Source organism: Euphorbia lathyris, chromosome 7 (assembly GCF_963576675.1).
Source record: "Euphorbia lathyris chromosome 7, ddEupLath1.1, whole genome shotgun sequence".
Classification (NCBI taxonomy): Eukaryota; Viridiplantae; Streptophyta; class Magnoliopsida; order Malpighiales; family Euphorbiaceae; genus Euphorbia; species Euphorbia lathyris.
Window position 1 is genome coordinate 81251418 of NC_088916.1, and position 60948 is coordinate 81312365.

The window sequence follows — 60948 nt, forward strand, 5'->3', positions numbered from 1 at the left end:
GGCTTAGATTAGGAGTACGCTGGCTTAGGGCCCAAAACTGGAGGGGGGCCCCAAATTTTTTTATTGAGTCTATATATTTATATGGAGTAAAAAAAGTTATACATATCTTAAGATGTCCAATTGATTTTTTGAATATAGATTGAGGGTTAATATAAAGAAATTATGAAACATTTATTTGATTTTGGATAAAAAAAAGGTATTTAGTGAACGTAATACGTACCATACAATTATTAATGCAATACTTTTTTGTTTATTATTTGTTGAAATATAGTTTAGAAATTTTATGTACATTTTTTATTATTAAAGGAGCCCTTATTTATTATTGGGAAAATTACACAGAAATTCAACTTTTAAAAACTATTTACAACTATGTCAAGTCATAATTTTGGACTATATCAAACTAGTAAAATCAGTATTTTTAATATATAATTAGGGAACGGACTACAGGGATTCGAGCAGCTCATCGGGGATTCCGGTTGTTCTCGGGGATCGTCTCTGCGCGAGGAGCGGCTCCTGCGAATACTCCGACGATCAAGACAGTTAGATGTTCGAGACGTCAAAGGAAGGAAATAATCGAATAGCTTAAGAGGTTACCCGATTTGTGGTAAACAAGTTTCCTCTCTCTCCACCTTCCCATGTTGGAGGTATTTATAATGGGTTGAGGTGGTCTTTGGGCTTTGTTCATTGGGCCTGGGCCTTTTGGGCTTTTGTGAGATCCCGAATCAACTAGTCCCCCCGCGAACAGTTCTGGCGAGCATTCCATGCGAGGTGTAAACCTAGTTGAAGAAGCGGCCGTGCTCGAGCACCGAATGGAAAACGGTCATACGCAGCTCAATTTTTGTAGAAACGACGCTTCAGCTCCTACGCATGCGTTGTTAGGTTACTGTTGAGGCATTAAATGATTTGCTTTTAAAACGTTCTGCACGCGCCGCCTGATGTCTTGGACTTTGTGTTTTTGCCGGCTCCTCCACTTTTTCCTTGGTATAAAGGTTGGAAAAGAGTTTAGAGCTCATTTTCTTTTTCCTCTCTTGGCGTAGCGCTGTTCCTTCTACTGTTCCTCCCCTGTCACAGCATCGGTCGCCATTTTTGACCCGTGATTCGTCGTAATTTGGAGAGGTCGAGGTTCGGTGCTTCCTGTGCTGCTGTGCGGAACCTGTCTGTGATCGTCGCATCGTTTTTCTGTGAGGTCAGTTACACCTCCCTCCCTTTTGCTTTTGTTTACTGTGTTTTGGGGAAGGGGAGTATGTCAGAAGGTTCTTCCCGGGGAGCCTTCAAACGATTGCCACCGGTTACTCCGGGAGACTTCAGGCTTCGTGATACATTGCGGACCCGCTCCTCAAAGCGGAAAAAGCGGATAGAATCGGAAGGGGACAGTAGCTCTCCTTTTGTAAAAAGGAAACGATTGGATGTACCTCGTGCTATACCTAGCACTGAGTGGCCAACTGGCGGTGTTGCCGCGGGTGTACTAGAGGTAGTTGTGGTGGTGCCGGACGGTTTAGTGACGGAGAGACGAAATCTGGCCGCTATTTACGAACAGATGAGGGCCAAATTGTGGACGAGATCGCCAGGGGTTGCGGGTACTCATGGCAAACGCTTCGAGAAGGCGCATCGTCCGAAGAGACCGGAGTCTTTTTCTGTGGAGGATGCACATAGCATTATTGTAACCGCGGATCTCGCGTCTATTTCAACGGTATATCGGCTAGGTCAACCATACGAGCTAGTCGCATTGGGCGAGAGGACCGTGCTCATCATGCGGGGGGCGCTAATGAGCTATGTTGGAAATTAGGCTAAGGTATAGCAGCGGAAATATAAAAATTTTAACCTATTTCCATTAACCCTAGGATCTGTTAATCGTTATTTCATATAAAGAGGGATAAGAAGAATTACCTTTTGATGATCAATCTACCGTTGTTAATGAAGTGCCCACAACTCTTCTCCGAGTTCTCAAACACGAAATAAAACACGGGAAGATTAATTTAGAATCAACCGTGGAATAGCAACCAAAGTAGATTGCCTCTAATTAATCAACACAAGATCAAGGATAAAAGAAATAGATGAAATCAATTGATCGGAAGGAAGCCGTGGAAAATCTCGTCCTCGAACTGGGGGTGTCGAAATTTTCTCTCTCTTGCACTATAGGGGATTTTGAAAATCTCAGTAGGGTTTGCACTCTTGGATTTCGAAAATCCTTAGGGAGGGGGTATTTATAATCTCTTGTATCTAATCCCTAGTTAGATAGAATTAGGTTACTGAATAGGAATTCAATTCGGAATAGAATTCCTAATTATTATCTCATTATATATCTAATATATTAAGGATAATAATAATAACCTTATTGGATAATAATAGGAGTATTATAATCTAATTAAAACTCCTAACTTATTTATCTCTTAATTAATTTAATTCATAATCCTAATCCAATTAGAATTAATAAAATCAAATTAATTATTCATATATTTTACTACATGAATTTCGACCCCCCCCTTTGGTCCATGGGCCTTATTGGGCTCAATTGGGCTTCCATCAATTAATTAACGTCTATCTCTCTTTTAGGTTCCAAGTCTTATGTGTGACCCATTAGGTTCTTATTGCTTCTAGCCGTATGCAACGTTATTAAATAATTTTCAAAGAATTATATTTAATCTTTGCATAACGGAATGATGTACAGAGTATGTGATTAGCAAGTCCGTAATCATTCCCCTAGAGCCATAAGAAGACAGGTTGATTCTGTCGTTAACCTTTCCGTATTAGTTACGGTATAATTCGATCCTTTATCAACTACATCCTTGAACTGAATCTTATGACTATGGATGATGTCAAGTCACATATAGCGAGACGTTCGTTTTACTTGTACAGGCTGAGTCAACTCAAATAGATAGGTTAAGTGAAATCTGTATTTCAAGTCTTAAGTTATCACCTTGCAAGGATTTAGAGTCGAGTCTTCCACAAGCGATCCTTGGATGTATCTCCCATTTATCGGGAGTGATAAATGCTCAATCCAATATATAACGATCCCGCAATCACTTCCTGTGATACCCAACGTCTACTGTTCACACCCCAGAGTCATCTCTGTTAAGGATCGTGTTACACCAGAGTCAAAGCGTCACATTCCATAATCCAGAATACCAATTAATATTCCTTTGAGTCTGAGGATTAGTTATACCTATTAATACCAATGAGATGAACATGTGACAAGGATGAATCTACCCATCCTGTTATCTCAAATCGGATCGCCAATCCTAATGAACTACTTTTCATCGGATCCATGTAACTGTCCAGATATCTGTATATATGAAGCTTGTGAGATCAGCATTCAGTCGGACAGAAGACATTGTTACATGCAAGTCTCAACAGTGATATATCAATCCTAAACACGTCACTTAACTTGGGGTGGTTTTAAGTTTATTAGTTTATTATAAAGTTTTGTCTCACTTCATGCTTGTATGAACACTTTATAATCACTTTAAATAAACTTACGGATTTCCTTTTATTAGACTTTATTTAGTGCTTAAAAGGGGTTGCCTTTATATAGTTATAAAACATATATCTCATTAAAACAAATGATATAAAGAACAATTTATTTACATTAAGTTTGTATCCTAGAACAATTATCTATAGGACACTAAACCCCAACATACTCCCACTTGGACTAAAGCCAATTGTTTCTAAAACTTATCCCAGTAGAAGTTAAATGACGATTATGTACTTTCTGGGTTAAGGGCTTTGTCAACGGATCTGCAACGTTGTCCTTTGTAGGTACTCTTTCTATTCTCACATCTCCTCTAGCCACAATCTCTCTTATGATGTGGTATCGCTTAAGGTAATGCTTGGACGCATTATGAGACCGTGGTTCCTTTGCTTGCGCAATGGCTCCATTGTTATCACAATACATTGTAATGGGATTTACAATGTCAGGCACCACACCAAGTTCTGTAATGAACTTTCTTATCCAAACCGCTTCCTTTGCTGCTTCCACAGCTGCGATATACTCTGACTCGGTCATATAGAAAGCTACGCTTCCCTGCTTGGAACTCTTCCAACTGACCGCGCCCCCATTCAAGATAAACAGGTATCCTGATTGGGATTTAAAATCATTCTCATCTGTGAGATGACTTGCGTCTGAAAATCCATCTATTTTCAGATCACCTTCTCCGTACACTAGGAACATATCTTTAGTTCTTCTCAAGTACTTAAGAATGTTCTTGACGGCAATCCAATGCTCGTCTCCCGGATTTCCTTGGTAACGACTCGTTACAGATAACGTGAATGCTACGTCAGGTCTAGTGCATAGCATAGCATACATAATCGAACCGATTGCGCTGGCGTACTGGACTACAGCCATGCGTCTTTTGTCATCATCGGTTTTAGGACATTGATGATTGTTTAACTTTACTCCATGTAGCATGGGTAAGTTACCTCATTTCGATTCAAGCATGCTAAACCGATTTAGCACCTTTTCAATGTATGTAGCCTGTGAAAGACCAAGCAGTCTTCTTGATCTATCTCTGTAGATCTTTATACCAAGTATATAAGCTGCTTCACCAAGGTCTTTCATTGAGAAGTTACCAGATAACCATACTTTTACTGACTATAGTAGAGCAATGTCATTTCCCATTAATAATATATCGTCCACATATAGTATGAGAAATGCTATAGAGCTCCCACTTGCTTTCTTGTAAATGCAAGCTTCTTCGCAATTTTGTTCGAAACCAAATTGTTTTATGATTTCGTCAAAACGCTTATTCCAGCTTCTTGATGCTTGCTTGAGTCCATAAATGGATCTCTGAAGTTTGCAAACTTTATTTGCATCCTTCGATATGAAACCTTCAGGCTGCATCATATATACATCCTCAAGCAGGTTTCCGTTTAGGAAAGCTGTTTTCACATCCATTTGCCAAATCTCATAATCGTAGTGAGCGGCAATTGCAAGCATGATTCTGATTGATTTGGACATAGCCACAGGAGAGAAAGTTTCATCATAATCAATTCCTTGCTTCTGACGACATCCTTTCGCTACTAACCTAGCTTTGTATGTGCTAACCTTTCCATCCATGTCTGTCTTATTTTTTAAGATCCATCTGCACCCAATGGGTTTTATCCCTTCGGGTGGATCAACCAAAGTCCACACTTGGTTAGTATACATGGAATCCATTTCAGAATCCATGGCCTCAAGCCATGCTTTAGAATCTGGACTAGTAAGAGCCTCTTCGTAGTTTTCGGGTTCGTCGTCTAACACGGGAACCTCATTATCATCTCCCGCTAGAAAACCATATCTAACTGGGAGTTCACGAACTCTTTGTGATCTATGAATAGGTGGCACTGGAGTCTCATCTAATGGGACTCCTCCGGTTACCTCAACCGCCTCTGTTGTTTCAGTCGGTGTTTCTTCTTCTTGAACTTCGTCAAGTTCAATCATGCTTCCCTTTTGTGTTTCTTCGAGAAACTCTTTCTCTAAGAAGGTTGCATGTTTGGATACTATCACTTTCTGATCATCTGGATGATAGAAGTAATATCCCACAGTTTCCTTAGGGTATCCAATGAAGAAACATTTATCAGATTTAGAATCTAGTTTGTCGGACGCAATGCGTTTGACAAATGCTGAACAACACCATACTCTCATGAATAAGAACACGGGTTTCCTACCAACGAACAATTCATATGGTGTGGAACTAGCGGATTTAGTTGGTACTCAGTTTAGGGTGAAGAGGGCAGTTTCTAAGGCATAGCCCCAGAACGTCTTTGGAAGTAAGGCCATGCTCATCATGGATCGTACCATATCTAGTAGGGTACGGTTTCTCCTCCCGGATACACCATTGCGTTGTGGTGTATAGGGAGGTGTCCATTGTGAGCATATCCCACATTCAGTTAGATAATTCAGAAAATCATCTGAAAGATATTCGCCACCTCGATCAGATCGAAGCGTCTTTATTTTCTTTCCTAATTGATTTTCTACTTCATTCTTGAAGCATTTGAATTTCTCAAAAGCTTCTGATTTGTGCTTCATCAAGTAGATGTAACCATATCGGGTATGGCCATCTCCAATGCTAATATGGTGTTCGATATGTGCGTGAATGATGACCAAGTCTTCCGTGAGATGGAGCAGGGTTTGCGGAATGTCGTTGCTGAGTTGTAGGCGGTGAATGTGAAGTTGGCCCAGACTGGCGAGCTGCTGGGTCGTCATGAAGCCGAGATAGCCGGTCTGTCTGAGCATCTTAAAGTGGAAAAGGAGGCGAGATCTAAGTTGTCCGGAAAATTGGCTGGTGCTGCCGAAGAGCTGCGTTGTCGTAGGATGCTGTAGAAGATGGCAATTTCATGGTCTCGCCGCGTTAAAGGCGTTTTGTTGAAAGGGCCCGGCAGCTAGACTTGCTGTCCGCATAAAAGTCGACCGTGCTGACGGAGAACGAGAGGCTTCGGCGGGAACTCGAGGTAGCCCACAAAGAAGCCGCCAATCTTCGTGCTTTTGCGGGTCAATGAGAAGAAAAGCTGGTGAAGATGGATTGGATGATGCTCATCATGGCCGCTCATAATACCGGATATGCTGTTCCTCCGGAGGTTATCTTCTCTCCGGATGTGTATGACAAAGATGCTCAGGCGAGGGCTGTTGAGTTCTGTGGTTGTTTTAAGAAGAAGTAGGCTAAACTAAGGCTTTCTTGTTTTGTTCTGTTTAAAAGCTTTGTAATGATGTATCAGTACATTCAGATCCTTCGTGATCTTTTGGATGGATTCTTTGAATGCTATTATTATAAACCTGCACTTGATCTGATGGTTACTTTTACTGAACTGTCTTTCACGTCCCGTCTTTCTGGGCTATAAATAGGAGTCGTTTTTGCGTTATTTTGGGTTGCTTTGTTTGCTAGTTTGCTAAGATCTTTTGTTGGTCGCTCTTTGTCCTGTACTCCTCTTGTAATGTCTCTTCAGGATATTGTCGATCCTGCTAGAGTACTGGAGGTGCAAAAAGCTATATCAGCGCTGCCATATCCCTATGTGTACTATCCGCCGACTGCAGATCATGACGGGGAGCGGAAAGCCCGGTATGCCTCACCTGTGTGGATGAAACGGGGTGCTACCTCTCAAAAAAGAAATACAAAAAGTGAGAGTTCTACTCTGTATACTGGATTGGCGATGGATTCCTGTGAAGTGGTGGCTAGTGTGTTGTCCACGACCGAGAAAAAGATTTGGTCGCAAGATGGTATTGGCTTTCTCAACCCTGATGAGATGGTCGCGCCTGTCTTGAACCCACACCGTTCGTGGATTAGGAGGCTTCTTCCCGACGAACTAGAAAGGGTGACAAATCTTCCTACCGAATTTGAGTACCGGCATGTGGGTCGCCATGCTTCGCCGTCGCGTCCGTATGGCCTGACGTTCGTTGACCCTCTGAAGCCTCGTAGCGTGGTTTTCCTTGAGTTTGCCAGTCAGGGTTATCTCAGGCCTGTCCCGGCGAATCCAAACCATCGCGTGTGCGGATTGGCGAGCAGTGTACCAAGATTTGATGGATGATGAGGCTATCCCTAATCCTGACCGTGCCAACATGTGGCCTTAGTAGATGCTGGATTCTTGGGGATTAGACGTACTTTGTTTGCGAGCAGCTTCAGTTTATGTTTCCAGATTTCCTGTATTGGATATTTGCTTTAATGTATGTGTAATGTATGGTTTTTTGTTTATCGATGAACTTTGTCAGGTATTCGTGACGCTTTTCTAAGCTGCGAACTTTGTATAGCTTGTATTCTGGTCAATTGGTAACAACATCGGGTTGTTTTTAGTGTTTGCTTAGAGGCGTTCGAGATGCTCGAGAAGCCTGGTGTTATTAGGCGAGGATCGTATCGGGTAGCTCGCATTTTGGTCAATCGGTAACAACATGGGGTTGTTTAGGCGATTGCCGGGAGGCATTCGAGATGCTCGAGAAGCCTTGGAATAACAACTGATGTTATTAAGCGAGGACCGTATCGGGTAGCTCGCATTTTGACAATCGGTAACAACATGGGGTTGTTTAAGTGATTGTTGTGAGGCATTCGAGATGCTCGAGAAGCCTTGGGATAACATCTGGTGTTATTAAGCGAGGACTGTATCGGGTAGCTCGCATTTTGGTCAATCGGTAACAACACGGGGTTGTTTAAGCGATTGTTGTAAGGCGTTCGAGATGCTCGAGAAGCCTTGGGATAACATCTGGTGTTATTTAAGCGAGGACCGTGTCGGGTAGCTCACATTTTGGTCAATCGGTAACAACATGGGGTTGTTTAAGCGATTGCTGGTAGGCGTTCGAGATGCTCGAGAAGCCTTGGAATAACATCTGGTGTTATTAAACGAGGACCGTATCGGGTAGCTCACATTTTGGTCAATCGGTAACAACATGGGATTGTTTAAGCGATTGCTGGGAGGCGTTCGAGATGCTCGAGAAGCCTTGGAATAACATCTGGTGTTATTAAGCGAGGACCGTGTCGGGTAGCTCGCATTTTGGTCAATCGATAACAACATGGGGTTGTTTAAGCGAATGCTGGGAGGCGTTCGAGATGCTCGAGAAGCCTTGGAATAACATCTTGTGTTTAAAATAAGCATTTGATTTGATTATTCATTGGTAGGTTACATAAGCTATTGGTAATACTTTTTTAATGTCTGGATATTCCAACTATTGTCGAAAACCAGCCCGTCTAAGGAGGCGATCCTGTAGGCCCCGTTGTGTAGGACCGTGTGAATCTTGTAGGGTCCTTCCCACGTCTGTCCTAGCTTTCCTTTGGCGAGCAGGGATTGAGCGGCGGCTGCATCCCAGAGCACAAGGTCCCCTACTTGGAATGTGCGGGGTCGCACCCGTTTGTTGTGATACCGTGCCAAGTTTTGTGTATGAGCCGTGATGTGAAGCAGGGCATTAAGGCGTTCTTCCTCGAGTCGTTCGCCGGCCTCAGTAAGTTCCTCACCATTACTGGCTTCCGCGTAAGTGACTTGGCGAGGAGACCGAAGGATGACTTCGGAGGGTGCCATTGCTTCTGCTCCATAGGTTAGGAAGAGAGGAGTTCGCCCCATTTCGGAGTGCGGGGTTGTTCGATATGACCATAACACCGCTGGGATGTGGTCGGGCCACGCTTGCCCTTTGTCAAAAAGGCATGCCTTTATTCCACGCAAAATTGTTCGGTTGCTGACCTCGGTGAGTCCGTTACTCTGAGGGTGTGCGACCGATGTGTAGCAGAAGTTGCGGAACTGAACGCAGTCAAACTGTCGTCCGTTATCCGTGATAAAAGAATGAGGGACTCCGAAGTGGTGTATTATTATTCGTTTGAGGAAACTTATGACGTTCTCGGCGGTTATCTTTGCGATGGCTTCGGCCTTTATCCACTTTGTGAAGTGGTCGACTGCGACTACAACGAAACGCTTCTGCGCTAAGGCTATCGAAAACGGGCCGAGCAGATCAACCCCCCATACGGCAAAAGGCCAGGGTGTGATGATGCCCTTTAGTGGAGTTGCCGGTGCATGATGGGTATTCGCGTGCATCTGACATGCTTGGCAATTGCGCACTATTCTGACCGCGTCTGAGTCCATAGTCTGCCAGTAGAGTCCCTGAAGTCGAGCCTTTTTCGCAATGGATCGAGCGCCCTGATGCGAGCTGCAGACTCCCTGGTGTATTTATTTTAGACAGTGATCACCTTCTTCCTCGGATATGCATCGCAACCAGGGCTGGCTGGACGACTTCCGATATAGGATGCCTTCATGCATCGCGTACCGCCAGGATCACCGAACCACGAGGGATGATTGCGTCCTATCTTTTGGCAGAGCTCCATCCTCTAGATACTTGATTATATGACTCCTCCATCCGTTCGTTGCTGTGTCGATATGTAAGGAACAGTGTGTGTTAATTGTCGGGGCAGCGGCGATTTCTATAAGGGTGTGTGGATCACTAGACTGTTCTCCCGCTGCGAGGGCAGCGATACCATCTGCCTCTTTGTTTTCTTCTCGCGGAATGAGCCTTAGGGTGAATGTAACTCCCTTGCTCTTGAGATCCTCGAGCAGGGATTTGGCGAGCTCCAAGTATTGACACATGGTTGGGTCCTTTGCTTTGTATGTGCCACTGACGTGGCTGACGACGAGCTTAGAGTCTGAGTACATTGTCAGGTGTCCCGTCACCATTGTTCTGGCCAGCCGGAGGGCCGCGATCAAGGCTTCATACTCTGCTTGATTGTTTGTGGTTGGGAAATCAAGGCGGACGGCGTATCGCAGGCGGAGGTCGTTAGGTCCCTAAATGGCGATGCCAGCGCCTGCTCGCCTTGGGCCACAAGACCCATCCACACTCATAGTCCACTGGTCACTGTTGCGATCTTTGTCTAGGGAGAAGTCACCGGTTGATGATCCGATGAACTCGACGAGGAAATCTGAAAGCACTTGAGCTCTGATCATGGTGCGAGCTTCAAAGCGCACATCAAACTGCGACAGTCGGACCGACCAATTAGTTATGCGACCGAAAACCTTGGGCTTTTGGACTGCCCTTTTGAGAGGATAATTGGTTTTGACGACGACTGTATGCGCTTGGAAATATGGCCGTAGGCATTCAGATGCTTGTGTGATGGCGAACAGAGCCTTTTCAACCTCAGAGTACCGGATTTCTGCTCCCTTAAGCACCTTACTTAAAAAATAGATCGGATAGAGCTCGGTACCCTCGACTTGAGTGAGAACCATTGCCACGGTTTCGTCGGCTATGGTGAAGTATAGATGGATGTCTCGGCCTTGTTTTGGCACCGATAGCAGGGGTGGAGTGGCAAGGAAGGTTTTGATGGCGTTGAATGCCGCCTGATAGTCTGTTGAACATTTGAAGGGATGCTCCTTCTTGATCTCTTTATAGAAAGGGAGGCAACGCTGCGCCAAGCAGGAGATAAACCATCCTAAGGCGATGATCCGTCCATTAAGTCTCTGAACGCCCTGGAGATTGTGCGGTGCTTTCATTTCCAAGATTGCCTCGATCTTCGCAGGATTAGGTTCAATACCCTTCTCCGAAACTACACAACCGAGGAACTTTCTAGAACGAATTCCGAAGAAGCACTTTTCTGGGTTGAGTTTGAGGTTGTAATTTCGAAAAATCTTGAATGCCTCTACCAAATCTCGTGGATGATCGCTTTCTTCCGTGCTTAGGACGACCATGTCGTCAATGTATACTTGTACCATCTTGCCAATGAGATGAGAATTTATTTTGTCTATTAGCCGTTGATAGGTGGCTCCTGCATTCTTTAGGCCGAAAGGCATTACGTTATAGCAATATGTGCCTTCATTCGTTATGAAAGAGGTTTTTTCAGCGTCGGCTGGGTCCAGGGGTATCTGTTGGAAACCGGCTATGGCATCGAATTGGGATAAGATCTTGCATCCTGCTGTTTGGTCGAGAAGCTGATCTATGTTAGGCAGGAGGTAAGAATCTTTGGGACATGCTTTATTAACATCGGTAAAGTCTACACACATGCGGTACTTCCCACTGGCTTTCTTTACAAGTACAACATTTGAAAGCCAATTCGGATAGTGAACCTCGCGAATAAATTTTATAGCCAAAAGCTTCTGGATCTCAGCCTTGACAGCTGCCTGCTTGTCCCTTGCTTGTACCCGCTTCTTCTGCTTAAGAGGCTCGACAGAAGGATCGATATTCAACTTGTGAGTTGCCTGCTCGGGTGAAACGCCAGTGATGTCTTCGGTGCACCAAGCGAACACGTCTGAGTATTCGGTGAGGATGGCTTTTATCTCGTCGACCAGCTCGGGTGGCAGCCTGGTCCCAATCTTCAGTGTCTTGCTCTCCCTGACCCGGCAGTCTACGACCGGCTCAATAGGAGTGGGATTGCACCCCCTCATATTCATCAGATCGTCCTCTAGATACAGAGCTGTCCGAGGTTGGGTTGCCTGCCACTGCAGTTTCTTAGCCAAGATTCGGTCTCCATGGATGGTGATCTCGCCTCTCTGATGTGGTAGGGTCAGGCATAGCTCGGAGACGTTAATCATAGACTTCAGGCTCGCCAGCAGGGGTCTTCCGATGATAGCGTTGTAGGCTAGGGGGAAGTCCACCACTACCCATTTGGCAACACTTTCCACCTCTCTTCCGTCATGACCGAGGATCGTAGGAAGAGAGATGATCCCTTTGACGGGGACTTCTATCTCGAACAGCCCTACCAGGGGAAAAGTTCCTATACGGAGGGCAGTGTGGGTATTCTTCATGGCACGCAGCGCTGTCCAGGTCAACAAATTGACTGAACTCCCCGTGTCAACTAGCACTCGGTGCACCCTAAAGCTGGCGATACTGATTGTGATGATGAGGGCCTCCGAGTGGCTGGTTCAGAGTGGTGGTTGTAGTGTCAGGGTCTGATCGGCTGTCTTTCTCTTCCGGGAGGTCTCCGAGTGGGGGCAGTGCACTGGTGCCCCTTCCCGTATGACATGAATCTCCCCGTGAAACCTTGGTCTTTTCGGGTCCTCGGCTCGACCAGCGTCACGCTGCTTCGGGCTTTGCTCTTTTTGCCTGAGGGATCTCGGCGGGGCACCCTGCTGCGTGATGCGATCGACTTCCTTCTACAGCTGATAACAGTTCTCCGTGGAGTGTCCAGAGGACTTGTGGTATTTACAGTACTCCTTTTTTATGCTGGTCTTGCCCTTATCCGCTGGCGGGGTCTGGTGCGCGTATCTTCGAGCCGGGTTCTGAGTGACATAGTGCACTTCCTTATCGCGGGACCGGTCACCTCTGCGATCCGAGTTTGTCGACTCTACTCGCGGGGGAAATGGAAAAGGGGCCTCCTTCTTGCGGCTTCATCCTCCGTCCCGAGCATCCCCGGTCACCTTGCCCTTTTCTTTTTTCCGAGAATCTCCTCTGGCCTTGTCTTTCTCCGATTCCTCGTACCCTACAGGCCGGTCACAGTCGTCGTACCGGACGAAGGTCTGTGCCATGGTCATGAGCTCTTCGAAGGACCGGGGCATCTTCTTAAAGCACTTCTGTTTAAGGGGTTCACAAGAAGTGCCCTTTGTGAGGGCATCGTGAGCTACTTCCAGATTGAGGCCTTTGACCTGAAAGGCCATGTGGTGGAACCTGGAGAGGAAATTGCGCAGCGGCTCGGTTGTCCACTGTTTGAGGCCGTTGAGGTCCGAGCTGATCTTCCTCACCTTTGCTGCCGCGACGAATCTGGAGAGGAAAAGGTCCTTCAATAGGTCGAAGGAGTCGATGAACTCAGGTGCCAATCCTCGATACCACTCCTGCGCACTCGCGGAAAGTGTAGTGGGGAAAACCTTGCACATAATGTCCTCATCCTTGGAGTAGAGGTTGATGGTGCTCATAAAAGAGGCCATATGATCATTTGGGTCTTCGGTTCCCGAATACTGGGATAAGCGTGGGGCGTTCCAGTCACGAGGGAACCTCGTTTCGATGATCCTTTGCACCAGCGGAGTTTTGCTGGAGGTGATGCTTCCCCCATTACTCCTACGAGCGCTCTTTTATCCAAAAAATGTTGGATCTTCTGCTCTAGTAGATCCTCGTCGCTGGTGGCTACTAGTCCTCCGGACGTCGCGCCCCTTGCTCATGGTGCAGCCGCGGCGGGCTCGAGCCGTCTGTCGATGAGCGCCTCCGGGGCCACGGATCTGTCCGCGACCACGCCTGTTTGTTGTGGTGTCGCGGCTTCCTTGAGGTATTGCCAAATTTTAGCATTTTCCTCCTGCAGGCTTTTTTGTTGCTCCATGACCTTCATCTGGGCCGCCGTATGGACGGCCTGAGTTGTCTGAAAACCCCGTATGGCGCTGAGGAGCTGCGAGGTATTTGTAGATACCCATTTTCGTCCGGGCCATTTTTTAAGTTTTTAATAAATTTCGCTCAGAATTTGAACAATTCATGAATTATCCAGAATATATGGTATTATCTCGAAAATAATTAATTAGGAAAAAATTGTGCTACTAAGGCTAATTTATCATATGTCGGTATAAATCGGTAAAAATTCCGAAGTATATTCAAAATATGACTTAATAGAATTAAAGTACAATTTTTAACCTATTATGAATTTTATTCGATATATGTTCCTCGTATTTTGAATAAAATTGAATTTGTTTGAATCCGAGTTATAATTTATTAATTAAGGTTCAGATGTCAACCAATCGAATTAACATTTCAATGCTTATTTGTTTGTCGTAAACTATATTTAGGAATGCCTATAGTCTGAATTGCAAATTATGATGTAACATCGTATATCAAAGTTAAAGTTAATATTGACTTTGATTACGATTTATATTATAATTAAACGTTTAGAATATAGTTGATTTCTAAATAACGAATTATAACAAATGGATCCAAAAATTGAAAAGTTAATAAATTAACGACAATTGAACGTTTCCTTAAAATGTCAGTCGTCATCGTAGTCCAAAACGTCTCCTTATTAAATAAATCGACGGTTGACATTCTTTTTAGATTAATTGTGCTCAAATCGTTTTGCTGTAAAATTTCACGGTCACGAGTTATTGTAACTCAAGTCATATTCATTAAGTATTTTAACCCGTCATGTGCTGCTGGGCTAGTTGCATTAAATAAAAATGGAGGCAATAGTATAAAAAAAAAAAAAACAATGGAGCTTTTATTAATAAAAGTAATAATATACGAGTACAATTACATTGTGGTACAAATGTCTAACTTCTAATTACATCGTTTGCAGGGAAAAGATGAAATAAAAATAAAGCGGAAAAAATATAGCGGACCCAGGGGCCCGCCTCATAATGTCGGGGTTTCTGTACCCCACTTTGAATACCGAGGCAACCAAATATCCGAGGCAACTAAAACTTTTCCGAGGCGATCAAAGCATATCCGAGGCAACAAAACATATCCGAGGCAACCAAGTTCATATGGGACAGTCAAGAATCATCAGATTTAACCCGGGGCTACCAAATTGGACCGCGGTAAATCAAACAAAAATTAAACCGGAGCGGCAACAGTCAAACATGGACCCGGAGTTCAAATAGGCGATTCGATTCGGAACTAATGCCGTCAATTCCCAATAAACTTACCGACTCGGATCAAATACAGCGTCCGTCTGCAAAAAAATCACAATTACAGGGACCAATTGGCATTTTTACCCAAAAAATCAATAATTCAACAGAGATGATCTCATCCAGCAGGCATCCAGAAATTTCAAAATACAGAAGAAAATGGGCAAGCAGATTGACGAAACAACCCTCAAGCAATAATTCACAGACAAATCTCTTACTATAAATAGAGAAAGTCTATCACTGTAAGAGGGGGAAAAGATCGGTAATCTCAATGTAAAGGGGGAGCAAAAAGAGAGCAAAATAACACTGTAAAAGGGGAGAAAACATCTGTAATCTCAATGTAACAGGGGAAGGAAAAAAAGATTGAAAATCTTTCATCACTGTAATAGGAAGAGTTGTCACTGTAAAGAGGGGAAAAGCTTCTCCAATACTGTAATTCTCAGAAAAGCAATCAAAAGAGCAAGGGTAAATTCATTTGCAATTTACTCACATTCATACATATATACACGTATATATCCGTTATTGTATCACTGCTTCTTCTTTTTTCTCATATAAATCAACCAAGTAGTAACCGTAACTCAAACCCGTTCCCGAGCACGCCAAACGGAGAACCGAAACACCCTCCAGAGCCGATAACGGCTCTGGTTGCGTTCTCGGAACCCGTTTGGAGGTCACTGGAAACCATCTCCACACAAAACTAAATTCAGGCAAGTAAGAATGGACTATAACAGTAGGAATAGCCAAAATCGAACCCACACAGCCAAGCATCCCGAAAATATCTCAAGCCAAATTATTCCCAGTAAATAATCCATTCCCAACAAAAAATACCCAAAGCATGCCAAATCAAATTGTCCCAACAAAGACAATACCACAAGCATTACAAATCGAATAAACAACACGCCTCTAACAAGATCAACATAGCAAGCATCTACCTCAGACCACAGAACATTTCATACGCCTCTAAGAGTTCTTAGAACTCGCGGCAAACCCGAAGAGAAACCGAGGTCGAGGAGGAGTGAGAGCAAAAGAGACACAAACCTCATAGCTCACCTTTACATGTAGGTTCCCACTGATTAGAACCACCCCCTCGGAAGTTCGAACTCGTCATCGGAGGTGAGGGACGGCAACCGTCTCCGAATCGCCCAAAAACGGACCCAACGGTCCGAACCATGTCAAAATACAGAGAGATGACCAAAAAACGCCCATAGAAGAGTAGACGGAGTGAGAACGGCGAGAAGAGTGGTCGGAATCCATGGGAACCGAAGAGAGAGAATCGATGGAAGTGAGGGGTGAGAAGATGAAAGTTCGAGAAGATGAGAGGGGAAGAAAAGAAAATGGGATTTGAATAGTTTGATAAAACAAATGAACGGAGGTGGTGTGGGTTTAGATATAGGTATTCTTTTTATTAATTTTGGGCCTTTAACTTTGGTTGGAATAAACAAGCCCATTTAATTCAATTATGTTAGTTCGAGTCTAATTATCCGGTTTCGCATGTCACCGACCCGAGATAGTGAAATAAATATGAATCTCCGCGTGTATGTGATACACACGACCCTAATAAAAAACAATAATAATAAAGTTGACTCGAAAAAAAAGGCTAAATAACATAATGCGCGGTTCTTTTGAATTGGTTTAAGCTGATACAAAAATGCATTATTAACTCGACGATACGCGTGAAGATATTCTTCATTAGAAACTTTGCACTGGTTTCTGAATACACACATGCCATATATATTATATTCGGAGAAATAATACATCAAATTTCAAGATGTCATCTCGAACCGATATAGTTAATCAAATTAATTCGAACTAATGTGAAAACGTTATTCGAATGCGCGACCAAGCTAATTCTAGTCGATGTGAAAACGTCGCTTGAATTCGAGATGCTCGCCCTTAGATCTTTTATTCTATTTTATCGTATATGTGATATACGTAAAATCATATTAAACTCTAATTTAATAAAAAGAGATTACGTGTGCGCCGCACGCGTAATTTAAAACGAAAATAAATCAATTCGAGATGTTATCCCGAATAAAAAATATATTAAACCAAACTGACTCGGATTGATATGAAAATGTCATCCGAATTTATCTCTGAATTAATTCAAACTGATGTGAAAACGTCATTTGAACTTATAAATTAGATTAATTCAAATTGATGTGAAAACGTCATTTGAATATTAAAATTAACTCGAATTGATGTGAAAACGTCGTTCGAATTTATAACCATATCAATTCGGATTAATGTGCAAACGTCATCCTAATTCATAACTAAGTTAATTCGGGTCGATGTGAAAACGTCATTCGAATTTAATAACCAAACTAATTCTAATCGATGTGAAAACGTCATTAGAATTCAATACTAAACCCAATAACCTCAAAATCCACGAGTGCTCGGTTTATACCATTCAAAACAAAACAAATAGCAAACACAAATAGCAAACACATGATATCACAATAGTACCGATACGTCGGGCGGGGTAGGGTGAGATTACATCTCTTCCCTACACGTAACCGGAAAAACGAACCTTAAACCTCTGCGAAGACCATCTTTATCCAAACCAAAACATACAGAGTCAATCCCAACAGATAGGGCGACCAATCACGCCCGCATACACATATTTCCAAGTGATGATTGGTGGCGACTCGAAACCTTAAACGCGAGAAAGGCAGATCGAGCCGACCACGCACCCCGACCTGCGTAAAAAACCGGAAGCCAGGGTGCGACAGTATTGTAGGCTTCCTCCTCCTCGGGATCTACTTCCTCCATTAGCGGAGCCAGGTTTCTGGGAGAGATTGGGGTGGACAGCGCGGGACGTGCTTCACTGGTCATGGAACTGGTAGCTGCGGCGTTTGGCACTCCGGTCGGAGTGGACTCAGTTGGTGTCTGCATTCTGCTGAAACTTTTGAAAATCACTTGTAGTCCACGATCACCGCACCAAATAATTAGGGAACAGACTACAGGGATTCGAGCGGCTCGTCGGGGATTCCGGTTGTTCTCGGGGATCGTCTCTGCACGGGGAGCGATCCCTGCGAATACTCGATCAAGACAGTTAGATGTTCGAGACGTCAAAGGAAGGAAATAATCGAATAGCTTAAGAGGTTACCCGATTTGTGGTAAGCAAGTTTCCTCTCTCTCCACCTTCCCATGTTGGAGGTATTTATAATGGGTTGAGGTGGTCTTTGGGCTTTGTTCATTGGGCCTGGGCCTGGGCCTTTTGGGCTTTTGTGAGATCCCGAATCAATATATTTTAAGGATTATAATTTATAAATTAGAAGTCTATAATATATTTTCTAAGGTTTATAATTTATGAATTGGAGTCTAGAATTTTAAAACTATGGTGTAAAATCATAATATATAGAGAATAATGACATATTAAGAATTAAGTTTGGTGATACGACTTAATTATAATTTTGTACTTAATTATGATATTCATGTATTTCACCCTTTATTATTTCGCCTAGGGCCCGTAAATTTTATGGAGCGGCCCAATTGGCTATTGAACTATCCCAATTGGTGAAATTTCAGCCAATTTGGATAGAGATTGATACGTCAGTTGCACGATTTAAAGTTTATTTGCCACATAGATTTTTTTATACGGAAAAAATTAATTAAAATAAACAAAATAAAAACAAATCCCTAAATTAAAATTTATTGAGTCTAAGTGTCAAAATATCTTCATATGTCAACAGGTGATAACTAGTTACCTGAAATTGCTTACGTGTCCAAACCACTGGATCAATCGGTCGCTGTAATAAAAACATGTAAAACAGAACGCAGGTCAGACGATGCCGGAGTCCGGTGAACACGCTCCAATGCTTAAGTCAGTTTATGATTGGATTAGATTGAAGGTTATGAACTAGTTGAGTGATAGTAGTTAACATACCGAATCTTGTGTTCATACTTTGTCTATTTATAGTGTATGATTAGATTAAAGTTGTCACCTCTTTAGAAATCATTATGAGTTTAGGATTCCAAATCCCTTAAGGAGTCTAAATCCTGGAATGAATCCTTTATCTCGTAAGATTTCGGAAGATTCTCTTGCGATTAGAGCTAAAGCCTCGCTTGCTGATTTTGGACCTTGTTAGATGTTTTGGGCCGTTAATCGTTGAACCTGGACTACAGTAGTTTGGACTTTGGCCACTAGTTTCCGTATATGGTAACTCTAAGGAGGGTGTGTATAATGTCATCCATCTAATATCATTTTGCATGATATTAATATAATAACAATTTTGTTAAGTTCCTGTTCAAATCGAATAATTTTACCGATTGAAATAGATCAGTGTTGAAATATAATCAAAATAATAAATTAGAGTACAAATAATAAAATTTTGGATAGAGGGTTAAATAATGGTATAATAAAAGAAAAAAGTAGGCCAGAGATTTTATACTAATTGACGTGTTATTAAAATTAGACATCAATTTTGGAGTATTCCGATGTCGTCCAGCAGTTAGGATATCTGGCTTTCACCCAGGGGATCCGGGTTCAATTCCCGGCATCGGAAATATCTTTTTTTTTTATTCTTCAAAAAAAGTTCCGACTTTTATATGTATTATGTAAATTTGACATCAATTCTAGAGTATTCCGATGTCGTCCAGCGGTTAGGATATCTGGCTTTCACCCAGGGGACCCGGGTTTGATTTCCGGCATCGGAAATATTTTTTTTTTTTATTCTTCAAAAAAAGTTCCGACTTTTATATGTATTATGTAAATTGATTTAATGTTTTTTTTTTTTTTGAAAAAATATGGATTTAGTCATAATGTAAATTTAATCTTAATATTTTTAAGCAAGATCAATTTTAACCATATGTTACCGAAATTTTAAAAAGCCTGATTTGACAGTTATTTAACTGTCACATCATACGTTTCAAACATGTTTGTCGATAAACTGAAACAGATTGTTTTTTTTTTTTGAAAAAATATGGATTTAGTCCTAATGTAAATTTAATCTTAATATTTTTAAGCAAGATCAATTTTAACCATATGTTACCGAAATTTTAAAAAAACTGATTTGACTGTTATTTAACTATCAAATCATACGTTTCAAACATGTTTGTCGATAAACTGAAACAGATTTTTATATTTGTGGTTGGTTGTTTATAACTATATTAGTAACACAGTAAAAAAAAGGCTGCTGCTGGATGATCTCGTGGGAGCTGGCTTTCCTAGGATGGTTCCGCCTTAGTTTCTTTCTTCTTCTTTTTTTGTTGTTGTTTCCTTTCTTATTTATCAAAAAAAAAAAAAAAAGTAACACAGTAAAAAAAATTAGACATTTTGATAAAAGAGATTGTGATTAACTTATATATATGTCAGACTTAATTGTTAGCGTTTTAACAGGTTCTTTGTAATTGTGTAGTAATATATTAAATATTTTAGACATAATTGATGTTTGAAAGGTTCGATGTACCACTTAAATAATAATCCAACCAACCTTTTCAAATTTTTGGTAATGTATGGTTAAAATTGATCTTACTTGGAATTGGAAATGTTAGGGTTAAATTTGACCCTTATCCCTAGTAATCGATTTCTGGCATTGGAAATATCTTTTTCTTTCTAAAAAGGTTCCTTTTTAGTATTATCAGTAAATTGGGATAAATATTAAATTTAACCGTAGCGTTATTGTAGAAGTGCGGATTTAGCCATAACGTATAAAATATTTCAAATTTAATTTTAACATTTTCAAGCAAAACAATTTTAGCTCTATATTATTGAAAATTTGAAAAAACTGGTTTGACTGTTATTTAACTGTCACATCAGACGTTCCAAACAAATTTATCGATAAACTGAAACAGATTTTTACATTTGTGGTTGGTTGTTTATAACTATATTAATAACACAGTAAACAGACAGTTTGATAAAAAAAAAATTGTTATAACTATATTGGTTCAATAACGCATGAAGGTTTCTTTTGCTGCGTTCAAATTTGGCCTCCTTGATTTGGCTTAATACATCATATGTCCCTTGAGCTTGTCCAAAATGCTTGATCGGTCCTCTGAACTTTCAAAGTATCCAGATAACTTCTTCAACTTGCATAAAATGTTCAATTAGCCTCCTGAACTTGTGTAAAATGTAATCGATTAATCACTCAGTTTAAGAAAAAAAGTAAGTTAAATGAAGAAGATGTATTGCACGGATCTTTAAAAAAGTAAAATGACAAAGATCGGGGTATGTCGTTCTAATATTAGGGAAGACAAGTTTTATAGTTGAGCAAGTAATAACTTCTTTTTTAATCTATTTTTAAATTATATAATAACATTCTAAGATGCGTGGAATACATCTTCCGCATTTAATTTACCTTTTTACAACCGAATGATCAATTGAGTACATTTTACGCAAGTTCAGAAGGCTAACTGAATATTTTATGCAAGTTGAGGGGGCTATTGGAATACTTTGAAAGTTCAGAGGTCAATCAACCTTTCTGAACAAATTCAGGGAGCAAATGAAATGATGGATTAAGCCTTGAAATTTTGTAGGTTTCTTTATCTTAATTAAAGGGTAAATTACACCCATGGCCACTGAACTTTACCTATTTTCATATTATGGCCATTTAACTTCATTTTTTCCCGGTATAGCCACTGAACTTTACACTTTTTAACACCGGTGGCCACTCAATTTTAACTAACTTCTCAAAATGACCGTTAACGATCATTAACGACCTTAAAATGAAAATATTCAACAATTAAAGTTGTTCAGAATGACATTTACCATGAAACCATATTTTTTATTTTCGAAAATCACATTTTTTGGAGCTTTCTCTCTCTAAAAATTCACTTTCTCTCTCTTAACCAAACAACACCTAAATGACCTCAAAACAAAAAATTTCAAGAATTAAAGTTCCTTAGAAATCATTAACGCTTTGGATTTTCTATTTTTACCTGTCAATGGTCGTTTTGAGGCGTTAAGTGGCCACCGGTGTTAAAAAGTGTAAAGTTGAGTGACCATACCAGAAAGAAATGAAGTTGAGTGGCCATAATGTGAAAATGGGTAACGTTCAGTGGTCATGGGTGTTATTTACCCCTTAATTAAATATACACAAATTTAATGAATTCTTTTATAACTAATGAGTGTTCAAATCCATTTTGACATTCTAAATCCAAATGCTATGAGATCCAAAGTATTCCAAATCCTTGGGTGGCAAAATATCTAGAATAGTCCAAAACAATAAAAGATTTTCAAAATATATGCATGGATAAGGAAAGGGGCCATGTGAATTGAATGAATAGACAATTGATTGAAGAAATTGAAGAGAAAGAAAAGAAGTCTCCGTTCGTGGCATGGGAGATAACAAATTTGGTACACCTAACGAAAGAAAAATCAAACATAATTAGGGTTTTGATTGAGATGGAAACGTTTAAGCATGAGCAGTGGCGAATACAGAATTAGTTTATAAATACCCCTGTAATATGACAACAAAGGTACACATTATTCTAACCCTACTTTGTGATTACAGATTATTCTCTCAAGAATATTACTGACTTAGGCATCAGAGTGTGTCCGGCCGATCCCAACGGCGCCTCACAGGGAAGGGCTCCGATCAAGAATCTTTTCACAAGATATCAATTGGGGGCAAATTTTACATGTGTATGTATAAAAACTGAAAATTTTATTAAATCGAACTTGTTCAATTTTTTTCATATATATACGTGTTGTCATCTGAGTGGTTCAGGACTAATTTTTACGTACCAATATAAAATAAATTCCAAATTAAGCTAAATTTAGATAATAAAAGTAAAATTGAGTCGTTTTGAACAAACTTAGAGAAATTTATCGCATATCCTATATTAATCGAGTTGGATTTTGTAATTTAATACAAACTCAATGAGTTAATTAACCACTATGAATCCTGATTTATTGGGAACAAGAGGCCAAAACCATCCATAATAAGGGTAGTTCCAACGGTCGGGCCCGGAAACTATCCATGATATGGGAAAGCGAAGTGCAGAATTAGCCATAACGTATGAAATAGTGAAAATTTAACCCTAATGTTTCCAAGCAAGATCAATTTTAGCATTGCGTTATTGAAAATTTGAAAGACTTGTTTGACTGTTATTTAATTGTCACATCAGACCTTCCAAACAAATTTATAGATAAATTGAAGCAGTTTCATACATGTTTTATTTTTTTTTATAACTATATTAATAATACAATAAATATTTTAGACAGTTTGACAAAACTTTTTTATGATTAACTTATATGTAAAAGATTTTATTTTTAGCATTTTAATAGAATTTTTGTTTGTATTACGCTAAGAATGTGTGGTCAACTTTTCGGATGATCAGCGTTTAGCGTTTCACTCCAAACCGCAAGAAATATAGCGTTTGGTTAGGTTTATATAACTGCAGCATTTAGCATTTTCTTTGGAAACTGCAGCAGTTTGGAGCTTTTCACGAAAAGCTTATTTTGGAGCTTTTCATGAATAGCTATTTGTAGTTGTTTGTTATTGACAAAATTATCCTTCTTATTTCCACAAAAAAATATGTTTTTTCTTTAACATTATTTCTATTTTTAAAACATAATTACCGAAAGAACAAGGTTTTGTTGTATTATAATTTTTTTTATTTAAATTATTTTTATTAATTTGAAAAATATATTTTTTATTTTATAGTTTATTTGTTGATCAATTTAAAACATGTCCATATTAGACATTTTAAATACTAACAGCAATAGTTCAATATAATTTTACCAAACAATAATAATTAATCAGTTAATGTCAAACAGCTAAGAGCAACAGCAAACAGCTTACTGCAACCGCAAATAGCTGTTGGTTCAGTTGTTAGCTAATAGTTGTTGCGGTTGCTGTTTGCTGTTGTTGTAAGCTGTTTGTTGTTGCTGTTTGTTGTTGCTGTTAGCTGTTTAATTATTAGTGTTTGGTAAAATTATATTGAATTGTTGTTGTTGGTATTTAAAATGTCTAATATAGACATGTTAAATTAATCAATAAATAAATTATAAAATAAGAAGGATAGTTCTTTCAATAATTAATAACGGTAAACAGATGTTCATGAAAAGCTTCAAAACGTTGCAGTATCCTAAGAAAATGTTAAACGCTGCGGTCATATAAACCTAACCAAACACTATATTTCCTGCTGTTTGGAATGAAACGCTAAACGCTCATCCGAAAAGCTGAAACAAACACCCTCCACATAGGCCCTAAATATTTTAGATATAATTGATATTTGGAAGGTTTGAAGTGACAGTTAAATACGAGTCAAACAAATTTTTTGTATTTTTCTATAATAAATGGCTAAAATTGATCTTATTTAAAAAAATTAAAATTAAATTTACATCATTTCATATGTTAAGTCCGATTCTACACTTTTCTTGAAATATTATGATTAAATTTAATCTTTATCCAAAAAACAATGACAGCCACAAAATTCTCATCCCTAGTTTTGATATTACAAGAAGGAAATATAGAGATAGACATGCCTTTGTTTGCATCACACGTTAAGTTTCAAAATGAGTTGACAAATTGATAATTAAGTTTATGAACAATATCTTATAAGGTCCCCATTCATGATTTTGTCTTCCACTTTGCCCTTTTTCCTTTTGCCTTTCTAATGCAATCATATAGTTTGTTTAATGAATATATATGTACATGCATGATTTCCTATTCATGTAATGTTTGAGTATTCCTACTCATTAATTAAGCCAAAGATATTATACTAAATGGTACGTCTGTTTCGAGTGATAAGGATCTCAAGTCGCTAAAATTAAAAATCTAGTGAAAGAAGTCAACATAGTGCATAAATAGTGTAACGATCCGGTCCAGAATGGGTGGCATCGGGGTAGAAGGCCTGGACAATGAACGACCTTAAGGGATGGCGATGGGGACAGGAATTAACTGAATCCCACATCGGAAGTGGAGAGGGAGTGATTTGGGCTTATTAGTAAGATGAGAATCCAATACATGCAGACGCGTTTTAAAGCCGTGAGGTTCAAGGTGTTGGATTTGGGCCAGAGCGGACAATATTTATATGGTATTGGACCAGGGTGTTATAATTGGTATCAGAGCCGACTCTCCACGTATGATGTGTGGTTCAGGAACGAACCAGGCGGAAGCTGGTGGGCCTGTAACGACCCGGTCCGGAATGGATGGCGCCGGGGTAGAAGGCTTGGGCAAGGAACGACCCTAAAGGATGTCGATGGGGACAGGAATGAACTGAATCTCACATCGGAAGTGGAGAGGGAGTGATTTGGGCTTATTAATAAGATGAGAATCTAATACATGCAGACGCGTTTTAAAGCCGTGAGGCCCAAGGTGTTGGATTTGGGCAAGAGTGGACAATATCTACATGATATTGGACCAGGGTGTTACATATAGAATACGAGATTCGATTTGCTATATCACTAGTAAATGTCTTTGTTTATGAACTCTGTCTCTTGATTGTTTCTGGTGACCTGAGATGACAACAAACAGTTAAAAAGGGTTGGAATCTGGCGAACCCTCTCCGATGTTTAAGTCAATAAGGTACTAGTAATTACAAAACGATCTTGAAAGCAGTAGATAAGAGAGAGAAAACTCAGAAAAGTTACGTACCTGAAGCTCTGAAATTGAGACTATTTATAGATAATTTACTTATATAAAGTCTGTGTATCTTAACACGTGGCAACTTCTGATTGGGTTTCGGACTCTATCTTTTTGTTCCATACTAAATGGGAGTTGGGGAACGTGTCTTTGAAATCCAGGACGACTATTGATCCACGTGTCCACTTAAACAGCATCCAAAGAGGTTTCTTCATCATTAAGTATCTACATGACCGAACATTCATGGGCTTAGGCCCAAATGTTAGATTTGGGCCTTAACCCGATGCTTGAGCTTTCAAGCCCAATTAATTGTTACTGTATCACTAGTTGTTAAGTCCAAACAGAAACTATCTGCAGGATGTTGGGGGATTATCTAGATAATTTCTATTTGAATCTAAATAAAATATAGTTTTTAACCCAATGGATAGAAAAAGCAATAAACAAAATCTCTAAACTTTTCATTATTAATTATTGGGTAAACAATTTATTAGTCCCCTCTTTTTTACCTAATATACTGTTTATTCCCCGTGTTTTGAAAAACACATTATAAAATCCCTATTTTTTTTGTCAATATTAATCTTTTAGTCGTTTTGTCTATTTTTTTCTAGATTCTTAACCGTTATATTTGGTATAAACAGACAGACAGGAAATAACAAAGGAACATTACCATTTTGTATTTACTATGGCTGTCTTGAAAGCTAAGATAAGTTCGGTTAAAAATCTAAAAAAATTAGACAGAAAGACTAAATAGTTAATGTTGATAAAAAAAATAGGGATCTTATAATGTGTTTTTCAAAATATATAAACTAAAAAATGTGTTAGGTAAAAAAAGGGGACTAATAAATTACTTACCCTTAATTCTATAAAGAGGCGGCAATCTTCTACCTCTTAAACTAAAACTTATCTTGCTTTCACCTAGACATGTCCACGGATCCGGATACCCGCCAGACCCGTCCAATCCCGTGTCCCTTGGGCCGGGTTTAGACAATGCTAATTGATGTTAGGTCCAGGCTCGCTAAAGCCCGTCTATTTTTTGGACGGGCTTGGGATTAATAAAAATAGCACAGCCCGGTCCAGTCCGGCCCGCCTATTAATATTAATTAATAAATTTTATATATTTATAGATTTATATATTAAATATTTATTTTTAAGTATTGAATTTTATTTTTATAATTAAAAAATTATGTATATATGTTTAGGTGGGTTCATATGAGCTGAGCTTGAGATTTGATTTTTAGGCCCCAACCCAGCCCAGCCCGAGTCCGTCTAAATTACTAGTGGGCTGGGCTTGGGCTAAGGACTTTTATAGAAAAACCCGTCTAACCCGATCTGAGCTCGGCCCAGCCCGAGCCATGGCCAAATCTACTTTCACCACATTGAAACACTGCGTTTTGGTGTGAATAAAATAATTTTTATTTTATATTTATTACCCTCTCAAGTTGATGATAAAAAAACCGGTGACTTGTTTCTTGTTTTTCCATGAGATGAAAAAACACTCCAAAAGAACGCAATAACCAGAAATTGATCTTCTAGTATCCATACAAGTGGTCTAAAAATACCTTAATTTTTAGAGGAAATTACATGGAAAAACATATCTCATAAATAATTTATAGTTATGACAAATCTTATTTCTAATTTTGTCAATTAGGAAGTTACCAATAATTAGTTAATTTGAAGAAGGTTTCCAGATTTAAATTTAAAAACAAAAACTGTTTTTCTCTGACATTTTCAAAATAAAAATTACAAATATGATCTATTTCATATAAAAGTTAATCATTTGACTAAAAATAAAATATTATTTTCAGTATGATTATTGTGTAATTTACCCTAATTTTTAGTTGTACAAATCAAGGTTAGGGATGACAACGGGTATTCTACCTGTGGGTATCCGGTACTACCCGATTCTAATAGGACTATTCGTACCCTGTATAAAAAGGTATGGGACCAAAACCATTACCCATTAGGGTAATGAAACGGGTATGGAAAGAAAAAATCAAGGCGGATTCTCGATTTCGTGGTATTTCAAATCCTAGAAAATACTTGAGAGTTCCCAAATCCTTGATTTTAAATTCTACATCTAAAAGCTTGGGTTAGGCTATGCTTACTTTGTTTTTGACAAAGTAAGTCTTACTTTGATTTTTCCACCATTGGATGGTGATGAACTTTGATAAAGGCCATGTTTGGTAAAGAGCGTTTTGGGATAAAAAGAACGGTTTTGACCAACTTTAGAGATTTGACCATTGAAACCGCTAATTGAAGTGTTTGGTGGAGAGAGTTTTGAGAGAGAGTTTTGGGATGAAAACGCTAATTTAGAAAAAGCTCTTAAAAGGAGCTTTTTCAATTAGCGTTTTGCAATATTAAAATTAATGGACTTCTTTAACCCTAATAAATAGACTCCCTCTTCTCATGCGCCAAAATTAATGCCCTTATTCGTCTTTTTGCACAAACCGCTATTATCAATCAGCTAATTTTTACCAAACAGGTCTACACAAACAGCTAGTCAAATCAGCTAACAGGTAATGTAATCAGCTAACAGCTAATTCCCAAACAGGGCCAAAGTAAGCTTATCCAATGGTAGAAAAAACAAAGTAAAGTTTACTTTGTTAAAAACAAAGTAAGCATAGAAGACACCCTAAAAGCTTTAATGTTTCCTATGGTAAATGTTATGGTTACTTTGTTTTTTACAATAGATCTATGTTAGAATGATGTCATCTACATAGATAAACATGACAGTAATAACAAAGTTTAGGTACCATGATTATAATTAATCGGGATAGTAAAAGGTCGTACGGTTAAATTACACTCATGATTAATAAATTTTACTTATTTTTACCGGTATGATCATTAAATTTCAATATATAATATAAAAGTTAATTTTATATTTTTTGATGTTATAAACTTTAACTAACGTTCCAAACTGACATTTGATAATCTGAAAATAGAAAAGTTCAAGAATTAAAGTTGAAACCTCATTTTTTATTTTCCAAAATCATCAGTTCTTGAGCTTTCTCTTTCTAAATTTGACTTTTTCTCTCGTAGCTAAACAAAACATAAATGACCTCAAACCGAAAATTTTAGAGAATTAAAGTTTCTTAGAATGTTAAAAATTCTTATAACCTTTTATTTGAAGTTGTCAACGGTCATTTTGAAATGTTGATTGAAGTTTAGCGGTCAAAATATTAGAAAGTGTAAAAGTTGATTGTTTTTTATATTATGGGTTTAATACATCATTTGTCCCTTGAACTTATCCAAAAAGCTTAATTGGCCCTCTGAACTTTCAAAATATTTCGATAGCCCCCTGAACTTGCATAAAATGTGCAATTAGCTCTCCGAACTTGCGTAAAATGTAATCAATTGACCACTCGGTCGTTAAAAAGTAAGTTAAATGCGGAAGATGTATTCCACGAGTCTTAAAAAAAGTAAAACGACCAAAATCGGAGTATACGATTCTAATATTAGAGAAAACAAGTTGTATAGTTGAGCAAACAATAACTTCCTTTTTAATCTATTTTTTAATTATGTAATAACATTCTAAGATGCGTAGAATACATCTTACGCATTTAACTTACTTTTTTACGACCGAGTGATCAATTGATTATATTTTACGCAAGTTCAGGAGGCTAACTGAACATTTTATGCAAGTTCAGGGGCTATCAGAACACTTTGAAAGTTCAGGGGGTCAATCAAACTTTTTGGACAATTTCAGGGGACAAATGAAGTATACAGGAATTTTCACATGCACCTTAATGAGCAAGTGAATTTGCTCATTCACCGTTAGATATAGGCTTATTAAATCTAAGCCTCAGGATGCTTTGAATCTCCACCTTAGGATTCTAATAAGTCTAGATCTAACGGTGAATGAGCAAATTCTACTTACTTATTAAGGTGCATGTGATCAAGACTGTATTATGTTTTAAAGTTTAGTGATCTTAAGTTTTGTGGACATGGGTATGGTGCAAAAAAGAAATCTATGTACCAAAATATGAAAAATTGTAAAGTTGATGTACCATTGTTGTAATTTACCCACCTTATCCCGTACAAGTTTATTTCCTCCTCCCAAAATAGGCCAATACAGTAATCCTATTTTCTCATCATTCTTCAAGAATCATCAGAAGAAAACATGGAAATTGCAGAAATGGAAGAACCCAAAATCCCTCTTTTAACTCCTTTCAAAATGGGAAAATTCCAACTCTCACACAGGTCTGTAACTATGAAGTTTTCTTTGTTTGATTTCAATGTTAGAAAATGGAAAAATCAATTGATTCATATGGTTTTTGCAGAATAGTTTTGGCACCGATGACGAGGATGAGATCTTATGGATTCGTAGCTCAACCGCACGCTGTCTTGTATTACTCTCAAAGAACAACTCACGGTGGTTTCTTGATCGGAGAAGCCGCCGGAGTTTCTGAAACTGCTCAAGGGTAATTCACTATCTCCCCCTATTAGGGATGTCATGATCGTGTTATATAATCTATATATTATACACTTAACTTCGTTATGATCTCTGAAGTTCAAAACCGAACATTGTGGCATCTGAACTTTACAATTTACTATTGGGATAAAGTGTAAAAATACGGTTAACATGAGTAATTTTACTTCTAACGTCTAAAATAGGTTGGCAATGAAGAGGAATTTTACATCTAACGTTGAAAAGTTTGGTCAATTGGAGAAATTATTCATCAAATTGTCTTCACGGTCATGAATCTTGTCATTTACACTTCACATGTGTGTCATTTTATCACTCATTAGTAACAGATCACAAACATATGATTAAACGTGAATTTTAAAAAAAAATCGTGTATTTTGTACGAGTTGGATAAAAAAAATCAAATATTTCACTGAATTTAAAAATATAATCTCAATTCTATTATTAAATCACAATATGAAAAAAAAAATAGAATCAATTTACGTGCAATTGGTGCAGAATAAGGAACAAAACATTTGTGTTTTATAATAATTTCTAAAATTGATCCAATTTGTCAATGTTAAGGGTAAAATTGCATCATTTTAGACGTTAAGGGTAAAATTGCTCCTGTATGTAAACGTTAGAGGTATTTTTGCATCTTATCCCCTTTACTAATATAATGGTTCCTTTTAACTTTCTGCAATATGATCACTCCAGTAGTAGCAAGTAACCTTCATTATAGAATTGGTAGAAATGATATTCTAAGTAATTTTAAGTCTTTAATATTTGGTTTTGAGATCATTTAGATGATGAATGGTTAAGAAAGAGAGAAAGCGGTTATTTATAGAGAAAAATACACAAAAATTGTGGTTTGGAAAATTGAAGATTGTGGTTTTATGGTAGACTTGGCCATGGGTCGGGCTGGGCCGGGCCAGACGGGCTTTTCTATAAAAGTACACTTCCCAAGCCCAGCCCATCCCAGTAGTAATTTAGGCAGGCTCGGGTCGGGCTGGTCTCAGGCTTAAAAATCAAATTCCAAACCCAATTCATATAAACCCACCTAAACATATATACATAATTTTTTAATTATAAAAAATAAATATTTAATATATAAATCTATAAATATATAAAATTTATTAATTAATATTAATAGGCGGGCCGGACTAGGCCGGCCCCCGCTATTTTTATTAACCCAAGCCCGCCCAAAAAATAGGCGGGCTTTTAGCGGACCTGGACCTAATATCAATTAGCATTGTCCAAACCCGGCCCAAGGAACACGGGCCTGAGCGGGCCGGGCCGGACGGGTACCCGGGGCGTGGACAGGTCTATTTTATGGAAACTATGGTTCTAAACAACTTTAATTTTAGGGTTTTTTTCATTTTGAGGTATCGTTGATTATTTTGACGTATTCAGCATTAAAATGGATCATTATATTGGTAAAGTGTAAGGTTTAGTGGTCACTCTGATTCCTGATCAGATTGGTCCCGGTCAGATTGGTCCAAGTCTGACAACACTGCTTTCGACACTCTTATTTATTGATAATTGTGTCGAATTGATCGAGTCAAACGAGTTATCTCTAATTTTATCGTGTTTTGTCGGAAATTGACCGCTCTAATTTTATGCATCTTAAAATGAAATAATAGGTTGCCAAATACACCAGGGATATGGACAAGAGAACAGGTAGAAGCATGGAAGCCAATTGTGAATGCTGTTCATGAGAAAGGGGGCATATTTTTTTGCCAATTATGGCATGCAGGCAGAGTTTCCAATTATAGTAAGTACCATTGACAAAAACAACAAGAAAAAAAAACATTACATTTGTTTGCGAGAAAATATTTTTCAGCATTTTTCGGTATTTGTTTATTCAGAAAAATAAATCAATGGAAAATTTTAGGTCAGTCAACAAAAAAAATTTATAAATAAAATGAGAAAAATGTTTTACCCTTTTAAAAAGATAAACATTTTCCTAAGTTTTTGGAACTCTAGTGCATTCATTCTTTACCTTTTTCAAACACCGAAAAATATTTTATTTTCCAACACAAAAACTTTCCTTATCTAATATTTTTCAAAACATAATAATTTTTTACAAACAAACGGCGGCTGACTTTTTTATTATTTTTCTAGATGATATTTCCTCAAAATAATGCATATTTTTTAGAAAAACTTCTTTGAATAATATCGTGTTAAAAGAAAATCCCAACGTGATCCTCATGTCTAGATTGTTTTTCTTTTTTGGTTACTCATGTTTAGATTATTAGAGTGTAAATAGAACCGAAAATCAAAACATCGAAGTAATCGGTGAAACAATCATCAAGGTTCAAAATCAGATAGTACTACAACTAAAAAAGTTACAGCAGTTGTTCTGACTTTTAACACCGGTGTAGATGTCAGGCATGTCAGAAGCTGACATCTGACACTGAACTTAGTGATATAATCATCTGATTCTTTTCATTTAAATCTAGTGTTTTGAACACCGGGATTAACTTAATATCTTGCAATTCAATTATAGTTACACACATTGAATTTTTTTGGTTAACGGGATTAACATCAAACTTAGTTAAGAATGTGTGGCTCGTTTCATTTGAACGGAACATGACATTTTTTACCGTCGAAATGAGATTTTCATTTTAGATGTGACTAAAAGAGAAAGATAACAACGCTCTTTGTTTCTCCAAATGCAAAGAATGAAATCTCAAAATATGGTCAAATACCTAATTTACCCTCATCATTTCATTAATTTTTTAACTGATTTTTTGTAATTTCGACTTTAATATTACAATAATGAAAAATTCAAGGACTTTTATATCAAAAAAATGAAGTTTAGGGGTTAGTGATATTAATAACAATATAATTCAGGGATCATGATGTAATTTATGCGATCGGGTTATATGGTTACACATTAAGACATAAGTATTGAAATTTGGGCAGGTTTTCAACCAAATGGGCAGCCTCCAATATCTAGTACTGATAAACCATTAGTATCTGAGGTTTCTATTGGTGGCACGGTTTCGCCGGAATATTCTCCTCCGCGGCAGCTCAAAACGGAGGAGATTCCAGAGATTGTCAATAATTTCAGAATTGCTGCAAGAAATGCTATTGAAGCAGGTAATGCTAAAAACACCATCGATAAATCGGTAATGTTTTTTAAGTCGTTCATCTTTTGTTTGGACGCATTAAAAACTTGATCAATTATAATAACGCACATTTTTGTTAAAGTTATGATTTCGGACACAGATAAAATATGCTACAAACTTTTAATCGTGCTTGATGTTCATCCCGGCAAAACTTAATCTTTCACGAATATGCATTTCTTTTTTTATTGGTCGGGATTCACTTGATGTAAAAAAAAAAAGTGTCCCGTACATAATAAAATTAGTTTTTTTGGCTTAATACAATCTAGTCCCATGTACTCTATAAACGTCTTATTGACCCCTGAACTTTCTAAAATTGACCTATTGACTCTCTAAGCTTTTTTAATGCGGCTGATTGGTTCTCTGTACTTGCTTACAGTGATCTAGTTGTCCTCCTGAAATTACAATAATCCATCAGCCTCTTAAACTTGCTTAAAGCATACCCACTTTAATTTGTCTGAAATCTCTATTTGCTTCGCCACATAGACTTAGGGGTTACCTTAAACAAATTCACGAATTCAAAATATTAGGAACAATTGACTTTTATGGACGAGTACAAGGAACTAGAAATGTCTTAGACCTAACTTTGGAGTTTTCTTTTTTTTGCCTAAACTATACGCAACCTCCTAAACTTGTTAATTTTGGTCATTTTGCCCCCTGAACTTACGGGACGACCTATTTGCTCCCTCAACTATTTAAAAGTGGTATTAGCAACCCCATATTTTCATTATAACGGAAACAAGATGAAGTTCCAGCATTAGTACAAGTGTTCATGAAAGTATTGGAACCAGCCTACATATATGTAGACGATTTAGAAGGAGTTAAAGCTATATGCAATTTTTACAAGAGAACTTGTGTACTGTCTATACTAACCTCATTTGCAGCTTGTTTTAGTAGTGCACAACCCTTTTTATTATGACCATGGTGCTTGAAATGAAAACATGTCATGATTGTTTCCGTTATAATGAAATTAGTGGTTGCTAATACCACTTTTAAATAGTTGAATGGGCAAATAGGTCGTCCCGTGAGTTCAAGGGACAAAATGACCAAAAGTGACAAGTTCAGGGGGCTGCATATGATTTAGACTTTTTTTTTTATTAGTTTAAATATCTCGAGTCAATTAATTTTTTGATATGGTACGAGCTATAAATGAATTAATTTAGTAGAATAACATTTTTCGCGTTTTTTTAATTTCAAACTAATTCATTAAAAAAAACGAAAACTCTTATCTATCAGCTTAACCTTTTAGCATGAATAATCAACATCTTAACCGACAGGTTTTGACGGAGTAGAGATTCACGGAGCCAACGGTTACCTAATCGATCAATTCCTAAAAGATAATGTAAACAACAGAACAGACGAATACGGAGGAACCATAGAAAACCGGTGCCGATTTCCCCTACAAGTCGCCGCAGCCATCGCCGACGAAATCGGGCCCGATCGAGTCGGAATTAGGCTCTCACCATATGCAAATTACAATGATTGTAGTGATTCAAACCCAGAATCCCTAGGAATTCATATGATTGAATCACTAAATAAAATTGGAATTTTATATTGCCATTTGATTGAACCAAGGATGATCCAACAATTTGAATCTCATCAAACCACAAAGAATCTTTTGGCTATGAGAAAAGTTTTTAATGGAACATTTATAGTTGCTGGAGGATATGGAAAAGATAATGGGAATGAAGTTATTGCTAATGGGGAAGCCGATTTAGTCGCGTTTGGACGGTTGTTTCTCGCTAATCCGGATTTACCGAAACGGTTTGAGGGTAATTCGGTGTTGAATGAGTATGATCGGAAGACGTTTTATACGTCGGATCCTGTTGTTGGCTATACGGATTATCCGTTTTTAGAATAGGCTTATCGATAGAGTGCGAATACACATGTCTATCATATTATATTATATTTTTTTATTAACATTAATGAGTTAATATAAGAATTATTTTGGAAGATTTATTGTTTTATTTGTATATTTATTGGATGTTTTGTTGTGTTTTTTTTAAGAAAAATAAGTTTCATTAAACGCAATATACAAGGAATGTAAAATAAAATCTAGAGGGACAGTACCTTCACTCCACAAGTTCTGACAAGAACTGAGAAGACCTAGCTAAAGCATGAGTCACCCCATTTGTAGAACGGCCTATAAATCTGACAGAAATGTTATTGATACTAGAAATAAGAGTTTTATTGTAACGACCCGGTCTGGAGTGGGCGGCGTCGGGGTAGAAGGCCTAAGCAAGGAGCGACCCTAAGGGATGGCGATGGAGGTAGGAATGAATTGAATCCCACATCGGAAAGGGAGAGATGGTGACTAGGGCTTATTAGTAAGATGAGAATCCAATACATGCAGACGCGTTTTAAAGCCGTGAGTCCCAATGTATTGGAATTGGACTAAAACGGACAATATCTACATAGTATTAGACCAGGGTATTACATTTATAATCGTCTATAATTGAACCATATAAGAAAAACGAAAATATACTTGATGAATATGCTCCACTACTGACAGCGCATCTGACCCCACCTCCACACCAACCAAACCCTGAGTTTGATCTACCTAAAAGCCTCTCGATTGTTATGTTAACATCTTAATAAAATAATATTCAACTTTGTATTATTTGGATAGGTTTGTTCTAATTCAATACTTAATTAGTAACTAGTAGTATTCATTTATAGAATAAGGTACAAAAAAAAAAAAAAAAAAAGTACATTTAAAGCTGATAGTTATGAGCAATTTTATTTTTGACGTCTAAAATACAGTATATTTTTTAATTTTTTTTAAATTCACATCTATTCCTATGGTTGTGATCTATTACTAATAAGTGATAAAATGATGCAACACGATTCATGACTAATAAGACAATTTGATGAATTATTTCTCAAATCGACCCAACTTGCTAATGTTATGGGTAAATTTGTTCTTTACAACCAAAGTTGGGGTAAAATTGCATCATTTTAAACGTTGGGGGTCTTATGTACATCTTCTTCTCTGATCTTCAACTGATGATATTCGTTTCTCAAGTCAATATTGGAAAATATTAATGCTCCTTGCAACTGATCAAACAAATCTTCGATTCTAGGCAATGGGTACTTGGTATGAATAGTACCCTTGTTCAGCTGTCGATAATCAATGCACTATCGCATTGATCCATCCTCAATGGAGCTCCCCAAGGTGACCCAAGGTGATACACTCGATCGTATGTACCCTTTATCTAACAACTCTTGCAACTGCAATTTTAATTCTTTCATTTCTGCTAGTGTCATTATGTACGGTGCTAATGATATTGGAGTAGTATCGGGTTGTAAATCAATTATAAACTCCATTGCTCTATCTGACGGTAACCATGGTATTGTTCCTGTCTGAATATTCATTCACAATCGGCATATCATTTTGTTTGAGAGATTCTTTTTTACTGTCTACCACATATGCAAAGAAAGCTTCGCATCATTTCCATAGCATTTTTAGAGTTGTCATAATAAAGACTACATTTCTATGTAAACCTCTCTCACCATGAAGCACGTATTCTTATCTACTATCTAGTACGTGTACGAGTCTAACTTTCTTCCTAGAACAACTTACCATTGTTTTTATTATTATGATTATTATTCTTATATGATTATTATAATCATATAATATAAAGTTGTTTTCTCTTTATTTTTCATATATTTTATTATTATTATTATGGTTATTATTCTTATATAATTTTAATAATTATTTTTTTATAATCTTAATTTTTTCCATAAATCAAAATGTTAATGTATATTATAATCTTAATTTTTTCCATAAATCAAAATGTTAATGTTAGACAAACGATTACGTCTGTCTTAAAAATGTTAGATGTGATTAACCAAAAAACAAAACGAACACAGAAAAATCTATAAACAGTAAAACTGGAAATTAAAATGAAAGAGTTGGACAAATCTGAGGCCTGTATCAGCAATTTCCTTAAGACAGATGTCGTCGCTATTGACAATCGTCTCCCAGGATACAACAGATTAAGCAAGCGAACTCAAACCGTGTGTAGCCTAGTTATCACCGGAGTAGGAAAACAAGAACAATGTGAACAGACAAAGAGCAGGAAGAATTCCAGAGAATATTTTCACCAACAGTATTTGAACTACTTGTGAATTTTGACAATACATTCTATATAAATAGAACTTGAAAGGATATGTCATTTCACGAACAAACACGACTGTACACAGACAAACACGACTGTTTACATACGAACATGACTGTTCACGAAGGACACGACTGTTCATGAAAGGAGGTATTTGTTGGTATATATATTCAAAATTTTCCAACAGTTAATGTATATTATATTCAATCTAAAATGACTAATATATTATATATTGATTTACTTGTTACAATATATTTTAGGACATAGTTAATTTTCACTAATTTACTCATACTATTGAGTTAATTACATAACAACATGTATCGATCAAATTTTTTATAGTGAGTATTTTTACAAAATCAAAATGAAAATTATAATCTAGTAGGACAATAATTTATAAGAAAGCTCAAATTTTTATGGACCACTGCAAACCATTTCTTATCCTTAAAAATAATATATGTATTTTTTTGTGGGTTTATATGGGTTGTGCTCTGTATTTGAGTTTTATGACGTGATTTAAATATAACATATTGAGTTAATTACATAACAATTTGTACGGGTCAAATTTTTTATGCTGAGTATTTTTACATATTCAAAATGATGATTATAACTTAGTAGAACAATAATTCATACGAAGATTCAAATGTTTATGGACCGACTCTGAGCATAGACCATGAGTGCGACCACTTAGGGCCTGAGCCAAAAGGGACCCAGATTATTTTTTTACTGTATATATAATTATTTTTTTAAAGGTAGTTATAATACCCATTCATAATTAGAAAATAGCCAAATAATATGATATTTTAGGTCTGAAATAGACCTAAATTTCTATTTTAAACTTTTAAATACGTTTTTTTATTAAGATTTTCAGTATCTCTTTTTTCGCCTAAAACCTATAAAAATATCAGCACCGGCCCTCTCTAGGACCTCTAAAATACTGGAGCCGGCCTGATTTTGATTAATATGGAGGAATTGGATTTTCATATAAACTAGATAGAGGTTGAGGCATGTAAGCAAGCAAGAGGTCGAGGCACTGCGATATTCTTTCTCCCTTCATCGGATACGGGAGACTCGTAAAAAGAGAGAAGATTTTTGAGAATTTTTGGCTTCTTGGTGCATCAATTAGCAAATGGGAAATGAATTTTATTCAAAAAAGAAAAGAACTTTTAGGCTTGTCAATAGGATGGATAATATCCATATCTATTGGATCCCGTCCTATTAGGATTGGGGAATCCAAATACCTATTTTATAGGATTAGTGATGGGAATGAAAATTATCCTCATTTCTGATGATGGGTTGAAGACGGTAATCGCTATTCCTGTCTCATGGTAGGATTATCCTTAGGGATACCCATTAAAATATAATATTGATATAAAAAATATATATATATTAGGTTATATATATTAAATACTAGGGTTAAGGTGCAAAAATACCCCTAACGTTTTGGATTAGGAGCAATTTTACCCCTAACGTCTAAAATAGTGCAATTTTGCCCCTAACGTTGGAAGTCAAGAACAATTTTACCCTCAACGTTAATAAATTGGATCAATTTCAGACACTATTATAAAACACAAATATTTTTGTTCCTTATTCAGCACCAATTGCATAACAATTTGTTCTGAAAAAAGGATTTCATGTTTTTTTATAATTTAATAATAGAATTTGATATTAATATTTATAAATTTGGTGAATTTTTTGAATTTATTTTGTCTAATTCGTACAAAAAGACAGTATATTTTTTTATTTTTTATATTTTTTCACATCTCAACGTATGTTTATAATTTGTTACTGATAAAATGACACACGTATGAAGTGTAGATGATAAGAATCATGACCGAGAAGAAAGTTCGATGAATTATTTTTCAAATTGACCCAATTTATTAACGTTAGGGGTAAAATTGTTCTTGGCTTCCAACGTTAGGGGTAAAATTGCACCATTTTAGACGTTAGGGATAAAATTGCTCCTGATCCAAAACGTTAGGGGTATTTTTGCACCTTAACCCTAAATACTAATATAATCTACAAAAAAAAAAAACTAATCCTTAAATGCAATTATATCTTATAGTCTATAAAATCCACTTTGAATAGAATTACAATTTTCGTCTGGTTCAATAAAATTTCAATTCCGATTAGGATTATGAAAATTCTAACTTCCTATTTAATTCAAACGTATAAATTGGAAAGTCATATTCCCCAATTTTCACTCGATTCATTAAATTGATCTGCTCATTTTTATTCTTGGTTTAATAAGGCATGTTGATTTACTTTTCCTCATCTATGTTTTTTTATTTAATCATAAATAAAAGTTACATAATTTTATATTTTTTTAATAAATTATATTTAGCAAAGCGTATATAATTGATATTAGTTTAGAAAAAATTTACAAAATGGAACATGTATATTAATGTAGATCCTCATTATCCATTAATATAGAAACAAGAAAAAAAAATTCCCCATTTTTCTCAATGGGGTGGAGATGAAAAATCCCCATTACAAATGGGAATGGGGATGGAATTGCTCGCCTCATCTACGACCCACCCCATTGATGAGCCTAAGAACTTTGATCATTAAAAACAAAAATGTGTATAGGAAAAGATTTTTAAGATTGCGGCCAAACAAACTGTTTGATAAACAACTTAGAGCATCTCCAACAGCCGCTTAAATTGACTCTTAAATTAAAATTTGAAGAAAGAGAATGAAAAATCAACTCCAACAACCTCTTAGTGGCTCCTCAAATCATTAATAGCCTCTCCATTTTCTCTATTAATAGAGAGCATCTCTGCACCTCTTAATTCATTTTTTATTAATAATTTATTATTGAAGAATCTCTCTCCTAACACTATTGGTAAATATAACAATTAATAATTTTAATGATAAAATAATAAATAAGAAGTGAATATAAAGAGTATTGTTGGAAATGATATGTCTTAATATCTCAGTTATTTACATTATTTTAGAGAGTGCACTAAAAGTCTCTTGGAAATGCTCTTAGTAGTCAATGAAAGCCCGCGTTTTCTTCCACATTAGCCGTGGGGATCAGCGGAAGCTATGGTCTTCTCCCACTGGACGTCAGCAGCTGCTGTAAAGATAGACAGTATTGGAGATCGATCATCTCGATCACAGGAGAGAACTGATTCAATTAGCCTCTTTTCATTCCGTGAAAATGTTATACAATCTCATTGTATCAAATGATTTTTTTAATTTAAATGTGAATACAGCTATGAATAAATGGTCCTTATTTGAGTCAGAACTCCCATCTCTAATATAAAATCACCAATAGAACCGCTGTAAAATTCAATAAATTTAGAGAGTGGGTCAGTTTTTTATATTAGAAATTTGATCAGAGGGAGTACTACACAACAAATTGTTACTTGATCAAAGTACATTTTGTTTTAGTTGCAACCTAATCAAATAAGTAGGTTACATTGCATCACCAAACAGTATAAGTCAAAATGACAAATGCTGTAAATAATTTATTAATTCCTACATTTTTTTTTAATAATGTTATTCCTATATTTTTACATAACATAGTAATTAATTCCTCTATTTTAACATTTTTAAGTTGTAACGCCTTGGTTAATCCCTATTATAAAAATCACAATCTATCTTTTTATTTATTTTTCAAAACGATCATTATCTTTTTATCTATTTTTCAAAACAATCATAATCCGATACAAATGGTCATGTTAACACTACTAATTTTAAGGGTTAAGCTATGCTTACTTTGTTTTTAACAAAGTAAATCTTACTTTGTTTTTACCACCATTGGATGAACTTACTTTGCTAAAGTCCACCATCATCCAATCGTGAAAAAAACAAAGTAAACTTTACTTTATCAAAAACAAAAAAACAAAGTAACCATGGAGGAGAACCTAATTTTAATCCAATACAAATGGTCATGTTTACCAATTTTAAAAAGAGAGAAGATGTTATTTAAAAAGACATGGTTATAATGTATTTTTCAAAATAAAACAATATATTAATAAATAAATTTATTAAGCCAAAAAGAGAGGTGACTAATTTATTAGTCTTAGTACAAAAAAGAAACAACTTTTGGTGGAGGAAAGTCATTGAGCCAAGTATTTTTCCGGCAATAATTTAACCCAAGCTCGTCATTATCAACAGATAAAAATTGATATCTAAGGTCAACGCCTAATCATTAGGACAAAAAAAAAAAAAAGCCAACTTCTACACTCAAAACAGGAACTGAAATGGTCCAGGTCCAAAGAATATTCCAACAAGGTTATTCTGAGGAAAACACCTGCTAGCAATCATTGCAACACATGCAATTGATCCAGAATTTGAGTCTCCAGGTTACAACTACGTAGACTTCCAAACACACTGACAGCACATGTTAACATACTCGAGTACACACATCAGATTGTCTTCAAGTGGAAAGATAGCACAATAGCTTGTCGTCATACAGCAACAATTTCTATCAAACCACAATCAAACACTAGTTAAAATAAAAACTATGGTCATCAAACAGAAACAATTTCTATCAAAACACATTCAAACACTAGCTTAAGCAAAAACTATGTCACACCAAAACTACTTAAGCTCCAGTTCAGTGCAGCTGCTTTTACGCTCGTTCTATAGGCTTTTTTAAACGTAATGCTAGAAATAGCTTTAGCTTCTAGCGGGATAAAGAGAAGCTAAGGGGCAAATAGCACCTTTTCCGGTCCTTCTATAGCAGCTTTGGGTATCGTTCTAACTCTAATTTCCAGTTCAGTAGAATTTACACGTTTCATGTCCGTTTCGGTTTCAAATTCGCCCATTTCATTTCATGCTAACATATTATAGAACTGCTGCTAAATCAATGGTACCATACTAGACTCCATAAAAGAGTGATCAAACATGGAAATCCTGATTTCCATGTCTGCTTCTGTTTCCAATTTGTTGATTTCAGTTTCATGCTAAAATAGCATAGAACTGCTGCTAAATCAATACTCTTCAATCAAAAAGAATGATAAAAGAAATGGTGATCATAGGATTTCCATCTCGGTTTCTTTTTCCAATTTGACCATTAAACAGTTTCATGCTATCATAGCACTGCTGCTAAATCAATGACTCTTCACACAAAAAGAATGTTCAAACATGGTAATCATAGGATTTCCATGTCGGATTTACATGGTAACATAGAATAGAACTGCTGCCTAATCAAATGGTACTATACTAGACTCCAAACAAAGAGAATGATCAAACATGGTAAACTATTCCAAAACCACAGGTCATAAAACAAATTACCAACTGCCAAAGTAGTAAGAGCAAATAACGACTTGACATGCTTGCATAGAATCTAACTTGGCTAATCATTGGTACTAAATCAAACAAAAAGATTGATCAAACATGGTAGACAAACGATTCCAAAAACAGGGTTACAAACAACGAATAACCAACTGCCAAATTAGTAGGTACCTGACATGCTAACATAGAATATAACCGCTGCCTAGTCAATGGTACTACACTAGACTCTTCAAACAAAAAAGACTGATCAAGCATGGTAGACAAACGTCTCCATAGCTAAAATAAACACAGCTTCAAACAATGAATAGCCAACTGCAAAATTAGTAGGAACAAATAATGACTTGAAGATCATACGAATACAATTTGAAATAACTACATGGATATGAATGCAAGGCTAACATGCCAATAAACAAATACAGTTCAAGAACATAAATGCCAAATTAAAAGGACAGCAGAACTGTGAACAGATAAATGACGACATAACAGAGTATATAATCATAAAAGAACATAGATCAATTCTCTACAAAAGATAAACACTTAACTAAATCATTAATTTTGTAGCGAAGTACACAGAAGAAATATCCTTCTACATCTATTAATTTCTTTTTTTTTCGAGGATGGAGAAGGATAAAATAAGAGCACAGAAACATCCTTCTCGTAGAAGACAAGTAACAAAAATTAACAAGCAAATATCCAACCATTAACATGAGCTGAGTTGATCAAACATTGTCACATCCTACATGACTATACTATTCTCCTCGAAATTTGTTACTCGTCATCATCCTCCTGCATAAATTGGGATAATAATCAAGTTAGCATGGCTATAAATAAAAAAATTGACATCATCAATGGTAATCAAACCTTAGTATTGAGTCAACTTACATCTCCACTGCCATCTTCGTCATCTTCATCATCATCATTCACCTCAGAGACTGACTTCTCAGATTCCTCTTCTTCCTTGGGTGGTGGTGCTTCAGACTGACAACCAATAAAGATAAATAATTACTCACTTTTCAAACTCTACAACAGCATAACATGGAAACAAGTTGCAAAACCCACCTGTTCCTTGTTGTAGGCTTTCATTTTCTTCTCATACTCAACCTTCCTCTTCTCAGCCTTGGCCACAAAAGGTGCCTTCTCCTGCAATCATTGAAAATCAAGTAAACAAGTCAAATTTAAGCATTCAACGACCTAATGAGACACACAGAGGCTATATCCAATAAAAACCCTTACAGATTCAGACAAGGACTTCCATTTATCTCCTCCAGCTTTGCCAACCTACATAAAACGCAATAAATATCAAATCAACAATCAATCAACCTTGCCATAAATTACAAATAGATAATAGAAACAAAAATAAACTCACAGCAGCAACGGATTTATTTTTAGGATGCTCCTTTTTGTATGTCTCTCTGAACTCTTCCCTGTGAAACAAAAATATTGTGCACTTAGTAAGATTAACAATCTTCAATAAAATAACTCAGAAGCTATTGTTGTATGCTTCCTCAACGGGGAAAAAATTGAGATTAAGGATAAAAATGCTTACATGAAGACGAAGAAAGCGCTGGCCGGCCTCTTAGGTTTGTTAGGGTCCTTGGCAGCCTTACCGGTTTTCTTCACAGGCTTTGCAGGTTTCTTGTTCACGGAGAGCCTATCGCCGTACAAACAACCACGTCACATAAGAGACAGATATATCTATGCACAGAAATACAAATCTACGAAACATGAGTTTCAAGTCAAATCGTTTCAGATCTATGATCTGGAAGCCATATTTACATATTTCGAGCCTCTAAACATGAGAAAAATTCAAAAAAACAAAAATAAAGCTATGAAAAACTCACTTGCTGCTCTTGGTATCGGCCTTGGATTTACCTCCTTTCATAGCGAATCCTGCAGTTTCAACAGAAAATCAGTCAATAACCCGAAGAAACCCGCTGAAAAAGCAGAAAAATCGTAGGAAATCGATGATGACGACGATGACGTACCGGCTAGGGTTAGGGTTTGAAGAGAAAGGAGAAGAAGAGAAATATAATATAAAAATAAAATTAGAGAGAGGAATTTGGGAAGAGACGAGAGGCTTAGGAAAAGAGAGGAAAGGAGATATTAATATCAGAATTGAAATTGAAATTCAATTGCGCAGAAATGAAATTTGCGGGGGGTTTAGGCGGGATTTGGAAATTTCATGACAGGTCAGCAATCCGTGTGATGAAATGTGATTGGATGGTTGAGTTTAAGCTTGAGATGTTTTGTGTTTCCTTTGTGCTTCTTTGCTCTCACAAAGACACCGTTGGTTGTTCTTTCTTTTGTGATAAGATATGTTGGATTTTGAATCCAACGGTCATATCTTAAGCCCATCTTAGATTTCTTCTATGGCCCATTGGGCGGCCCATTTTTATTAAAACACTTTTTATATGAAAATCTTCAACAAAATGAAATGTATAATAATTTTAAAATGTATACTAATCTTCGAGGTGTGCGGTGCAGTTGCGCTGACTATCGGAGTGGGTAGGCGTAGTCTTACCTAAATTTTTCTTCTACCAAAAAAAAAATGTACTAATTGATGACCTTCCACTAAGCCAATATGAGATGATTCACTACTTTGACGTTTCATTTTCACGATCTTTCGTTGGTTTCGCCTATTTCGAGCTAGTAGTATTTGAGTTTTTTGATCCATGACCTCATCGGAAAATATATCATCTTCGAGATTCTAATTCCTTTTCTAGAATAAAAAAATTAGAAAGTGTGAATTGTAATGCTATGGAAAAAGTATGGAATAAAATGTTATGAAAAGATTGTGAATAAAATATTATGGAGTTGTCTATTTATATAATACAGGGTTGAGGATGTTTCAGTGTACTTTATGAGTATGTGACACAGTATATTGCAGGGTTGTAATTGGATTTGGAGTCTTGTGCATGTTGTGAGTGGATGATATAGTACGTTTTAGAGATATAACTGTATTTGGAGTTTTGTGCGTTGTTGAATGTATTTTGTGAGTGAATGACATTATACATTGTAGAGATGTAATTATATTTGAAGTTTTTGTGCATTTTGTGAATGAATGACATTATACATTATAAAGATATAACTGTATTTGGAGTTTTGTGCATTTTGATTAAGACATCTTATGAGTAAAAGTTATTATGAATTGCAGATATATAACTGTATTTGGAGTCTCGTGTATTATAAAATGTGTACTAATTCATTACCTATTATTAAGCCAACATAAGATGATTCATTACTTTAACGTTTTATTCTCATGATCCTTCTCTAGTTTTACGTAATTCGAACTAGCATAATTTCTTGCTTTATAACGTCGTCGGACAATAAATCATCTTCAAAAATTTAATTCATTTTTAGAAGGAAAATTTTGAAAGTGTAAATGTTACAAAGAGAATGTGAATAAAGTGCTATGAAGAGAATGCGAATAAAATATTCTGGAGTTACCATTTATATACTAAGTGTTTGAGCATTATTGAATATATTGGCATTGTATATTACAGAGTTATAATTTGACTTGGAGTTTTGTGTTATATTAAATGCATATTCTGAGTGTGTGATATTGTACATTTTTTAGATATAATTGTATTTAAAGTTCGGTGCATTATTGAATGCGTTTTGTGAGTGAATGACATTATACGTTAAAGATATATAATTTTATTTGGAATGTTGTGCATTATTGAATATATCTTATGAGTGGATGTTACTGCATATTGCAGATACATAAATGTACTTTGAGTTTTGTGTATTATTGAAGTCATCTTTAGAGTGGATGGTTGAGTACGTTGTAGAGGTATAGTTATATTTGTAGTATTGGGCATTATTAGGTACATATTATGAATGAATGGCATTGTACGTTGCTTGGATTCTAATTATTTGGAATCTTGTATATTATTAAAGACATTTTGTAAGTGAGGGACATTATACATTACAAAAACTTCAAATAATTTAAAGTCTTATACATTTTTTAAGGTATAATGGGAGTGGATGACACTATACATTGCAGATATATAATTATATTTGAAACTTTGTGCATTGTTGAGGCATTTGTGAGTGGATAACATCGTACATTGCAAATATATAATTTGAAGTATTGTTCATTATTGAAGACATATTGCGAGCAGATGATAATATACATTGTAAAATTTCAAATAATTTGGAAACTTACACGTGATTGAATGCTTCTTGTTAGTGGATGTATTGAAAACAACAATCATTAAAAGTTGTTGTTATTGGTTTAAAAATTGAATGTCAATGAAAGCTCATACTAACACTGAAAAGCAAAATCTAAATCTAGAACACACTGATTAAAAAAAAGGAATAACTCTCTAAACAACATAAGAATTTAAAACCAAGAAGGAAGAAATTGCTTACTAAGTGGGGTAATCACCACAACCATCTCATATCTCGCCTAGAAAAAGAGATAGTCATTAAATATGTGAGACAAATACAGATTATTTGTAGATGAAGTATCAAATGACACAGATGAAACATCGGATAAAGTATACTTTGTTCGTGATTAAACTAGTTCATTTACAATAAAAGTATATTTGATAAAAATTTATAATAGCTCAACTAAATATTGCACTTAACTCACCAAAATTTTAACCTTCGCCACAATTGATCCAGCTTTGAACCTTAGCCTGGAAGATTTCATCCCAATACACAAAATGAATATGGTTAATTTGTTTGAAATAAATTTAGATTCAATCGTAATTCACAATTATGAATGCAACAACATTAAACTTTCAACGAAAGAAATAAATCATATATCATATTTTCGCATGACATAAAAGATCACTCCATCATCTTCAATCCAAAATAAAGTGACATTCATATACTAAGTAAGATAGCCCAGTTCAAATTTAGCCCGTAAAAGATTGAAAAACATCATAATTCAAAGAAACACAAAATATAGTTACTTCAACAAACATAATAAATCTAATAATTACAACCAAACATAAAGGAAAACAAACAAAATCTTAAAAGATTGAAAGCATCAGAACTCAAATAAACACAAAATCTGGGTACTTCAACAAACATAATAAAGCTAACAATTATAACAAAAAAGAAATAAGAAAGAAGATACAAAATTGAAAATTACGCAATAAATATTTACAAAAACTTTAGAGAATGAAGGAAAAGTAAAACAATAGAAGGAAATAGTAAGCAAATGTAGGGTTGAAGAACATAACTCAATAGAAAAAAAATTCCATTACAAACCTTAAAAAAATAGCTCTGACCAACTTAGGTTTTTTCCGTGTTTGGCTGGTAGAGACGAATTCACTTGGATCTAGATGGTCATAGAAGAAGAAAAAGTTCAAACATAAGAAGAGGAATACATCAACAATGAAAAATGAAATAAGAAGAGAAAGCTGCAAATTTAGTATTGAAGAACACTAAACATTAAAAAAAATCGATCACTGACCTTTAGAGAAATAAATAAATATGAATACACGAAAAAAAAAGCTACCAAAATATTTAAAAAATGCAAAAAAAAAATCAATCAAAGTAATTTTTTTTATAAAAAACGAACCTTACTCTACGAAGATATCTCCTCATCAAATCAAAGTCGGATTAAGAGGAAAAAAATATGCAGAATTAAGTAAACATAAAAAATAGATTCATTAAAAAATAATGAATAAAGAACACAAAACATATATAAAATCAAAAGTCGCCAAAGTATATATATAGAAAGAAAAAAAATTAATGCAAGTAAAAACAACTTATAAAAAAAACGAACATCACTCTACGAGTAGCTCTCCTCGTCAATTCGAAATCAGATGAATGAAAAAAAGCTGCAAAATTAAGTAAACAAAAAAACAGTTTTACTAAAAAGCATGCTAAAATACTAAATAAAGAACATAAAGCAAAAAAAAAAAATTGAAGATCTAAATAATACATGTACTTGAAGACATGTGAAGAGCGGGTCCTCTAAAAACGAATAAACAAACTCATGTGTATGTTTATTTCAACCATCGAAATGATTTGAGTTTTACGATCGATGAGAAAAGAACTGCGAAATATCATAAATAAGAGCATGTACAGTTAAAATAGCCCTCAAGGACAGTTAAAAGACATGGCAAGATAACTGAGTCTAAAAGAAATAAGAGCAAAGACGGGTGTGATTGGATATTTTTTATAAAAATTGCTAATTTTACTATTTGGGCTATTGGTAGAGTGATGTTCGTTTTTTTACAAGTAGATGCTTTATGGTTATACAGATTTCCATATGGGTACCTATGATATTTTTCATTGCAAACGCAACCTTGTGGTTTACAAAATTTTGTATTTTTTTTACTTTGCCAAATTTGGCAAATAACAACCTCAAAATGAAAATTTTCAAGAGTTAAATTATATTTTAAGCAACTTTAATTCTTTAAATTTTTAGGTTTGATGTCATTTAAGTGTTGTTTTTTATGAGAGAGAAAAGTAATGTTTAGAGAGAGAAAATTCCAAAAATGATCATTTTAAAAAATTAAAAATATGGTTTCATCGTAAATATGATAGTAAACAACTTTAATTCTTGAAAATTTTGAGGCTGTTATCGACCAAATTTGGCAAAATAAAAAAAATATAAAATTTTACAAACCACATGATTGCGTTTGTAACGAAAATACCACATGTATCCATCTGGACTGTATAACCACATGACATCTACTTGTAATTAACCCTTCTTTTATTTCTATCATAGTTTTTGAAGTAATTTGGGGCTTAGGTGTTTATTGGGTTATTTATGGACTTTTATAGTTATTACCAGTTTTATTACAGATTTTGGGTATATTAGTTCTAGTGTTTGTTTAAATGAATGACTAATTTATTGCTTTGCTTTCTGTTCAACACTTATAAAAATCGCCACTTTCAGGTCCATTATTTCTCTTACTTTAAGTTCCATTTCAATTTAATCACAAGAAATCTATAATGTTTTAATCAATTTATTGGATAAATGGGATACTGAAATTAGTAATATTCTCGTTTAAATTCTTTGTTTTTGTTGTCTTAATTTGGGTGATGAGGAACCTATGAGAACAATCTGTTTCAATTTAGTATAATTTTTTTCTTAATTTAGGTACAGACAAAGCTATCAGAACAAGTTATTACTATGGCTTAATACATAATTACACTTTCAAACTTGGCAAGTTTGTTCCCTTGGCACCCTGAACTTTCATATTGACCTATCACACACCTATAACTGCCTAAATTGAACCCCATACACACAAAATTAATGATAAACATATTTTAAAGCTGACATGGTATAAGCGTGATGTGCAGGAAAAATCAAGCGCGTGAGGGATGATATTTGATGTTTATAAGGTTAATATTCACAACTACCTCCATTAATCACCCTTTTCTTCCTCATCTTCATCAGTCGCCTTTTCTCATCACTTCCTTGTATTCATTGTGTTCTTTTCCTTCACTAATTTAATCAAGCTCTTTCTTCTTCAATTTTGTTTTTTCTATTTATGTAATTTGTTCTTCCGCTCTATCAATTTAGCTGCTTTCGTTTCGAAGGATGACGACAAATGAAAGGAACTTGTAAGTGTGGAGAAGTTGCAATCTTAAACCTTCTTGGACAATAGCTAATCCAGGGAGAAGATTTTTTGTATGCAAATAGTATGAGGTAAGTTTATTTTGATCAATTTCTAATTTTGGGGAAATTAGGCATGCATTCAATTTGTTTAAAAAAAATCCTTCCTCTTTTCTTTTAATTTGTTTTGAGAAAAAATATTCAATCTGAAGCGTTTTAAATTTGTACAGATAAGCAAGAATTCATGTGGGTATTTCTTGTGGATTGATGATGACATGTCTGAGCATTATGGTAATGTCATTAACGGTTTGTTGGAGATCTTGAAGGTGAAAGATCCAATTATAGAGCTGGAGAAGAAAACAATGAAGAACAATGACATGTGGAAAAATTACTACTTGAAGAAGTGTGTATTGGTTTTCATGTTAGGTGTGATTTGTGGCATTTGGGATATCCTTTAGAGAATTACCTTGTCCCCTTATGTAATCAATTGTAATTTTCTTGGATATATAATCAATTATAATCAGTTTTCTTGAATTTTCTCAGTGCACCATAAATGTATTGCTATAGAAAAAACGTCCAGTATTAAATATTTCGTTGAATATTTCGTGTTAAAAAACGTTCAATGTTAAATATTTCGTGTTATAAGGCTTAAAACGTTCAGTGTTAAATATTTCGTTGAAATTTCCAATCTATTATGTCTATGTAAAATAGCCAAAGCAGCAGAAACCATGTAAGAACTAAGAAGTCAATCAAATGATACTAATGTTAATTCAGAGACTCATTCATAGACTCTCTTTTGCTTGGCCCTCATGATATAATGTGGAAAGTCTTATGAAGCATAAATAAACTAGATGGATTAAACGTTGGGAAAGTTTATAAGGTTGTAGTTTTAGTACTGCAGAAAATCTCATTATAAAAAGAATTCAACATAAAACTGCAGAAAAAGCTGCAGTTTTGTAAAAAAAAAAAGCTGCAGAAATGAAGCTGCAGATTTGCAAAAAAAAAAGTAAATGAAACTGCATATTTGGAAAAAAACAAGAGTGAAAATCTAACTACAAAAAAAACTGCAGATTTGCAACTAAAAAAAACTGCAATATATATTTGTATAATTTCCATTATCAGCAACCACAACTACAAAAAAAAAAAGATGCAGATTTGCAACTAAAAAACTGCAATAAATATTTGTATAGTTTCCATTATCAACAACCACAACTACAAAAAACTGCAAATTTGCAACTAAAAAACTGTAATATATATTTGTATAATTTCCATTATCAACAACCACAACTACAAATATGTATCTCATTCAGTATAAAATATGAGCACAACCATCCAAAATATAGTATATATCTCCACTAATCAATAACCATTGTACCTAAAATAATCCAAAATATAATATATATCTCATTAATCCACAATTCATTCTTTAAAGGTTGTAGCTGAAATTTGGCTTGCTTGTACAAATGAAGCAGATGAATTCAGCTGAGTTTGGCTTTCTTGAATTCCGATGACCCTTGATCTATTTGCATAACTTCTCTTTTGCTGATCCTTTCTCGAACTAATCTTCTGCATATCAGTAATGATAGTGTAATGATCCCCATCTTTCATATCTAGATCGAGTTTCAATAGTGAAATGAACCAACTCCAACTTACTTTAGTTTCATAATTCACCATTACCCATGCAATCAGAAACATTTGATGATTCCCATCCTTTAATACTGCCACCAAAAGCTGACCTTTGCACACTCCTTTTAAGAAGCAACCATCTAATCCTATGCACTTCCTACACCCTTCTAGAAATCCTTTCTTCATGGCATTCAAACACATATAGAATCCACTGAATAACAACTTCCCTGGTTGATCTTCTTTATTAACTTTGATTATACATGTGCTCTCAGGATTACTGCCAAAATTTGATCTCTATAATCATAAAGCCTCTTAAACTCCAAAGTGTAGTCTCCCATGAATTCTGTCATTACTTTTATCTTTGCTCTTCTACAAACAGATTTGTTGGTATACACCTTCCAATCGTTCTTTATATCTTCCTATAATAACAAAAAAAAACAAACAAATCACTTCAAACAGACCAACATATAAATGAATTAAACACAAAAATAAATAAATATTAATTACATGTAATTGCCAAAGTCTGATACCAGGTTGCCTATAAATAGCATTCTTGTACATCTTCACAATAAAATTGGAATTACAAAGCCTATTCTTGGTCAACTTTGAACACTTGTGAACTGGAACATAGTTCTTAATGATAAAAATTGCTTGACTTCCCATCAACACTAGCAAATAGAAGCCAATGGCACCCTTCCTTATTACACATAACCCTTACCATTTTTGGTTCATTTGGTCTCAAATCCACTGCAACACCTCTTTGCAATGAATACTTTGTCACTACATCACGAACTTGCTTCACATTTTCGAACACCATACCTAGCTGCCAAATAACTTATTGGTTTGCTGGATCATAATGGACTCCATTTCTTTGTCTTCTTTTAGGTATGTTCTCGCCATTGTCTCCATCGCTTTCTACTTCACTTTCAAAGCTTTCAGCATCCGAACTGCCTATGTAGTCCTCATCGCCACCAAGTTTGCCTTGATAATTTCTTCGTCCACCTCTATAAATATGCTCGAACCCCGAATCAATACTAGCCTCTCCTAAAAGAATATCAATTGTATTTTTTGCTCGATGACTCTTGGATCTGCTCCTTCTATAACTATTTAATGTTTCTCTTGCCACGACCAACTCTTGATCAACATCACTTAATTCATTGTCAACCTTCTGATTTTCATCATCATCACTACCAATATGGTCTTCACTATCAATACTCTCATCACTTTCTCCATTTTCACCACCCAAGTCTTCAGCTTCAACTGCTAGATCTGCGTCTTGAACATCATCATCCCTTGAATCTATTTCTGTCCACCCTTCATCTTCAATATGAATGTCACAGTTGAAATCAGTCACTCTAATATTATCTTCAAGTCCACAAGCCTCACCAATATTAGAAGGAATTTCAACCTCACTTTGCCTTCCAACCTCAACCAACCACACCCTCCCCTATATCCTCTCTAACACTATCTCTATCCAAATTTACACTATTACCTCCTTCCAATATTAAATTATCAAAAGGGACCACATATAAATGTACTTCCTCTCCTTTCTTAATTTTATCAAAACATTTGAAAACATCTAAATTTGTCCTTAAAGGCTCAAATGAATTGGGCCATTTTACATAGATTCTCTCAACACTAGCACAACCTAAATCATATGTTAAACTAGTTTAGTTCAAAATAAGCTATCTTGTCTATATCAATAAAAAATCTCCCAATAGTACCCCCAATATATCTTGGACAAGAGTTGTCTTTGTCAAAAAATTTACCCCAACATGGAACAACATTTATGGTTGTAATTCCCATTTAAACCTGTGTAAAATAATTATATTTTACATTAAAAGAAGAGAATGTACAGACACAAAAGCATCCCATGTGAATAACATTTATTTCATACCCAATGTTACAATTTAACCCTAAAAATTCCCAAAATAACGAAATATCCTAAACTAGTTTCAAAGCATGTATTTTAGAATGTAAAATGAGTAGCAAAGATAACAAACATACCTTCATTCCTTTTCTTTGAACTTCAATTCACCAATTAGTCACAATACAAAATGAGGAAATCAACTCCTGGTGAAATCGTTTATGAGGATTTGGGCGAATGAAATCCAAGACACGTTAAGGAACTCAACTCCAAGTAAGTGTGAAATTGAAGAAAATCTGAGGAAATCAACTGAAATATAAATGAAATAGAAGGATATAAGGATCGAAAACTGATAAATCCTTAATTAAATTGAAGAAGTACAAGAACGAAGAAGAACCGTTGAGAAAATAAATCACTAATTTCCTTTTAACCCCAATTAAATTTTTTTCTAAGATGGCAATAACTCTTCCACATGTCCCTATTTTATTTGTTACTTTCCATATCAACAACACGTGGAAATCACAGACATTTATACGGATAAGTGCACTGTAAATAGGTGTGTAAGAGGTTCAATTTAGGCAAGTAGAGGTGTGTAATAGGTCAATGTGAAAGTTCAGGGGGGCAAAGGAATAAATGTGCCAAGTTTGAGGGTGTAATTATATATTAAGCCTATTACTATTATTCTCCAACTTTCCCTTAGTTAGGAAAGGAAATCCATTTATTTTTTTCTTATTTGTTATATTATATTCAACATGGATATTAGATTATTATACCATACACATACATTACACCTCGTAAATATTATGCCGTATATGAAATTATATTATTTGAGTTTATGCCATATATAATACATGATATAATACCAATATGATAAACCAATAATGTTTTGCCATGTGAATATTGATATTATATTATTTTAGTTTATGTCGTATACACGATACTACCAATATGATAAAATAACTAGTTTTAGGCTCGTGTTTTACACGGATTGTTGATTTGATTTTGTCATCATTGTGTAGATGTAAAGAAATTTACAGATACAACTCTAATAAATATGTATATATTAAAATTTAGTGTAATGATTTTTAAATTTATGGCGTATTAAAATATTGAAGAATAACGATAATCTTATAAATTCCCATGCATAAACAATTAATTGAACAAAAACTGGATTTAAATGGTAGGTTAGCAGGTAATAGGTAAAAAAACTCCAAAAATTGTTTTATTTTCTCTAACAACTTGTAATTATAAGTAATACAAAATGTGATTTTCCAGTTTTCAATTTTATAAAATCAATTCTTCAAACCACAAAGCCAAGTAATTTCAAAATAAAATATAAAAAAACATACCCCCAAATAAAATGCCAACAGAGCAAAAGTTAATGATAAATTTAAAATATTAAGTTAGGTCTTATGGATAACCTTCTTACATACAAAACTACAAATGTCTTAATAGTATTCCTATGTCCTAAATTAGTAAATTATATACTCATCTTACAAAATATCAAAAAGTATACTTTTCATATCCACTCTCACAAAATCACATTCACTCTCACAAAATCATAAATGCCCTTATCCAAATGGACATTCATATTTGCATATCTTTCATCTAAAAAAGAGTAATATTACTCTAATCTTCATCATAAAGTTTCATTAGAGAGTTTCGATCATTTATGTTGGGGAATTTGCTGATTTTTCAAAAAAAAAACTTAAATCAAACTTACAAATTATTCTCAATTTTGAACGCATAAATGGTTTAAACATCGTTTTTTGAACGTATAAATGTGTTTGTTTTTAGAATTGTTTGATACACTGAGTCAGCCATTATAAATATTAGGACGAAAAAGAATGAGCTATGTAGCATAACATGAAATAAAATCATTTTGCACAATTTATTGGTTACTGATTTTGAAGTACATAGTAAGCATTTTCATAAAGATGCAAAAGATACCGAACATGAATAACATTTGGTTGTAGTCACTGTAGATTATAGATAATTGAAAAAGTGTATTAAATTAATAAGCACATACATACCAAATTACACATTAAATTCAAATTATATATATATATATATATATATATATAAGATGTCCATTGTCCCATTTCAAAATACATACAAGGTCAAATATGGACCAATTATTTGTTCAACCAATATATCTGCACTTCTCCTCGTTTGGCATGATACCTGCCTTCCTCGTTTGGCATGAGATCTGCCCACAGCTCTCATCAAATTGACAATTTCGAGAACTCTATCAACTCTAGCAATTTCAAGAATTCTGCATTTTATCAATCGCTCTTGCCCTTTTCTCCTCCAGCTTCCTCTACGTTCATTTTTATTTAAATTCATTAAAACTCACAACATTGTCTCGTTTTCAATCTTTCCTGTAAAAAAGATTGAAAAGTAAAAAGAATAAGAACCGTGGATTTGGGAGCCAACAATTACAAAATAAATCAGAAAAAGAGAATATAAAACCATAAAGAGTTATGTACTTCACAGTGGATGGCTAATCAAACTTGACCTGAAATCTGAAGCCTATAATAGAGATCGGAAACAATTTGTAAACATATGTCAATTGCAGTGAAAATGTATTGCAATAGAAAGAAAAAAAAGATAATACTGACCATTGTAGAAATCAGTGATCCCCAAACTGAAAATTGATACTGAAAACTTCAAGAGGAAAAGAATAGAAACACTTCCCTAAAAATGTTAAATTTTTTAAAAATAAATAAATAAAGAACACGCACCATCCTCATTTGTGAGGCTGCAAAAAAACAACAACAAATAAGTTAAAAGTTACAGCTATATAAAATTAACTATCTGTGGAAGTAAAGAGTTTAGGAATTCTAAGCTTCTGCTTCAAAATAAATAGATAAGCTATGTTAAAAGTCATAGCTATATAAAATTAGCCATCTGTGAAACTACAGAATTTAGAAATTCTAAGCTTATGCTCATCAGTTTTTCAAATATATAACGCATAAGAAATAGCGTTTTAGGTGTAATGAAGCTTCTGCTCACTAGGCTCGAATGTAAAAGCAAAATCTCTAACACAAGATCTGAAATTGTTAATCCACAAAACTAAAAAAATTAAAAATAATCTCACCAGGTCTAGTTACATCGCCACAATGCCTTCGACTATACTCACCAACACTGATACAAAAGATTAGGTGATACAAATGATAAGAAATATAGTTTAAAGTCAGCCCTACGAGTTGGATAATGCAGATATTATAAAATAAAGATTCTTAAGTTGTTGAGTGAATTTCATAGATAACTATAATGTCTACCTTTGATATGGTTAGAAAGTTTTTTGAGACACAAACCAAAATCTATACAGTCAACCTACTAAATTGCTAATAAAATGCACATGAGATGATACGTTATGACTAAAATGCTCTTATTAATCTTTCTTGCTCTCTTCGAGCATGCTGACCATGAAACTTGTTCAAAGAACCCTAAGAAGCAAGATAAGTGAAAATCCATTTTGTATCCAAATACTTATTCACGAACTTGATACCTGTTCTGGAGTCCATTCTGGGGGTTAGCGGAAATTGTATACTCTTGTGGCTTTTAATGAAGACTGGAAAATACAAAGAATTTGTTAGATATAAACTCTTTGAACAACCACACAAGTGAGAAAAAGGAAGCTCTTGAGGGGAAATCAAATGTAGAATGGAAAATGGCTGTCATCATCTTGTAAAATATGAGGTTTACAACCAATGGGAGCAGTAGATACATAATCTTATACAATTTCTACATACAAGTCTATATTACCATTCTGATATGCTTTATGTTTTGAATAATTTTTTCCCTTCCCTGCAAAAATCGCAAATTAAAGCTGTAATCTTTTTTGAATATAATCTTGATGATCAAATTCGAAGATGAACAAATTACAATTGTGCTTACATAAATTGAGAGGTGAAGTAGAAAGTGTGAATAAATTGAGAGGTGAAGTAGAAAGTGTGGGTATGGGACAAAAACCGCTAAACAGATAATGGGAAGAAGAAACAATAATCCTAAATATGAAGCAGCAGTTGAGGAAAATTCTCAAAAACCCAACCGCAACCACTTGTTTTCCGCATTGACCCAACTTGAATTATGAGCAATCCGAACATATGGTTTGGAATTACAAAACCGATTTTACCAAATTAAGGAATTCCAATGGAACCCACAACTGCTATCAATAAATAGAGTACAATTAAAAGAAATAGAGAAAGAGAGAAAAAATGAAATGAGTCAAAATTAGAGAAATGAAACCTTTGCGGTAGACAAACGATCACATGAAGGAAGAAATCAGTTACGTATATCGAATTAGGAAAAGGAAAACATTACTAGAGGAAGAAGACGACATGAAAATGAGAAAATGTAGAAAAGAGAAGCAATTGAGCAAGAAAACTTTACATCCTCAAGAGATAGAAAAAACAGTTCTGAAAGATCTTCACAAATAGGATAAGACTGCACCGTTGAATCCGGGAAGAGCTTGAGGGAACCGGTACCGTTTTTTAGAAGAAATGGGGAACGATTGTGTTGAAAAGAAGAAAAAAATTCTTTTGATTATATTGTGAAATAAGAAAAATAAATAATTATTCGAAAAAATAACAACATGCCACATCAGCACATCTTTAAATATATAGATGTCATGTTAAATTTGTCTATAAATTTAGAGTATGTATAGATAATGATTATGCCATATGATAAACTAACAATGATTTCATATTTTATTTTTTCCCTATAAATTGCAATTTTCCTTTTTGACATTAATTAAAACCAGATTTTGTAACATTTTGATTCATGAATAAGAATATGAGATTAATTACTAAACATTTATTTCTTTATACAATTTGTTGCAGATATGACAAACACTATTTATTCATCTGCATCTAATACAACTACGGATTAAACAGTGCATCTAATACAATTGTAGAGTTAAATAGCCAATATAGTTCAATTTCGAAGGTTAAGTCAAATGATGTAGGTTGAGATTATGTTGTGAAAGTTGAGGAAACGAATTTAGATAAATTGAGGTGTTTGTTGTGTGATAAAATAGTAAGTGGTGGAGTAAACCGAATCAAGTAATATATTACGCACATCAAAAGGAATGTCGACCTTTGTACCAAAAGTACAGATGAGGATAAGGCCAAATGCATGAAAGCTCTTGAAGATCGGCGAAATAAGAAGAAATTAAGGTTGTTATCGAAAAACAAAATTGAGGGAAGAAGTTGTTATTGAAGAATATGAAATGAAAATGGAAGGGGAAGATGTCCCCACTTTTATTATTTTGGGGACTCTGACTTTTTGGAATTTTATGGTCAAGTGGTTACAAAAGAACATTGTCTCTTATGTTGAGGCTATGACTTTTTTGGGAAACCTAATAGACATATTTAAAGGGAATCTTATTTTGGGGACATCTTTTTAGATTTTTGGACAAAATTGTATCAAGATATTACAATTTGTGGATATGTTTAATTTATCTCAATTATGGACAGAATTTGTGTAACTTGTTTGTATTTTGTTTAGGCTTAAACCCTCCCAGCTCCCTCAAGTTGGCCTAATACTGCAACTGCCCCTCCGTACTTACACTTTTAACAAGCAAGCCCCCAACTTGCTTATTTCGATCAAATAACACCTTAAATAGGTTATTTCAGGAGTTTTTTTTGTCATTTACTTAATGTATCTCTAGATTAGTTAAATGTAGCAACCGATAATTTGAAATCTTTTATTTTTGATGTAATATTATGTTGAATGTTTTTTTAGGTTTATGGGTTATTTGTTCTAAATAAGCAACTTGAGGAGTTATTTGTTCCAATCGAGCAATTTGAGGGGTTATTTGTAACTATATCTTGCAGAACGAAGCTGACCGTGGAAGCTGAGTGAAAGGCAACTCAGTATCGGAATTGGCAACAATCAAAGACAACGGCTATCAAAGTCATGCTGAATGATCTTAAGGACATCACCAATGATCCGTTGCTATAAGACAAGATCCGACAGTGATCTGCACCAATTTAGAAGCTTTGGAATTATGCATGGATACAGTTTCGAGACGCATGGGTCAACTGTCTGTTAGCTAAAAGACGAAACTTGTACAAGAAGACAAACATGCGAGAAGACAAGCCTCGCGCCTGCCGGATTCAGACGACAGGATTGGCCTGCAAATCTGGAGCTGACCAGAACATGTCACAAGAAAAAGCCATTTGAATCCAACGGAAAATTCCGGATTCAAATCATTGTATCTTTCAGATTTCAACTATAAAAGGACAAGTACACTTCTTGGATCCTTTGCTGAAATACAAGAGAAAAAGAGCATACATACAAAGCACATCAAAACAAGAAAAAGATCTTACACCAAATTTCTATCTCTGTGTAAAAGCTAGTTTGATTTTGTAATCATCTAAAGTGTTCTTTGTCTGAAAAAGAACAAGTTTGTATCAATTGTAAAATTGAGAGAGTTGTGCTGAGTACTCGGTTTTAAGTACTCAACGGTAGAGAAATCTAGGTGTTCGGTTATAGCACTTAGTAGGAGTTGAGTAGACGAATAGAGGAAGGTACTCTTGCATATTCAACTGCCTTGTAAACGGTTTGTGCTCTACCTTTAAAGAGCTCAGTATTGGATTGAAAAAGCCCGGAGGGATTCTGGGGACTGGACGTAGGCGAAGAGGCCGAATCAGGATAAGTCGTGCTGAGTAATTTCTAACTCTCTCTCAATATATATTTGTATGTGTTGCTTGCTATATTTACTCAGTATATAAATTGTTTTAACTGACACTGAGTAAATCAGAGTGCTGAGTTGGAAGCTGACCACAAAAGTGTCATTTCCCAACTCGCTAGTAAAACAGCTCTAATCAGTATCTGACTAAAGCCATCTTACGTCTCACTCGGCCGTGCTGACCAAAACTGAGTTGTGAAACTCAAAGAATTATATTAAGTCAGCATAATTAAAGCGAAAAAATTATATTAGTTCCTAACCCCCCCTTGGAACTAATCACACGGGACCAACAAGTGGTATCAGAGCCTAATAGCTCACTACTCAAAGATATAACTATCTTGAGCTAATCCTGATAAATGGCTGAGAACAACACTCGCTTCCTTCCAGGGAACCAAACAACACAGATACTCCCTGAAGGATTATCAATTAGTCGGCCTCCCCTATTATTTGGATCTAATTATACATTCTGGAAGAATAGGATGAAGAACTTTATTCAAGCCACAAACATGAGTGTATGGCTTGCAATAGTTCAAGGCCCATATGTGCCTTATAAAACTGTTAACAATGAGAAAGTTGTTAAGAGTGAAACTGAGTGGTCAGAAGATGACCTTAAGAAATTACAAAATAACGCTTCGGCTATCAATATGCTTCACTGTGCTCTAGATGCTGCAGAGTACAATAAGATTTCAAGTTGCGAGTCAGCATAGGAAATATGGAAGAAGCTGGAGGTGACCTATGAAGGCACGAGTAAGGTCAAGGAATCTAAGGTAAACCAGCACATGAGACTCTACGAGCTATTCGAGATGAACGAAAATGAAGACATCTCGGAGATG

At 35.5% G+C, this 60948-nt stretch overlaps 2 protein-coding genes, 1 long non-coding RNA gene and 2 other non-coding genes across 5 annotated transcripts; 3 read left to right on the top strand and 2 right to left on the bottom strand.

Annotated features, from left to right (window-relative positions):
- Positions 1-14529: 14529 nt before the first annotated feature.
- Positions 14530-16372, bottom strand: LOC136201549 (uncharacterized). Its single transcript, XR_010673901.1, has 2 exons — positions 15897-16372; positions 14530-15008 (listed from the first exon to the last, which is right to left on the bottom strand). It is a non-coding gene; the product is annotated as an uncharacterized lncRNA (long non-coding RNA).
- A 3025-nt stretch (positions 16373-19397) lies between these two features.
- TRNAE-UUC (transfer RNA glutamic acid (anticodon UUC)) lies at positions 19398-19469 on the top strand. The gene has a single exon. It is a non-coding gene; the product is annotated as a tRNA-Glu (tRNA).
- Positions 19470-19548: 79 nt separating this feature from the next.
- Positions 19549-19620, top strand: TRNAE-UUC (transfer RNA glutamic acid (anticodon UUC)). The gene has a single exon. It is a non-coding gene; the product is annotated as a tRNA-Glu (tRNA).
- A 9937-nt stretch (positions 19621-29557) lies between these two features.
- Positions 29558-35013, top strand: LOC136234997 (12-oxophytodienoate reductase 1-like). Its single transcript, XM_066024504.1, has 5 exons — positions 29558-29693; positions 29774-29914; positions 31542-31672; positions 32827-33003; positions 34307-35013. Exons 1-5 carry the CDS (start codon positions 29614-29616, stop codon positions 34888-34890), a joined length of 1113 nt encoding a protein of 370 aa, XP_065880576.1. The 5' UTR covers positions 29558-29613; the 3' UTR covers positions 34891-35013.
- A 7897-nt stretch (positions 35014-42910) lies between these two features.
- Positions 42911-44534, bottom strand: LOC136200538 (high mobility group B protein 3-like). The gene is made up of 8 exons (XM_065990905.1): positions 44380-44534; positions 44236-44284; positions 43941-44045; positions 43761-43818; positions 43628-43672; positions 43454-43534; positions 43277-43372; positions 42911-43180 (listed from the first exon to the last, which is right to left on the bottom strand). The coding sequence occupies exons 2-8, from the start codon at positions 44274-44276 to the stop codon at positions 43163-43165; spliced, it is 444 nt and encodes a 147-aa protein (XP_065846977.1). The 5' UTR covers positions 44277-44284; positions 44380-44534; the 3' UTR covers positions 42911-43162.
- Between the last annotated feature and the right edge of the window lie 16414 nt (positions 44535-60948).

Bases quoted from the DNA above. Each gene is read 5' to 3' on its own strand.
- LOC136234997 (XM_066024504.1), top strand. From the start codon at position 29,614: ATGGAAATTGCAGAAATGGAAGAACCCAAAATCCCTCTTTTAACTCCT. The intron at 29,694-29,773 runs GTCTGTAACTAT...TGGTTTTTGCAG, and splicing joins AAATTCCAACTCTCACACAG to AATAGTTTTGGCACCGATGA. The intron at 31,673-32,826 runs GTAAGTACCATT...AAATTTGGGCAG, and splicing joins AGGCAGAGTTTCCAATTATA to GTTTTCAACCAAATGGGCAG.
- LOC136200538 (XM_065990905.1), bottom strand. From the start codon at position 44,276: ATGAAAGGAGGTAAATCCAAGGCCGATACCAAGAGCAGCAA. The intron at 43,819-43,940 runs GTAAGCATTTTT...TTTGTTTCACAG, and splicing joins AGCGCTTTCTTCGTCTTCAT to GGAAGAGTTCAGAGAGACAT. The intron at 43,535-43,627 runs GTAAGGGTTTTT...CAATGATTGCAG, and splicing joins GGAAGTCCTTGTCTGAATCT to GAGAAGGCACCTTTTGTGGC.